Source organism: Schistosoma mansoni, chromosome W (assembly GCF_000237925.1).
Source record: "Schistosoma mansoni strain Puerto Rico chromosome W, complete genome".
Taxonomy (NCBI): Eukaryota; Metazoa; Platyhelminthes; class Trematoda; order Strigeidida; family Schistosomatidae; genus Schistosoma; species Schistosoma mansoni.
This window is the reverse complement of record NC_031502.1, coordinates 29,562,190-29,623,137: the sequence shown is the minus strand read 5'-3', so window position 1 is coordinate 29,623,137 and position 60,948 is coordinate 29,562,190. Positions and strand designations below refer to the sequence as shown.

Here is a 60,948-nt window from a genome sequence, read left to right as displayed (position 1 = left end):
ATCGATTCTGAGGACATACAGAACTGTTTACTGCTACATGTTTATCTTTCTGGGCTATCAGCCACCAACATATAAATGCATAAGACGATTGACTATGAATACATTATTTGAGAGCCGTCGGAATATTCCAGGAGTGTATTTTAGTTCAAGTCGAATGCTTGGAAATGCGATTAGGTTATAAATTCTTTACTATCTCTGGTTCTTGTTACTACTCTGTTTAAATTTGAAAGACTTATAAATAAACAATACATTTGTAATATCCCAATGAGTAGAAAAATTAGATTTTCTGAAGAAGTGGTTTACAACGAGTCGCGGAACGTCAGAAAATTTAATTTTTTCATTCACCGGGATATTATAAATATATTATCTATTTATAGCAATCTACCCAATGCTCACATTATTCGAAATTACTGAAAGGCTATTGTTGTTACCATTTTCTAAAATACCTCAATGAACTCCAAGTCTCCGTCCTCATGAATTCTAGGAGAAGTACTTCTATTGCGTTGTCATGAGAAGACGCAATCTATGTACAGTAGTTCGATTCGTGTATGTTCTTTTTATCTCTTGAGTTATGGTGTGATAATCCTCCTCAGTTGTTGTAAATACCTTTAATAGAACCTGAAAAACTCATACTCCATTTGTTTGTGATCTTGTCATCTTCCATTGTCAGCTACATACTGATGGATTTATTAGAAATACCTCTAGTCTTTTGTCGTCGAACATCTAATCTGACTCCTAAAGATTTCAGACTACAAACGATACTTTTCAAAATAACATATCCTGAATGATTTCGACACTGACACTGTGTCCTACCACTTCGAAGAACTTTGATTCATACGTATTCTTGAAAGCGTTCGTATTACGCCTATCATTTCTGATATTCCTGCTTTATTGAACTATTGATCGTAATATGTATCTCTTGAGTTTCTGTGATTATGAACATAAGTAATACCAATAGCAATCATTTTTATAAATAATTATATAGTCAACACTACAAAGGGTATATTTTCAATGACTACCGAAGCACATGGTAATGGTGAGCACACAGGTTCATTTTAACTACACCGTGGTACATTCGACTGGAAGTGATTCGGTGTGTTGTTACGTTACTTCGTTAAGTTGGATGCTTGGAAATGGGGGATTTTCAGAGTTTTAAGGTCAGGAACTGGTTTGTATTGGTTTTAGGCCTATGATCATTTCATATCCTCACTATTCTCATTAATAATTTATTCTGCTCGTGTTAACCTGAGAGTTCACCTCAACGTCTAGCTTTGTTATGTCTATCTTCATTTACATATACGATTTAAATATGCCTTTTTGACAACATTCTTGTTTTTAGTTCGAGAATTCTATACCGGATTTATGTCCTGAAACACAGCTGAACTTTAGAAAGTTTCTTCAAGCTGCTGGGATTGAAAACATGTTAATTAAAGATGGCCGGAGAATATCAGATACCGAGGTACTAAATGAAATCAGGAAAGAGGTTGCTGTGTTGTCTATGAATGACGATGATGGGTAAATTAACATTTTCCAGGGTATATTTGTCAGGCGGACCTCGTCGCTGATTCTTGCGTGTATCAACGGTGACGATGAAGCTGTTAAACTGCTCATTCTTTCGGGTGAGTGCGATGTAAATGAAGTTGCACCAGATGGAGAAACTGCACTGACGTGTGCCATATCCTCGAATGCTGTGCGGATTGTGGAGATGTTGTTAAAACATGGGGTACATTCACATATTTGGTATTTTAACGCTCAATTTGTAGTCTGATCCAAACTTTCGTGGTAAGAAAGTTGAGTGCACCCCATTGATGGAAGCTGCCAGTGTTGGCTATACTGATATTGTGAAGTTGCTGTTGGAGCATGGAGCATGTGTTGCCCAAAAATCAAACACAGGAAATACTGCACTACATTATGCTGCTACTTCCGGTCACTTGGAGTGTGTTTGTCTTTTGCTACAGTACAATAGCCCAATGGAAGTTCAAAATGATACGGGTCATACACCTTTAATGGAAGCTACAAGTAACGGGCACGTAGACGTCGCTCGTTGCCTTATAAAACATGGATGCGATATTAACACACATTCAGCGGAGTTCAAGGAATCCGCACTAACTCTGGCCAGCTACAAAGTATGTGTACGATATTCCTATTGAAATCTATCAGCAAAAATTCTCGCGTAATTCGATTCTTTGGACACTGGCTTTTAGTTGCATTATTGAACATGTTTATCAGGTGTTAGGAAGTTAAAATCTAAAACAACTGTTAGGGTTTAGATTTTGTCTTACGCTGCATGTAACGGATTGCGAACATAATGTTGTACAGTTATCTTAATTTGTATAAAGGACTGTCTGGTTTCAAGTACCATTCTTTATCTGTGGTCTTATTCCTTTTGTATCAAATAACACTGAGAATCATAACACATCTAATTTATAGACTTGTTTCATGAGTTGAGACAGTTATATTTCGTTCCAAATTTGGATAGGGGTTGCACTTGAAAAGCTGCTGTCTGAGTGTTCCTCTCAAAACAGTCGTTTTCTTATAAATGAAATATTTGTATTTGCGTCCCTGGCCATCGATTTTTCTTGATATTACCGTTGACTTATATCAGGGAATTGTGATCTGGTAAAATTAGCTCTCCATCACGTTCCTTGACCAATTCCATTAAGTATAGGTGACGTGTGTTTTACGACCCCTACCTAAATGTAGAGTCGTAACTCGTGGATGCTCTAGCAAGACTGCTACGTCAAATTTTTCCTATTTAAACGATGTGAGCACCATATTTAAGCTGGTTGGTGTGCTGTTTTAGGCGTAGTAACCCCATCTGTTTCCCGTTTTCTTGTCTGGTACATCCTCTGCATAGAGGTTCGGCCCATACTTTTAAACACCTGTCTTAGCCAGTTAGTCATGCACCCAAATTTAACTTCATCTACTTGAGTTTTTGGGCGAAAAAAACAGTACAATCGACCTTTATGACGTAGAGCTCACAGATTATCACATGGATCTACGTTGCATCCACTTGCAGTTCGCACAGGTGTTTTAATGGATATCGTTAAGGTGTATGTAAAGTACAAGATCTATTAGAAAGATGTCGCGTTACAAGTTATGCTACTAATACTGTTCACATCAAACACTCAAAAACAAAATAAGTAGATGTTTTCTTATTCTGGTAGTGCTTTTTTTCAAAGGGTCATGCGGAAATGGTCCGTTTCCTGTTGACTGCAGGAGCCGATCACGAACATCGTACTGATGAAATGCACACTGCTCTGATGGAAGCTGCAATGGAAGGTCATGTCGAAGTTGCTCGATTACTCCTTGCTCATGGCGCGAATGTGAACATACCACAAGATAGTTTTGAGTCCCCTCTAACCTTGGCTGCTTGTGGAGGTCATACTGAGCTTGCACATTTGTTAATTGGATATGGAGCAGATATTGAAGAAGTGAATGATGAGGGCTATACACCTTTAATGGAAGCTGCAAGAGAAGGTCATGAAGAAACTGTCGCTTTATTGCTTGCAGTAGGTGAGTTGATGAGTATTTCTTCAAAATTTATTCTGTAAAGAGTTTTAGTAGAAAGAAATCTTTGAGAAATAACTAATGTTCAGTACAGACTACATAAATGTGCCTTGTTTTGAATATTTACGTCATTATGGCTAATGGTGCTACATATATGTCAATACTTTTCTTAAGTGACCGACCTGCTGTTAGCATGTGTCGTGTGTTACGTTCTTGTCAAGTTTTCACATCTAACTATATGAAATAATCAAACAGCGAATCCAAGAAAATTTTCTGTTTTTTTATTAGGTTAGTTTGTATTAAATAGGGTTGTGTTATTTGTTCTTCCCTCTGATTTCCTTATTCTATACTTGTTCCTCAAATTCATATCTTTTTCCGTAGAACCTTATTCTTCATGTTTAGCCCTCTTCATTCCCCTATCAGCCTGAGTTTCATAATAGTTCCCCATATCGTATTTGAAGTTTTAAAGAAAAATCACTAATATTTTCAATCTTATGATACGACGATATCAAATTTAGAGTTTAAGATGCATATTATGCACATTTGGAATGTTATTTGGTTCAACAAGCGACTATATTAAAGTGCTAATTAGGACTCAAGTTATATTGTTTCTGGTTGCTTTGCCTTCATATAAATATCTTGCGATCTGTTTAGGTGCTGAGGTTAACGCAAGAACGGAGGAAACCCAAGAAACTGCTCTCACGCTTGCGGCATGTGGTGGTTTTATAGAAGTTTGTGAAATGCTTTTAAATGCTGGTGCTGATATTGAAGTTGGTGGAGTCGGTTGTTCTACTCCTTTAATGGAAGCTGCTCAAGAGGGACATCTAGAACTTGTCCGGCGTTTGTTGGAGCGTGGAGCATTAGTGAATGCAGTGACCGCCACTGGAGACACGGCGCTTCATTATGCAGCTGAAAATGGGCATGTCAAAGTTTGCGAAAAGTTGCTCGACTGGGGAGCCGTTTTTGGAGCCATGACAGAAGGAGGACGAACTCCATTGATGAAGGCTGCAAGAACAGGGCATTTGGAAGTTGTCCAGTTATTTTTGGAGCGTGGAGTAGCGATTGACCAGCCTACTTCACAGAATGATGCCAATGCCTTGTCATTAGCTTGTAGTGGCGGGCATGCAAAGGTAAGTTATCTCTAGAGTAGTGTTCAGTACATTTGCTAAAATAAACATTTCATTGGTTTTCTGAGTATGACAATCACCTTCATACATTAATCAGGCAATGTGGTTTGTAGGGAATTTAACCACTATCTTATCGTAAGAACGTCTTATGTATTCAGGAAATCTAATATTCTTTAACTCGCTTAACTTGTTATTTACTGACATTTCCTCCCATAGATGGTAGAGTTCCTTCTTCAACATGGTGCTGATCCTCAATATCAGTTAAGAGACGGTTCTACAATGTTAATCGAAGCTGCTCGTTCTGGAAATCCAGCAGTTCTGAGACTCATTTTAGATTATCCTAAATGTCTCAGTCAGCCATCGTCCATGCTTCCAAATGCTTCTGTTCAGCTTGTTGCAAATACATTGAACCAACATCAAACCCAACACCAATTTTCTCATGACCAGCGTTCTGCTTACCAATCGCTCGTGAGTGGCGTACCTACAATCGGCAATGTTATCATGCCACCACCCCCGCCTCCTTTACCTATTTCTGTTTCCGGAATAGCCAACATGGATATGTGCCTTGACCCATCTCATCCACATTTGCACCCACAAGCTCATTCGCATTCCTGTCATTCACACCAACAACTTTCGTTTCAGGCCCCTTCCAGTCTTTCTACGTCAACTAACTCTGTTCAGCCCACAACTCATATAAATGCGGCACTGGCCAACGCATATGCTGTTGGATGGGCAGCCGGAGCAGCTGCTTTGGTTCACCAACAGCAGCAGCAGCACACAATAAACTCAGCTATTACCAGTTCAGGTATTTATTTTCCATTGTAATGATCAACTAATGATCAATTTTATTTTTATGTACTGGATATTCTTGCTTTTAGATAAACTGTCTTTCTGTAGCATAAAATCTTGGGTATTAAAAATTCCCCTTTGGTGAAATTTTAATTCCAATCCGATAAAAAATATAAACTAATAATACTGCACTCTAATTTGGTTGTTTACTATCTCGTGAAAACATTTTGTGAGCGCTATAAGTACTTAGTGCCTAAATTTTGCAAATCCTATTTGACTACTGATGTTCAATCAGTAGCAATACAAGTATCACTAAATTCCGATCGGGGCTGAGAGACACAAGATTCTGGTTAATTCCGCTGATGGTTAATGCAAAAAGCAATATACATGTTGGTTTTTATAGTCACTTTAAACATCCTTTCGCTCATCAAAATCTGTGTTTTCCTGAAAAGATAACCTCAAAACAAACCTAAAGCAGAAAAAACCCACCCATTCCCCTTTTCTATATTGGTAACTATAGCATGGATGTGTTTGCATTTCATTGTTTCCCCTTGGATTTTTTCGTTAGTGAATACAAGGTGATTTAATAGTTATATCAACTGTATCATCAGTCGATGACCTTGCATTTTATGTTAATATACATTCATAGTAGGGCTTGTTACGTTTCCATATCTCTAGTTACCCTTAGCCTAACTCAGATGTGACTATATCATTAATAATGTGGATAAAATCCTAGTTACTTCTTGTATGTTTTGTTGACTTAACACGTTTAGAACAACGGTATATCCAAAGTCGATATATGAGTGCAGCTGATTTCTGTGTTTCATGAATTAATTTCGGCAACCAGACAGCTAAAGATGCAGTGATTGTATAAACCATTAGAGCTCGACGGCACACCGACTTTGAAAGTAACAAGATGACTCTTTTTTTACAAGTGATCTAAGAAATACAGGAAGTGGATAGATACATGCGTACTGGCATGCAAACATTTGCAAAATATGAACAAGGCTACAAGTAAGTAATCATGAAAGACAAATATGTGGTTGACAATTAATAAATAGGAGTAATACATCTGTCCGAGATTTAGATTAAATCGCGTAGGTGTGTCACAATACTAATTGCTACACACGCACCATGAAGTGACATTCTGACCATGTCTCAAGTGAGTATGCAACGTACTTGTTGAAACTCATTTTCGTGTTAAAAAATGGCCTACAAGCTTGTAAACTGTTTACCCGGAATCATAATCCGCTGAAAACAAACTTCTTTTAATTCCATCCATTTGAGTCTTTCTTGATTATGAGTAAGTTATATTGTGGTTTAATACTTTGAGTCACTTTCCGTCATGAATTCAGTCCTATGTTATTACGAATTAGGTTGGAATTTTTGTAGTGTATGTAAATGTTATAAACCCCCAGTGATCTTTACTGTTAATGGTTTTACTAGTAGTTGGCTTTATACTATAGATTGTATATATCTAATTAACTGCACGTAGTAAGTGCTTGCATCCTATTAAAAGCATAACTCTCACAACCAAAAACGCTATCCCTTAAATTTTTCCACATTTAACTAACGAATTCCACAGATAAACAGTTGTGTCTCAACTGAACTATCATCTAATAATCCCCAAGGATTGTTAGTGTTCTAAACGGTTAAGGTTGTATGTCAAACTTAGGGCTTCATCAGTTCAACAATCTACCATTTAGTTACTGGTCGCATAATCATAATCCAGATGAATGTATTTGGCTAACTCACTGACTTTTCGTAAACTCATAAGCTTCTTATAATCACTGCTACTCTCATGTGTTGATTGACTTACAGTGGATGCACCTTTGGTTATGTGTCCTCCAGTCAGCGCTATACTTTCACACACACATACTTCTGGACCATTGCATGATCAGATTTTGTTGACAAACAACAATACATTCGAGCTTCTCCCTGGAACTTCTTTATCGACAAATGGATCATGTACTACTCTACCTACAAACTGTTCGATTATGGCTCACAATGCGCATTTAAATTTTCAAACTGCTTCTGTCACTGCTGCTGTCGATTCAGTTACCGGGATAACTAGTGTTCAAACTGTGTTAACTCAGGCAACACTAGGTGCTAGTGGAACGGGACCATCATCTAGTACAACTAATAGTATTGGTAGCATCAGTGGAGGTAGTTCAACCAGCAGTGGAAGCAGCGCTTCATCTATGGTTGCTGGATCTTCAATTGACCTTACAGATGACTTTAGTGCTGGTCTACTGGTGAGCTTTCCAATTTAATATTCAACATATTTTTCTTATCTGAATTAAAACCACTTTTACTATGGTGACAGATCTGTAGCTAAACTCAGACAGTTATTTTTTAATCTTTATACTAGTTTTGGATAAGTCAAGATTCATTTACTTTCTTTTATTTAAGGCGCTTTTTCAAGAGCTGATGCCTGATTTAAAAGCGGATAAGGATGAATTGATCAAACGATTCGAAGCTGTCATGTGCCCCTTCAGCACACTTCGTGCTGCTCGCACTGCAATTAGTCAACGAAATGGGAGCAATCTAGATTCTCCAACCGCAATCGCTATGAGTACTAATGCTGCCGTTTTGGCTCTTAGCAAGTTAATTGATCAACAATCACAATGCCGTGCTCATTCTTCGTATCCTGGAAATGGTTGTGAAATACTGGAACAACACCTTTCACCTAGATGTATTCATGCGTCTTCAGCTGATGCCGTCTTGTCTAAAACTACTCAATGGACGGGTATGCTTTCGACGTCCTGTGACACACAGTTTCCGGAACCAATTCCTTTTTCCACCGAGTGTAGCCCATCACTTAGCAAAGCACCTGATGATCAACCAGACCACACTGACTCCAACGATCATAACTTTAGTGCCGCTGCAAATGTAACACCAGTTATGTCTTCTTGCCATTCATCATGCTCCGCATTATCAACATCAGAGTGTTCAATGTCTTCTGTCCATGGTGCCCATTTTTTATGCCGTGCCAATAAAACAATTTCAACGTCTGTCGAGTCTATCTTACCTGCACTAAATTCTTACGACTATGGATTGGAAAAAACCTCTGATATATTAGGACCTTGCATTGATTCCTCTTATTTAAGCAATTTAGTGGATTCTGTCGGTCTTCCAACAACTCAAGCTGTCGTTCATGAAGCTGGTTTAAACCATGATATACTTACATGTTATCGTCATTTTCACGTGAGTACGGTTTTTATCCACTATACAGACAGGACAATAGGCAAAGTCTTTAGTATAGTACAGTTAGAATATTAGAGCAGTCATCATATAACTATTTGGCTTTGTTCATTTTTCAGATATTTTGGGTTTTCGGTTCACACCTTAGTGTTCACAGGGTTAATTAATAGTCATATTTACCCTATACTCGGTTTATTTAATGTTTAGAATGTATTCTAAATTCATTCTCTAGACTTAACTTAGTTCTTACTTACTTACTTACGCCTGTTACTCCCAATGGAGCATAGGCCGCCGACCAGCTTTCTCCAACCCACTCTGTCCTGGGCCTTCTTTTCTAGTTCTTTCCAGTTCTTGTTCATTCTTCTCATGTCTGTCTCTATTTCTCGGCGTAATGTGTTCTTTGGTCTTCCTCTTCTCCTTTGACCTTCAGGATTCCATGCGAGGGCTTGTCTTGTGACACAATTGGGTGATTTCCCCAAAGTGTGCCCAATCCACTTCCAGCGCTTCTTCCTGATTTCTTCCTCCGCTGCAATCTGGTTTGTTGTCTCCCACAGTAACTTGTTACTGATAGTGTCTGGCCATCGGATCCGAAGTATCTTGCGTAGACAGCTGTTAATAAACACTTGTATCTTCTGGATAGTGGCTTTCATAGTTCTCCACGTCTCTGCCCCATACAGAAGAACTGTCTTGACATTTGTATTGAAAATTCTAACCTTGGTGTTGGTTGACAATTGTTTTGAGCTCCAGATGTTTTTCAGCTGTAGGTATGCTGCTCTTGCTTTGCCGATCCGCGCCCTCACATCTGCATCTGATCCACCGTGTTCATCAATGATGCTGCCCAGATATGTAAAGATTTCCACATCCTCCAAAGCTTCTCCGTCAAGTGTAATTGGATTGGTGCATATTGTATTGTATCGGAGAGTCTTGCTTTTCCCTTTGTTTATATTGAGACCTACTGCTGCTGAGGCTGCTGCTACACTGGTCGTTTTCTCCTGCATTTGTTGTTGCGTTTGTCATAGAAGAGCCAGATCATCCGCGAAGTCTAAATCGTCAAGCTGCATCCTGCCTGTCCACTGTATCCCGTGCATCCCTCCAGATGTTGACGTCTTCATAATCCAGTCGATCACCAGGAGAAAGAGAAAGGGTGAGAGTAGGCAACCTTGCCTAACACCGGTCTTTACCTCGAACGAGTCGGTGAGTTGTCCTCCGTGGACGATTTGGCAGTTTAGTCCATCATAGGAGTTCCGTATGATGTTGACTATCTTCTCAGGCACGCCGTAGTGTCGAAGAAGCTTCCATAGTGTCGTCCTGTCCACGCTATCAAATGCCTTCTCGTAGTCGATGAAGTTGATGTACAGTGATGAATTCCATTCGATTGATTTTTCCACAATGATACGTAGAGTTGCGATTTGATCTGTGCACGATCTATCCTTACGAAATCCAGCTTGTTGATCTCGAAGTTGAGCGTCCACGGAATCCTTCATCCTGTTTAACAATACTCTGTTGAAGACTTTTCCTGGTATTGAGAGGAGAGTGATGCCCCTGTAGTTGTCGCACTTGCTCAGATCGCCTTTCTTTGGTATCTTGATGAGAAGTCCTTCTTTCCAGTCTGTTGGTACATGTTCTTCGTCCCAAATCTTACTGAAGAGGATGTGGAGTATCTTGGCAGTTGCTGTTACATTTGCTTTCAGTGCCTCTGCCGGGATGTTGTCTGGTCCCGCTGCTTTGCCACTCTTGATTTGTCTAATGGCCATGCTGATCTCTTCAATTGTTGGTGGGCCAATATCGATTGGGAGGTCTGTGGGTGCTGCTTCGATGTTGGGTGGGTTCAGTGGAGCTGGTCGATTCAAGAGTTCCTTGAAGTGTTCTACCCACCTGTTTCGTTGTTCTTCAATATCGTTGATTACTTTGCCTTCCTTGTTTTTCACTGGTCTTTCTGGTTGACGGTAATTTCCAGCAAGTTTCTTTGTTGTATCATACAGTTGTCTCATGTTTCCCTCTCTTGCAGCCTTTTCCGCTGTCATCGCTAAATCTTCCACATATTTACGTTTGTCGGTCCTGATGCTCCTCTTCACTTGCTTGTTTGCCTCTGTGTATTCGGCTTGTGCCTTGGCTTTTTCTGCTCTTGTTCGGCTGATATTGATTGCTACCTTCTTGTTCCTCCTTGCTTCAATTTTATCCAGTGTACCAACAGTGATCCATTCCTTGTGATGGTGCTTCTTTTGGCCCAGAACCTCCTGACATGTTGAGACGATTGCCTCCTTGATACCTTTCCAGCTGCTCTCTATGGTGGTTCCCTCTCCATTGAGTAGGTCATGAAAGGCCTCGAACCTGTTGCTGAGGGCTATGTTAAATTCGTTGAGTTTGTCAGCATCTCGAAGAAAGGCCGTGTTAAACTTTTGTGATGTTGTCCGCGCCATTGTCCAGTGCTTCTTGAGTTTTAGTTTCATCTTGGCGACCAGCAAATGGTGATCGGATGCTATATCAGCTCCTCTTCTGGTTCTCACATCCTCCATCGTCCTCCTGAACTTTTTGTTGATGCAGACATGGTCGATTTGATTTTGTGTAGTGTGATCCAGTGAAATCCAAGTGGCTTTGTGTATGTTTTTGTGTGGGAATATGGTGCCACCTATGACCAGTTTATTGAAGGCACATAGGTTTGCAAATCTCTCACCGTTTTCGTTCCTTCCTCCCAGTCCATGTTGTCCCATGACGTCTTCGTATCCAGTGTTGTCCTTTCCAACCTTGGCATTGAAATCTCCCATTAGAATGGTCAGGTCCTTGGTTGGGCACTTCTCGAAGATTGACTGCAGCCTATCGTAGAATTAGTCTTTAGCGTCTTCATCGTAGTCGTTGGTCGGCGCATAGCATTGGATGATGTTCATTGTAATGCCCTCTCTCTTTGTTTTGAAGGAGGCTTTGATGATCCTCGGTCCATGAGATTCCCATCCTATAAGTGCATTCTGTGCTTTTCTAGACAGCATCAGTGCCACTCCTTGTGTATGCGGGGCATTTTCTTCTTCATGACCGGAGTATAACAGAAGTTCCCCTGAAGACAGTCGTTGTTGTTCAACCTGCGTCCAATGTGTTTCACTGATTCCAAGCACTTCCAGGTTGTATTTCCTCATTTCCGCAGAAATTTGGAAGACTCTTCCGGTCTCCCACATTGTCCGGACATTCCATGTACCTATAGAAATTGTCGCTCTGGTTGTAAGAAGGTGCATCGGCCTCATGACTTCCGAAGGAACTCGGCTTTCATCATGAGACGTCATTTTTCCTTCTACTCCCAGGGCAGAGTTTGAATGGTTTGAATGATTTTTTCTGGTTAGCGTTTTTTTAGCGAGTTGATTTTCTACGGGATGGGGTCGCTAACCCCATGCCCAACCCTCCTCCTTTACCCGGGCTTGGGACCGGCAGTAGCCCCTGGAGGAGCTACAGGCGGAGTTTTAACTTAGTTCTGCCTCACCATTTTTCATAATCTCTTCCAAATTAGTTTCACTCGATTCTTTGTTATAAATAGAATCCTAATTAATAGATGAGCTCAATGACATGGTATTGTCAAGTGGTAAGGGCTTACGAAACTGTATTATTGACTTAAGCTCGGCAGTGATTTATAATCAAAACAAGAACATTAACCAGATGCATAGGTTTTTTTTGCGTAATAAAATAATGTGCTTATGTACAGAATCTGAACATAAAATAGACATAGTAAAATGTCATAGGCGATTGGAGGAAATCAGCTTGTAAGTCACTGATTCTCCAATCAATCAAGGATTAGCCGTTAGGCCTAGTTTTTGGGCATCGTATCAACTCCCCATAAGATGATTTGCGACCCTTCTTTGTAACACTAATAAGACAATAATACCTTTGACTTGTTTAGTGAATTCTTCAGTTTTCACGTGGGAAGGGTTATTTCCACGACTAACCCTTCCCACGTCCTTTTATCACCTCTTCAGTTTTCATGAAAGTCGTATCCTTTTTCTTTCTACGGACTTCAACTGTCTCATTGGCTTTAAGTTTAGAATACTTCTTTTTTTTTCTTCCCTCCCTCTTCAGAATGTACATTTGTCGTACAATTTGGTTCATAACTATAAGGGCACCTGATGTGCTTTTGTGCTATAACTGAAGATCACAATGGGTTTTGTGAGATTGTTTGATACTTCGTTTGTAGGGGTTGGTTTTGCGTATACTTCCTGGACTCAGCTGAATGTCATGTAACCAAAATTTGAGCCTTTGAGCTTTAAGTCGAGGAATTTCCTAAAAATTCTGCTCTAAATGTTATAACTGAGTTCAAATCGACAATGACTTCACGATGCGCTATCGACTTTGTTGTATCATAGTTCTCACCATTGTATTGACGCGTGAACTGAAATTTTCATGTACAATCCATTCTTCTTTTCGAACTGTTTTCCATTTCAGTTAATAATGTGTGAGTTGTGTTCAAATTTTCATTCATTTAGAAGCAATTTAATGAATCCTATCTGCAACTTTATCAACTGAATAAATAATGAGCGACTAATTCATAACCACAGTACGTTATACAGTTCAAAATGTATCCCAACTCAACTCCCGACTACTTCCTAGTTTCCAGTGTATACACCACTACAATTAGCGTAAACATTCTTTCGTAGTGTGTGATTTATCACTGAATTTATTGTCGTATATTTGGAATATTGACCGTTCTATTTTTATTTTCAGCATCCTGGATCGCATTTCGCCTGTGCGTTTGATGCTACAGCCACCACAGCTTCAGTAGCAAATTTGAGTCATATGGGTGTTCATAACAATGTGCATCATCACCATCACCATCATCATCATTCTCTGAATGTATCAACTTGCGGAGATAATCTAATCGGTTCTAACAATTTACTTCATGTCCCACAACAATCGTCCGCTATTTCCATCGATAGTTTAATGGTAAATCAAGCGGGAACGATCGCTTACAATCCCTCAGCAGTGGCAGGATACCAACATGTCACACACCCAACATTGTTACCAGTAAGTGGAAGTAGAGTTCTGCCGGTAGGACCCCAGCCTATCCTATCATCTGGAGGTGCTTCTATACCGAATCATGGTTTGTCACCCAATGACATGGCCGCAGTTGCCTCTAACAACTTGTCTATGATGGGAGATACAATATCTCCCTTAAATGTGCCATCACTAATTGATGTCAATGCTTGTATTGAATCCAGCATGGAGACGGCTCTAACTTTGGCGTGTAGTGGGGGGTTTGTTGATCTTGTTCGTCTTTTGTTGGAACGTGGTGCTGATAAAGAACATCGTGACAAAAAATCACATACACCGCTCCATACTGCTGTGTGTGCCAATCAGCGCTCCGTCGTCTCATTGCTGCTTGATTATGGTGCAGACATTGAGGCACAAGTGGATCGTACAAAAGATACGGCTCTGTCAATAGCGTGTTCACATGGGAAATTAGAGGTCAGTTTTCGATCATAAACTTATCATCACATTCATTCCTATCTATTAATCTAAACCCCTTTTCGTGAATAATTGCAATAAGAAATTATCTTTGCTGGTAACCATAAATTGGCCACCATAGATTACGAGAATATCCAGTAGTGTTAGGCGTTTTGTTACTCACGTAACACCTTGACAGTCGCTTACACTACCGCTCTTTGCTTGTATAAGGGTTTTCTGTTTAAATCTTTGTGAAACCTTCTGTAAAGCACAGTGTAATAAGTAGTATTTAGATAATGACTAAAAGTAACCAAATACTTACTTTGCGTTATATTTTGATCCCATATTACTTTGTAGATTGTTGAGGAACTACTGAATCGTGGTGCCAACAAAGAACATCGAAATATATCTGATTACACTCCGCTGAGTTTGGCTGCGTCGGGAGGATATGTTGAAGTCATCCAATTGCTCCTACGTCATGGTGCAGAAATAAATTCGAGAACGGGCTCAAAGCTTGGAATCTCTCCCCTTATGTTAGCTTCTATGAATGGACATACTGTGGCTGTTCGTTTGTTACTTGAACATGGCTCGGATATAAATGCACACATTGAAACTAACCGCAACACTGCTTTGACCTTAGCATGCTTTCAAGGTCGTTACGAAGTTGTACAACTTCTGGTCGAACGCAAGGCCAATATTGAACACCGTGCGAAAACTGGTCTTACTCCTCTGATGGAAGCAGCCTCTGGTGATTATGTAGAAGTTGGGAGGATCCTGTTAGATTATGGGGCTGATGTCAATGCGTCACCTGTACCAAGTTCCAGAGATACAGCTCTGACCATTGCAGCCGATAAAGGCAATGCGAAATTCGTCAACTTGCTTTTGGAAAAGTGGGTTTAACTCGTTTTTCTTAGTTAATTCCTTACTTAAAAACTATGTAGCTTAGTGCTATATTACCACCACCCTCAAAAAATTATCAAAATAGCTACTTGTTAAGGAAGCTAGTTGACTAGACATTTCAACTCGATTCTATCAAGTAAACATGTATTTTTAGATAAATTGATTACGTTAATATAGTTCAGAAATGTTGTGAACCGTTATAAATTTTCCTATTACCACCAACCAACTACTAACAAATTCAAGTAGTATATTTTTCTCTTGATTTGCAGAGGTGGAGTTGTTGAAGCACGAAATAAAAAAGGTGCCACCCCACTATGGCTAGCTTCAAATGGTAAGTTACCCCTATCGTAAATTTATTTTAAAATCTTTATTTAACCACCCGCAGATTTATTTCGTCTGTGCGTTTTTATGTTTATATTAATTTTCCATTTATTGTCGTTATTTGTTTGTTAGGTGGTCACCTTGAGGTCGTTCAAAGTCTTATCCAGTATAATGCAGATGTGAATAGCCAAGACAATAGAAAAGTCAGTTGTTTAATGGCAGCTTTTCGCAAAGGTCACATTAATGTGGTGCGCTTGTTAGTTCAATATGTAACTCAGTTCCCATCTGATAAGGATTGTATTAGACATATTAAAACTGCAGTAACGGACAAGGTGAGTTTTAAAGTTGTATTTTTGAAGTTCATTCACTTCCACATGTAAACTTATTGGGTATATAAATTATTTTATATAAGTTATATTCTGTTACAATTTAACGTTCGTTGATTTGTATTTATGTTTTTTTGTTACAATATGAGTAATTCTTAGGTATATTACGTCGATAGGTTTTTACTACAGTTATTGAGCATCTAACTATTATTTCCTGCGTATACTATGTAGCTGACTACCTCTCATGAAATTAAAAAAAATATCAAACTTATTGTATTGATTTTCTGCAGTTAATAGTCAGACTACTTAACGACTTGTACAGTACAGCTCTAATGCACCGCTTTGCTGAAAATATATCATGGACTCAACAGTTGTGTTAATAGTAAATAGGACCTGTAGTTTTTTTGTCATACCTCACTGATCCTCGCCACCTACATTATTCTATCCAGTATTATCCCATCAAGATTGGTCGACCTTGTGTGTCTATATTTTGATCAGACATGTGATGATGTATTTTTCTCACTCATGTTTATTGACCAAAGTTTTATCCTTGTGAATGCCAATTAAAGACCTAGAGATCTGTCTGTTTTGGTTTCATACATCACGTGCTCTAGCCCCATGTTACTATTGGCATATATATCCGCCAATAACATTCATCTGCTTTCTAAGCGAATCATATTTAAGCCATTGTTTACTCGCGCAACCTGTGCAGATTTGCCTGCCTGAATGCTATTGGATTATGATATATCGTCTTTTAGTGAGGCCTTAGCTCAACTTTTCAAACACTTTCTTAGTCTTTGCAGGTCATTACGTTGGCATGCGTTTAACAACGTCACTGCATTGTTTTCTCATACCCTAGCAGCATGACACATTATCTTTACCTAACCAAGTATAATTCCACCAATGTGATAGCAAGTACGCGTTTCGAAATTGCAGCGCAAAATCCATCATCATATTCACTTAGGCGCTGGCAACCTCATGCGTTAACCAACACTTCCCATCCTCCGCCTAATCATGTTGCTCCTCTGACTTTGTGTGATGAAAATCCTATATCAGCTAGCTTCCAATCCCCTCAAAACTCACCAGACTTGGATTTATTACTTACTAATTTGTCCTGTACATTCTCAAAACAAAACCTGTCCATATCGAATGAGGATTATTGTAGTAGTACACATGATGACGAGAGTTTCGTTTTGGAGGATGATGTCGCATCTGTTCATAGTGCGGATAGGATTTCTTCGTCTAGTGGATGTTCTGTTAGCTTTGATTCATTTTCATCTGGGAACTGTTCATTTTGTAATCCGGTAAGAAATTTCATAATTTTGGCTATCATAATTTTAATTGGGGTTTACGTATAAATACTGCTTGTAGCTGTTTGCATTTAGTATAATCATCACCAAATAAATTTTAAATGCTTTTGTTATTATATTTATATAGATGGCTTTTGAGTAATTGTCCAACTTAAAATTTTCAATGATGGTATAATATCAGCTAGAAAAAATTAAGTAAATATCTCGTCATAGTTAAGGAATTTTCACTACCCTACTATCCTAGGCAGTGTTGAACTGTAAACTTTCGCCTCTCACAACATAGATGGTATCCTACAATCATTAGATATGGGTAACCACAAAATCCATTTTGGAATATTTCGCAGTTGAAAGTACGTGAAATTGTTTTTATTCTCAATACTGCTGATGTAAGTAACATTGTAAATTGTTTCAGTAAAATCATTCAAAAGGCCTGCTTTATAGTTTTTTTATTTATCATATATATGAACATGCGTTATTGTGTATATTGACCAGTTTAGTGGTATTGAACTTTGTTCCTTATTTACATGCACTAATAATGACATGGTAAATAATAATGTTGTTTTCACTACCTTTTAGGTTATTGTGATCTCAAGAGTCTATATTATGCTGTGAAGGAACTAAAGCATCTCTGTTTTTTAGGATCGAGTTTTTTATTCACTACTCATCTTGTATTCTACTTATGCCTGTCGGATTGCCTGTATCAAGATTCCCCATATATTTTAATATGTATATGAGGTGACGATATATCATATTCCCTGTAATGGCTCTCAAATAAGCATATTAACTTCATATTGTATTTCTTCATTATTTTCTAATGATATTTTCTAGTACGTCTTATGTTGAGCAAGTATATTATCCTCCGTTCTGGTGATTAATCTTATCTTTCGATTTTTATAGATGTGTCTTTATACAAGTAAGCAGTATGGCAGTTCATTACTCACTTCCAGATGTTTTCATACCACAAAGTATATCTTGTGTGTTTTATAAATCTTTATTAAAATATCGATTAGCACGATCAATAATCTTGGTTCTCCTTTCTTTCAAAAAACTCAGGAACTGGCTAAACGCTGTCAACAGTGCAGGGAAATTATTATAGCTGCTAAAGAAAAGCAAGAAGGTGAGGCCAAGAAGAATGCTGATTGTCTTTTGGAACAAATTGAACAGGAAGAAGAGGAACGAGCTAATCGAGAAGCTATGCAAGCTCGAAAACGAGAAAGGAAACGCATGAAGCGTAAAGCAAAGCAAGAAAAAGAACGTCAGGTTAAAGGCACAAATCAAACACATACAGATTCCAATGTAGATGCATCATCTCGAAGTAATACAACTGCTGAAACCAATGAAAATAAACGTACTAATCAGGATCTTGATGAACAGTTTAGGTGAGTCTTAGTAAACATCTTTTATGTTCACAGTTTTTGTAAGCACTCATTCTGGGAACATGTATTTACCATCAGTCGCGTTCGTTGTTACGTTTTCTTCTAAACATATACTACATATATAGGGTTTAAACGTTCAAAGTTGCATTACTTCGTTTTTCTCCCGGTTTAGAACCAAAGTTTTTGCAATATTCACCGAAACAGTGATGTAGTTAATTTAAAATTCAACTAGTCAAATTAATTTTGTTCATAGCTTTTCTCTTAGCTGCTGGCAATTTTTCCCTTTGAAAACCTACTTTCTCATTACTGTCTTTTCATTTGGATGTATGCACATTCTCATCTACTTACATTTGCTCTATTGGTCGCTTCTTATGGTATTATTACATCAAACTTAATTTTCATCAATTAGTCGTATGTTTTACTTTGCAGAACCTGCTATGGAGTCATTCCTAGTAACTTTATTATAATAAGTGCTTCATAAAAGGCGTACAGTCTAGTCATTCTCATTCAAGCACCAGTTCTTTTTAAGACTATTACAAACATACAGTTGTAGTGTATAGTAAAATCCGATGATGTTCACTAATAATGTTCCTCAGTGAAATCACATTTGCTGCTGTTCACCCTCTAAATATTCTATGTTCATATCAAGATTAAAACCTTTGTCATCTAATTTTTCTGAAATCTATGTTCTGTATAACACGAACATTCTTTCAACGAGAAAAATTCTTTATTCATCATCAATCTGTACTATCTCAAAAATCAATTATCAATCATCTCATAATTCTTATCGAGTAACCTGAAAAGTGTTTATCAGTAGTAAAAAAGTGATGACCGGAAAAACTATCATTCTAACAAGTTTATTTTATTGTCCGATTTGTGACGAACTGTTTGTGTTAAGCCTTATATATATTGAAGTATGTTGTCAATTAAGGTAGTACCGTTTGATCTATTCGTAAAAGCAGAAAATGTATGTCTAACTTGGCAAGTATGTTTAATCATAACTGATAGGAACAAAAGTTATGAACTATTTTTGACTTAATACATCACTTATTTCAAAATTATTAATGCAAAATCTTAAATTATATAACACTATAGGACAAAAAAAGACCAAATGATCATTCAAATTATTACTAATCTTGTTCTCTTAAGTTGTTTGTCTTTATGGCTAACTTTTCATAACTGTCCCTCGACAGCTTTGTAAAAGTGATGGGACCATCCAGAAACCTGTATACTCATTCACTTTTATGGACTTGAGAAGTCAAAGCAAGATCTATTTAAATGTTTCATTACAAAAACTGCATTTTCAAGTAACAATATTCAAGTTTTCCTTAATTATACATCTTTAAACTACTATGATTGTGCAATACTCAGTCAGTCGTAACGTAAAATCTGGTACGTATGTACGTACACACGTCACTTCAAGTTTCCATAACTCATTAGCACAGATAAATGAAACTGACAGACCAAATCCCAGAATAGTAGGGGTAGTAACAGTATTAGTGGGGATAAAAAAGTTAGCCATCGAATGTACGATGCAAGAGAATATATATCACGGTTAAGTCCAATTGTTAGCGACTTCATGAACTGATTCCATGTTTCGGTTTGGCCGCCCCTAGCTTTCTTCCAGCCTTTCGTACACCAGAAAACATCGCCCGTCGAGGTACGCAGTGGTCGGCATACGTAACATATGTTCCAATCACCTCAGAGTAGCTGAGCAAAGTGGAAGAAAAATGGAATCACCTCAGTTCATGAACAACCACTATCTCTTCATTTGGTTTGCCATTTTTACCCAGTGCCCAATTCCTAACTTCGGTTTGGGCACCCGGGCAGTATCACAGCCCACACACAAATGACATGAAATGACGCACTACACTAACTACACTGCTCTCGTTCCTAATAGAAGAAAGGCAATTTACATTATTATTATTATTACCATTATTATTATTATTATTATTATTATTATTATTATTTACCATATCGCTAATTCACCCCCTTTTATCCCCAATTTGTGTAACCTTACTTTTCAACTTATACAGCAGCTCGCTCTTGGTGGAAAATCTGTCCTATCTAAACGATCTCCAGTCACTGTCTGGTTGGAAGTGAATGCTTCCACCGATTATGAATACTGAAGCAGTCTTTCTGAAACCACGTACGCCGTTCAAGCTGGCTTCCTTCAACGTTCGCACACTAATGCAGATCGGACAACAGATGGGGCTGGCTATGTCTTTAGAAAGTCTTAATGTTGATGTTTGCTGTCTATCCGAGACCCGTATTCAAGACTCTAGTGAAGTACTACAAATTCGCTCTCCATCTGTCGCTTCGAAAAGCTTGTTTCCCGTGCGCTTATCCGGGGATTTTGTGGCATCTTCGTCTGGTCTTGCAGGCGTTGGTGTTGCACTAAGCGCTAGGGCTGTGGCAGCACTAATCGATTGGATCCCCATTAACAGTCGGTTATGTGCTGTTAGATTAGAAAGTTCCATCAAAGTGAGAAGAAACCGGCGTGAGAAACGGTGTCTTTTCGTCATCTCCGCCTATGCCCCGACAGATTGCAGCCCGGATGCAATCAAGGATGAGTTTTACCACAGATTAACAGTTCTTCTCCAGGAAGCGCGTTCGACAGATATTGTAGTACTAGCCGGAGACTTGAATGCACAGGTCGGGCGTCTAGGCACAGAAGAGAGTCGTTTAGGTGGCCGATGGGGACTTGTTGGTCGCAGGACAGATAACGGGGACCGTTTGCTGCAACTGCACAGACCACAACCTGTTTCTGGCTAGCACTGACTTCCAGCACAGTCATCGCCGGTGTGCCACCTGGCGTCCTCTCTCTGCATCTCAAGCCTGGACTCAGATTGATCACATCGCGATCAGCTGCCGCTGGCATGGTTGTGTACAAGACTGCCACTCCTTTTGGAGTACCTATCTGGAGTCTGATCATGCCCTGGTCTGCGTCAATCTCGCCCTACTTTTCAGTGGCCGAAGGATCGACCACCACCAACGGATCGATGTTAGTAAACTGGCTGCAACTTCTGTTGCAAGTAAGTCTCGAGCGGAGCTAGCTTCTAGGCTAGCTACCATCCCACCGAAAAGTATAGATGAGCATTGGTTGCAACTTCATGACGCCATGAAAATGGCGAGTAAAGCCACTTGCGGCTTCGCGAAACGTCCCGCTTACAAGCACTGGGTTTCTTCCGGCTCCTTACAACTGATGGAAGCCCGTCGGTCTACTCCAGGTGACCGTGAGTTTGACCACAAACGAAGGCTGTGATGTAATGAAATCGGGCAAAGCTTGCGTAAGGACCGAGAAGCCTGGTGGTCGGATCGTGCTAATGAGATGGAAGCAGCAGCTGCATCTGGTAACTGTCGGAAGTTCTTCCAACTCATCCGAGCCACTGGCAGCAAGAAGTCTGGTGTGAGTGAAACAGTCTACGAGGATGACGGGATGCCAATCACTAACATCTGTCGACGTCTTGGACGATGGGCAGGATTTTTCGAAGAGCAGTTCAACTGGCCTGCTGCTCCGGCAACATCAACCAGTTTGTCCTGCCCCCCATGGTCGGTGACGACTGATCCACCAAACGAGGCGGAAGTCCGCAAGGAACTCCAACTCTTGAAGCGCTACAAATCACCGGGCCCAGATGACTTACCTCCGGCTCTTTTTAAAGATGGTGATGACTTTCTAGCTAAGGAACTGACGGTGTTGTTTGCAAAGGTTTGGGAGCAAGAAAGTATTCCAACATCATGGAATGAGTCGATAGTCGTCCATATCTTTAAAAAGCGTTCACGTTGTTCCTGTAACAACTATCGGGTGATAAGTCTACTTCCGACTGCGTCCAAACTATTGGCTTCTGTCATTCTTCGTAGGTTGTTTAAAACCCGAGAACGATTGACTCGCGAGGAGCAGGCTGGTTTTCGTTCTGGTCGAGGATGCATTGATCACATCTTCACCCTCCGCCAAATGTTAGAACACCGTCATACTTATCGCAGGCCAACAATCGTAGTGTTTCTTGATATCAGGGCGGCCTTCGATTCGTTGGACAGGACTGTTCTCTGGGATTGTCTATTGAAGAAGGGTGTGCCTGAGAAGTTCATTAACATCTTAAAGGCCCTGTATACAAACACCTCAGGCAGAGTGAGGGCATACAACCACCTTCCTCCCCTGTTCCATTCGAGCAGTGGGGTTATGCAGGGTTGCTCAATCTCACCATTCCTCATCAACTTTGCCATCGACGACATTCTGGAAACAGCTCTGATGGATGTAAGTAATGACGGTGTGGATCTGCTGCCTGGAGAACGACTTCTCGACCATGTGTATGCGGATGATATTGTCTTACTGTGTGATAATGCCCAAGGGATGCAATCCGCACTTAATCAGTTGGCAATCAGTGTCCTCAAGTACGGCATGTGCTTTGCACTCTCCAAGTGCAAAGTACTCCTACAAGACTGGCAGGATTCTCATCCTGTACTCACCCTAGATGGTGAGCAGATTGAAGTAGTTGGGAAGTTCGTGTATCTAGATAGCTACATAAGTGCTGGTGGTGGTGTGAGTGATGATATCAATTAGCCTATAATGAAAGCCAGAGCGGCTTATGCCAATCTGGGCCATCTTTGGCGCCTTCGTGATGTTAGTCTGGCTGTAAAAGGTCGGATTTACGACTCGTCGGTGAGAGCAGTTTTGCTCTATGCTTGTGAAACCTGTCCTCTCCGAGTTGAGGATGTCAGACGACTCTCTGTGTTCGATCATCGTTGTCTCCGAAGGATTGCTGACATTCAGTGGCAACACCATGTCAGTAATGCAGAGGTTCGGCATCGTGTGTTCGGGCGCAGAGACGATAATTCAATTGGTGTCACCATCTTGAAACACCGACTTCGGTGGCTTGGACATGTTTTACGAATGTCGTCCCAGAGAATTCCACGTCGTGCATTATTTGCCGACTCTGGGACTGGTTGGAAAAAGCGGAGAGGAGGTCAGTGTATGACATGGTGTTGTGGCATGAAAGAAAGCTGCAAAGGGCTAGCTTCTGTTAGTCCTTCACGACTCCCTGGCTGGGGTCCGAGAGATGGTGCAACACAGTGGCTAGAGACGTTATCAGATATGGCTCAGAATAGAAGCCAGTGGCGATCCTGCTGCAACCTTCTTTTACTTTCTACATAAAGAGTGGTTCTAACTTTCTTAACTGAAAGAGTCTTCTGGTTGTACATTTCAGTCCGCCTTATCTTTTCATCCCTTCTCTTCCTACTTTCATTATTTTGTGTGGCGCATATGTATCTGGTGCCCTTTTGTACCAATATATATATGTTTAAATGAATAAATAAATAATAATAACTCAGGGATTGCTTACTCAATGGTCCCAGAACACCTGAGCAATACTTCGAAGACCCACATAATCGAATACCACTAGGCTACAAATATCCTGTATTCCTAATGGCTATCTCACACCCATGAATTAGGATGGAACAAACTGCTGCTTAGTAAACTCGTCCCTTGATTAACAGACGGATATCTCGCCTTCGCTACAAGTGACGCAAGTTGGCAAATGCTGAGTCTTCTAAATCCGTGCCGAGATTTCTTCAGACACCAAACTATCAGGACTGATGAGACTCTTAAGATAAGCGAAGCGATCGATGCGTTCAACTACCTCGCTCCCTATAATTAATTCAGAAGACGAAGACGACTCTTCCTCCTCCATGCTGGCATTGCGGTGCATGGCATTATGTACGAAGTTATCCTTATAGACAACATCGTTGAAGGAAGTGTACATCTGTGGGCCACAAAGATGGATTTTGTTTAAAGAGTTTATGATTTAAGAACAAAAGCAGTTGTACTCTGTATCTTTTTGTGTAGAGATTCTGTTTATTTACCAATGTGCACAAATGCATGAGTAACAGTGTGGTTCACTTCTTAGCATATCTAAGCTAGTAGCAATTGAATGTTTATGTCTAAATACGAGTTTTGCGGATTATTGATAAACAACTATTCCCTCATTTTTTGTTATTTTATTAAATGGTTCCAAATAATGTTGGGTTTCTAAGACTAGTGTGAACGAATACGTTATTTAGCACACTAAGATTGTTTAAGTAATTAGCACATCCATTTTCAAATATGTTTAATACTATGTCTAATGGTTCCCTTCAAAATTTTTTGTTCATTTTTATCTTTTTGAGAATATTATGCGCACAATTTTTTCATCGACTTCTAGTGTCCGTTATTCAGTTAATATCATTTCCATGTTTTATCATGTAAAGATATGTATAGCAGCATCTTCGGAGTAGCACCCTTCATCCTAAACAATTATTTTGGCAGGATTTGGTGTTTTACATTTATTTTCCTTCTTCAGGGATTAATAATTATCTGTATTTGGACTACTTTTCTTGTATGGTATCGCCACAGTTAATAGCGTCGTTTCAATTTATTTTCCTCTTCAGTGGCTCTTGATCTAGCAATCCTGTTTAAACTCTATCTATGATCGTTTTTCATTAAAACGTATTTTATTCCCTGTTATCACTAATATCCCACCTTCACCATATATAATGTTGTGGTGGTGATGGTATCATTATTGTTATGTTATCTTTCATAGTCGGTGGGGCTAAAGTAGAGAAACAACATTGAGCAATTCAAAAAAGATCTTAAGTAATATCAACTGCTTATCCAGTCCTAAATGGAGTTAAAAATCAAGGTTAGCAGTTGGGGTTAGGAGTCACGATAAGAAACTAGAGTTATAGTTTTCGTCACGAACTGACATCAGCTATCATGTAAAGATGTTCTGTAGCCTATGGATGGAGAAATTCCACGCAAAAATCCATGAAGTGATACCTTAAGTTTGATTGGTTCTCTGAAATTTCGTTCTTAAAAATTTAAACTCCATCAATAATATTAGAGTACTCTTTGAGCCTTTTTTGAAATTAATGTCCTTTCATGGCACAAACATTCAAGTTTTTATTCAGCGAAATTTGTTTCATTTTCGATCCCAAACAAATGATGAGTTTGAGTATGACATTCCAGAGATTCTTTTTAAGTTTGAACCACCTTCATTATTGAATAGATAGGATGAAGCTTTTGTATGATTCTAAAAATGCATGAACAGTTGATCTTTGTTATTTAAATTGGAATAATATCTTTGTATATATAGTCTTACATCAACAGTTTCATTTAGATAACATGGTTTGTGAATCCGAATGTTGAGCAACTATCCGAAACTATTCGAGGACGTTATGTCATGGTCCTCTAACTTCAGATGGTTAAATACATCGCCATGTTGGCAAATTATTGCTTAACGATGAAACTCGCAAAACCTGGCAACTACAGCTGGTGTATCTAATTGTATGTTTCGGTTTCAACTTGACTGAATTTTAACTTTTGTGTCAGCTTTATTTATAAATTAACATTTTTTCTGCTATAGCATTGCGATGCTAACCACGTATTATTTATTTGTTTTTCAGCGTTGAACATAGTCCAACACTATCACGTGTCCTACAACACGCCCACGAATCTTCGCTATGCAATCAATTATCGGATGCTATAATTTATGATGTAGATGACAAGCAATGTTCTGCTTTTCGCAATCCCTCTGGCTCACCCGTCACTGTTGTACCCATGTCACCAGAGTCTAGTAAACCTAACCAACAGATTGTAAAAGATGTACATCTTAATTCCGATTCGTCCATAACTAATGTTGAAAAACCCAATGTTCAACAGGATTCTGATTCTATCGATAACAGCTTTTGCTCACAAGAAGCTGAGTCGAATGCCGCGGCTGTAACAGAAGCCAAACGTGAAAAACATCGAAACAAGAAACAAAGTCAACGAGCAGCAAAACGTGCAGCTGCCGAGAACAACACTCCTTTCGATTTAGATAAAGTCAGTAAATCACCCAGCCCAGAAATTCAGGATCCTATTAATTCCTCAGTCTCTCCTTGTTACGCTCTTTCTCCAAGTGGAGATAATGAAAACTGGAACTTGCTCATTGAGTCCCAAAGCGCTCATTTTGGTCAGTATTTTAATATAGGCAAAAGTTCGAATGCTGTCAGTGATTCAAGTACATGGACTGTAGTCGTACCATCTAACAGTACACGGTCTCAACGCACTGCAGTTAGTACACACGTTTCCTCGCGTGTAGGTAATGAGATGGCAGATTGGAAGACTACCAACTCTAGCAACAGTTCTTATAAACGTCGACTTTCAATTCCTGTTTCAAGACATGATATTGGGAAAGTCATAGGTCAGGGTGGAGCAGTTGTTAGTGCCCTAAGAAATATGAGTGGGATTCAAATAGATATCGAAAGTGCGCGAAGTGATGAAGTAACAGAGCGTATGGTATATTTGAAAGGTCCCAGCGAAGCTGTCCAGCGAACTTATGAAACTATTCAGGGACTTCTCGACGGTTCAATTGCTGGCAATGATGTCCTACTGATGTATCACGCTTTGAAAAAGTCTTCTACTCTACCATCTAGCATGCCACTTTCTAGTACTGCTTTAGGCTCTCTTTCGTCCAGGTTGAATGGTACAACTAGTGTGACAGTCCAGAATACAATTAAAAGCGGTTTGTCTAGTGTTAAGGTTATCAACCCAAGTAACAGAACTCCTCGTAGAACTGGCAAATCTGTGACTAGTCCCCTAGCTGCAAATACCACTAGATCTACCTCAACTCAACCAACTCCGCTGCCCGTAGTCTCAAAACCCACAAAAACACCCACAATATCCATTGTTAATAACAGTAGCAATATCACTTTTTCAAGCACGACACCCACTCTGATTCCTTTGATATCTTCCGGTCTGAAAACATCAACTTCTGGATCAGCGAGTTGGAGTTCTAAAGTCTCAAATACCAGCTCTTCAAAGGGCAACTTCGCTTCGGTTGCTGCAGCAGGAATAAGTACTCATTCATCGCGCCTCGTTAAGCCAGTAGACAACCAAATAGTAAAAAGTGTTCGCAGTCAGTCAAAAACTACCGTCCAAAATTTAATGACCGCACCGGCTTCAGCTTTATCATTATCAACAACAACTCCTGTTTCGTTACTATCTCTCAATTTATCTCCGTTTTCATCGAGTAGCCATATGTTTCCAGATTTTATCCCATCACTTTCTAATGTCGGGGATTTCTGTACTGATTCTTTAGATGAAGTTAGCTTTCCACCATTGAATCCTTCTAAATGCACCAAAATTACTCAATCGAGAACAACTACGACAACAGTAATACCAGCAGTAACTGTGTCAAATATGAGGAATCCGTCATATTTATCTAACACACACGTTTCCTCTTCGTCTGTAAATTGCCCAGTCGAAAGTGTTTCATTTGAAATGGATAAACTCAAGATAAATACCTCATCTGGTGACTTAACATATATGCTTTCCATTAGTGTATTTGACAGTCCCGTTTCTACCGTTCATACAGCATCTGTCTCAAATTCATTCCCCCTAACAACGCTTTCTACCACATCATCATCTAATTATGGACCTTTGACAGTTTCCCCTACCTGTGGAGTTGTGCAGACTTCTCAGTCGAATACTCCAATGGGTTCCGGTAGTACACACACTCCAGCTTATGTTTCTACACCTCCTACAACTACAACTCAAACGAAGTCATTTGCCAGAGCTCCGGGTTCTGAACGCAGCGCACATCAACGAAATGCAAATGTAACAGCTACTTCCGTCTCTCTTGGTCTAAATGATTCCTTTCCACCATCGCTTTTATCCTTGGATGTTAACGGTAACTCAAATGTTTCCGTCAACGGCGGTGCTAATGACACTACACTTTTCACACCAACCAAGCGGGCTATCGCTTCGGACATTCACAATCCTGATTTTCGTCATGATTCAATCTCAAATCATTTTCGAACTGATAGGTCATGTGAATGGCAAACTTCTGACTCATCTGCAGCTCCCGCACAATCATCTGCATTTGTGAAGAACACTACCTTCTCAGTAGCCTCCAATACACTAACAATTACGTCCACTAGTGTCGGTAGTTCGGTCATCGACAGTCACTCAGCTATGGACTCTGTCCCAGTTGTTACAAACGTATCACAAACGCGCGATCCTATCGGTTCTCTCCACTCTATGCCAATATTATGGTCTGCTTCGAGACCCGATTTGAATCCCAACTCAATAAGTTTCCAGCCATCGTTCCAGACACTTAATCAAGTAGTACCAAACTTGAAGGCCAGTGCCGAGTCAGCTGACTCATTAATTCAGGCTTCCTTACTTCGAAATGATTTCTCCAATCACTCTGTATCTGATCAATTTCAAGATCAATACTCTACCCAAGGAGCTCAATCTGGCGTCTTGCGTCAAATGGTCACACAAGCATCTCTCCAGAAATCAAATCCTGTTGGATTATCATATTTGCAGTCTGCTCATCAACAAACTCAGAATAGTAATTGCTCTTCAGGTTTAAACATTTCAAGCACGCCTAGTTTGTTGCCAACATCCTCAGCAAATACTCCCCTAAATGCGTCTTTCCGGTTCAAGCCTCCAATGTCTGGTACCTCTGCATATTTAGAATCACGACCTACAGCATTGAATGGTTTTCCAAGTGGTTTTTGTTCTCCATCGACATCTTCAATGTCTTTGAATAATCAATTTTCTTCCATATTCCCTATAACTCAGCAGCAGTCATTCCCATTACAACAGCAACTTTCTTTAGGCCCAGGTACTATTTCAGCCTTAAATCAACATACCACTAGTGGATTGTCAACTCGTTTGGGTAACTCATCACATCCTATGATTAATCAAACACAATTGTCTATGTGTTCATCTGGTCCAGGTGGATCTTACACTCCTCCTCCTTTTATGACCGGTTATGTTCAACCTAGCATCCAACCTGTGTGTAGTTCTACGTCAGTCATCCATCCAAATACAAACTATACATCTCATTTGATTAACGGTAAAGACTTTGTTAATTAATATAGTTTAAGCCTTTTGCGAAATTAACACTTAATTGAAAGTTTTTGTAAAAGTGTGTTTACATCAAAACTTTTATGTAACGTTTGTTGAACAACGCCTCTGGTGTATGTTCTAATTTTAACATTACATAGAACAGTACATTACAATTGTTTGTTCAGTAGGCTTCAAAATCTACCTTGAAAGTTATAAGTGGTTGTATGTGAACCTTTTTTCGATGAAAACAACATTGTTACTCACCCATACAGACAATTAACTAGTGCGTATCAGATTTGACTTGCTTCTCCAAGTTTCTTTGCAGTTGGTTCGTACTGTTAAACAGCCCGGCAGCGTATCACATGTGCTTACTTACTGAATTACACTTCATTGGTTTGTCCCGTGATGAAAATCAACATGTCTAACTTTCTTTATACATCTCCACTTGATTTAAACTTATTTGTGTTCTATTGTTTGGGCATGAATTTATCTAGTAAGGTAATGTTTTCAGTGATATCTAGTTTTAGCAGTTCTGAGCACAATCTACTCTTCTGGTGGTTTTGTACCACATTATTGTAGTTGTAATAAGATTTGTTACTGTTGTGTTAAGATTGTAGCTAATAAATAACATTACTTTGACGCATGTCTGCATTTAAAGAATATATGTTGTGTAGCTTTTCAGTTCTTGTGTTATTCTATACAAAGCTGAACTAAAAAATATTCAATTTCTTGAGTAATTTGTCATATCGAACATATTAAAATGAATCGTTCGATAGCTATTCATATGAATTCTAGATATCGCTTAATACCAGTGTTATTAGCCGTTGTATCATAAATTTCTTGGCCTGTTTTCCCAATTTTGTTCACCAACCATATCTTTTTCTGGAAAATTCAGCTATGCTTTAATCCTACACTTGTGTTATGTAGTTGGTCAGTTGAGATAAGGACTAGTTTTACATATCATTGTTGATTGGATCTCTTCAGCACTATACTAGATTTATGGGATATTACTTTCTATCAACATCTTGTTAAGGAAATGTATTTTCGTTAAAATAAACGGTTTTTCTTTTCTTTTCTTGCCCTACTTTCATTTTAGGTTTCAGTTCTTCATCCCATATTGGAACAGTTTGTACTCCGACAGTAGGTGCTGGAGTTCCGTTAGGTATTCCATCAAATACGGCACAAGGTCCTGTTCAAAACCAACCCGTTCCTATACAACCAATCGGCGCTGAACGTCGCCGACAAGCCAACACTCTCACGTCTGTCACTTCTTCGAGTATAGTTTATCCCAATATGTCGAGCAATAATAATCTAGCTGGGCCTGTCAACTCAGCAGCGCCAGTTGTAGCCAATCCCTTAGCGACGATGCATCCACAAGCTCCTTCTCCTCAACAGTGTTCCGTTAATTCCAATGCTAATAATTTGTTAATGGCGTTTACGATGAATTGGATGCAGCAACAGCATCAACAACAACAACACTCAAACTTAGTTAGTGGTGTTTCTGGGACAGTTAATTCACCGGCTAACTGGCCTCCTCCCATGTGGCCTTCTAACAACCTAAATAATAACTATCCTGTCACCTGTCCACCCATGAAAGTTCCTCCTTGTAATCCGAATGATATGAACATCTATAATAATTCAGCTATTCTTCCAAACACCTTACCTGCTGTTAATGGAGTGGCAGGACACCAGCATCAACAATCAATAATGGCCGCAGCTATGGCGGCGATGGCAAATATATATCCTTGGAATAGTGGTAGTGGTAATGGTAGCGGAAATTCCGGTATCTTGAGTGGGATCCCTGGTATATCAACAGCTGGGTCAAATCGTTGGGTATGTCCTCAAGTTAGCACTGCGTTCCCTGGTGTCAATCCATCGACTCCGCAACCGTACTACCAAGAACAATATCCTACAGTAAAGCCTAGTGGTGGTAATTAGTTATTGATTCTGTTGTCAGCAGGGGTTTTCACACCACACACTTAACATGAAGAGGTAATTTAAAACGTAAACTGCTCTTGACTTTTGGATTGATAACTCCTTACTATCTGTTCGTTTACTCTTTCGACTGAATAAAATGTGCTTCTATTCTTGTTTATTCATTTCTGCGAAATGTAGTTAATAAATTTAGCGAATTGCAAGGTCGTTCATAATATTATGACTAAAATGATCAGGATTATTTGTAGTTATGTTTGTTATCAGTATCGATTTTCTACTTGTTCTCTCTTTGCGTTCTGTGTATTTATCGTGTTTAGATTTCAGGGTTGTCTCCCGGTTGCAAAGTAGTCGTTTACATTGTTAGCATGTTATATATATATATATATATATATATATATATATATATATATTCAAGCTTAAAAACAGCTTTTTGTTTGAAATTGATCCGATACATTTATACCTGATCTCTCGTTGCACATGATTCTTCTAATAATCCTAAAGTAATCTTGGATGTAGTTGATTTGTCAATCTAATTCCTGATAAAATTTCTATCATTTGTTCCATCTATTCATAATGTTGTTAATTTTAGTGAGTTGTTTAATTTTCCGCAAGTCAACTTTTTGATGCTACCATTCTATATAAATAATTTTTCGATTACAATTTCCTTGTGTTGAACTAGTTTCAGTTGGAGGCTATTACATTCAAAAATAAACCTCACTTTTGTACTGCCTCTCTATTAAATGCTTGTCTTTCGTACTCACCTGATTCTGCTGTGGTTTGCGTATTATTATTATTATTATTATTATTATTATTATTATAACTTGAACAAACTATCATACATGAATAGCATACCTCTATCTTAGCCGCCCTCAAATTGAAGTGAAGTTTTTTTTATCCAGACTGTTACTAATTAACATTCATATAACTGTAATCAAATCATATCCGTATTACATTTCTGATCGTTTCCCTTTATAGCAAAACCTTCGAATTCTCTTTTTGTTATAATCTGTAATTTTGATTACTATGACATCTATGTTCTCTCATACTACCAGTGGATAGATTATATATATCGTTTTTGAGGGCAAAGTTAACAATCTTTACAGGCTGTTGCATTTTTAGCAATTGCCAAAATTTTCTTAGTGAACTTTAGCTTCCTCGTTTGTTTTTCTGTCCTACTACACGGTCAGTTGGTTGACGTATCCGCGTCAGTGTAATGTACTGTATCATAGATCCAGCATCCTACTATTATTTGTCCAATGTTCTCATTATTAGTCGAAAATATATGGGTTCGTCAAAGTGATTTCCTTTGGAAAGTTTATGTACCGACACTTCCACTTTTCTTTGTCGCTGTGGTCAGCTATATGAGTAAATCTCAACACTTTCGTAAGTGTTGATAAGTTTGTTTTGGAATTTTACAGAATTCATTGTGCTCTCGTCGCATTCCATGCAGTGGATGAAATTGTTCACATTGTAGAAAGAGCATGTATTCTAATTCCTACCAATTCACGTTAAGTTGTTTAGATTTCCTTTGATCGGTTCTAAAACAATTTCTTTTCAGATTACCAACTACTTTGGTTTGATACCAATTGTGTAGGAGCTTATAACAATAATACACCACGTTTTCATCCAATAAGGTACAGTTGACTGCATTTTTGCGGCCACTTGCGAGTCTCAATCGTGACTTCAAGGTTTTTAGATTTTAATGTGAGAGAAGATTCTCTCTCTAGCAGTAGGTGTATTAAAGTGTGTAAATTTTGACAGCTTTATTGTTTAGCCCGGGTAAAGGAGGAGGCTTGGGCATGGGGTTAGCGACTTCATCCCGTAGGAAACCAACTCGCTTAAAAAACGCTAACCAGAAAAAGTAATTCAAACCATTTGATCAGAACTGAAGAGATACAAATTGGCAGTACTCGGAATCAGCGAAACTCATGGGACCCAAGCTGGAATGCAAAGGCTTGATACGGGAGAGGTGCTGCTGTACTCTGGCCAGGAAGAAGAAAATGCACCACAAACTCGGGGAGTTGCTCTAATGCTGTCCAGAGAAGCACGAAACGCACTTTCAGGATGGGAATCTCATGGATCCAGAATTATCAAAGCATCATTCAAACAAAGAAGGGGATCACAAATGAATGTTATCCAATGTTATGCACTCTCCAATGATAGCAACGACGACGGTAATGATCAGTTCTACTCGAGGCTGCGATCAATCATAGCTAAATGCTCAAGAAAGGACCTCACCATCTTGATGGGAGATCTAAAACGCTAAAGTCGGAGTGGACAAAATAAGATATAAAGATTTAATGAGGCGGCATGGACTAGGAGAGAGAAACAAAAATGGGGAGAGGTTTGCAAATGTATGTGCATTCAATAATTTGATTATAGGCGGCACAATATTTCCACACAAACGCGTACACGAAGCTACATGGGTCTCGCCGAGCCACACTACAGAGAACCAGATAGGTCGTATTTGTATCAACAGAAAATTCCGAAGGACAGTGGAACATGTGGGAACTAGTAGAGGAGTTAACATAGCATCAGATCACTATGGGGTTCCTGAGAAGGTTGTCAACATTATCCGGAACTCATACGACGGACTACACTGCATAGTCGTGCTTGGAGGACAGCTGACAGGTGCGTTTCCAGTAAGGACCGGAGTCAGACAAAGCTGTCTACTCTCCCCCTTCCTCTTCTGGTGATTGACTGGATTATGAAGCACGGAATACAATGGACATCTCAGAACCAATTAGACGATTTGGACTTCGCAGATGACCTAGCCCTCCTCTCTCATACACACGAACAAATGTAGATGAAGACAACCGGTGTAGCAGTAGCCTCTATCAGTAGGCCTCAACATACACAAAGGAAAAAGCAAGATTCTCAAATACAACATGGAGAACACCAACCCGGTCACACTTGATGGCGAAACTGTGGAAGAGGTGGAAACATTCACGCACCCGTGAAGCATCATTGATGAACAAGGAGGACCTGATGCAGATGTAAATGCGAGGATTGGCAAAGCAAGGAACACATTTCTACAATTGAAGAACTCGAAACAATTCTCAACTATTTTCAAAGTGAGAATCTTCAATGAGAACGTCAAGACAGTTCTACTGTACGGAGATGAAACGTGAAGAACCACTGCATACATTGTCAAGAAGGTACAAGTATTTATAAACAGTTGTTTACGCAAAATACTCAACATTCACTGGCCTGATGCTATCAGCAACAGCGTTTTATGGGAGAGGACAAACCAGCTTCCAACTGAAGAAGAAATTAGGAAAGGACGTTGGAAGTGGTTAGGACATACATTAGGGAAATCACTAAACTGCATCACGAGGCAATCCCTAACTTGGAATCCGGAAGGGAAAGCGGAAAGAGGATGGCCAAATAACACATTATGCCCGAGATAAAGAAGCAGATATGAAAAGGATTGTGCAGGACAAAGCTGTATGGAGAATACTGGTGTGCGGCCTATTCTCCTCCACGAGGAGTAACAGGCGTAAATAAGTTGATGTATAGCTACCTAAGTCCAAAGAAATCAGCTAAATACATATATCAAGTTACATATATATCGTTATGAAACCAAGCTAACAAACATTGATTTTAGAAGCCGAGTAAGAGGCAATAATTGTTAACTGCTTGGAGACGTTGCAAACAGAATTTTTGTACAAAACAAGCAGTTTTTAAAATTGATAAGAGAAAATACCAATTTCACTAATTTGCTTTGAGCTAATTACATGATTTCACCATAACTGTAAAAACAGGACGTCTAGCCAGTAGTTCTTGCAACTTCCCTCTATGGATGACTTGGGATTCAGACAATCGCATGACTTCCGTATGATGATGACGATTATCCCAGGTACTTGATGACCAGAATACAACAGCATTTCTCCCGAAGCTAGTCTTTTTGTTCAGCTTATGTTCAATGCATTTCGATACGAAGTGGCGACGTGTTGTATCTTCTTATATCTGAGAATATTTGAATGGTCCTCCTTGTATCCCACACTGTTAGGACATTCCATTCCCCTATGTGCATTGTCGTATTACTTAATCGAATTACTTAGAAATATACTAATCATATTTTATAGCAGCTCAGCTTATCGTCCTTACACCAAAGTATTAATTTATCTTCAAAACATCAGTACTGAAATCGGTATGAGAACAATACATCAAGCCACTACGTGACAGATCGAAACTAGTATCGTTTAGTTGGATAAATTATGAATGCTGTTCCACTATAAAAAATTTTTAGCATCACCTATTACCAGTTTGAATTACCAGTGTTTGAATTGCTTCAGCTATTGCGTGTCAATGTATCTTGAAAATTTAACAATCTACACAAGCCCTGACACTGATGATATTCATCTGCTCACTAGTGGGTGATTTTTAGGAGTTTTGTAAGATTTAAGCAGTTTCCGGTTGTTATAATTGTATTTTTGCTATATAAACGACCCAGCTATTCCTATTGCTTGGTATTCTTATACGATGACACTCGACAAGACCCCAAAATCAGAACACTTTGAACAGGAATGAAATTGTATTCAAAATAATAATGATCAGTGAACAGCAATCAATAGTTTAAATAATGTTCATATAGTTATAATATATACATAAGAAGCTTATAGATTTTTCTGCAATAATATGCCCGGGCTGATCGGTTTAAAATTAACCAATCAGCGCGCAGCAACACCATTATGCATAAAACCGGTAAACTAACTTCAACGGTAGTGTTCCGTCATAGCGGGAAGCACGTTGAATAGCGATTTGTAATTGATTACTGCATATGTATTATTCAGTAATCTGAAGGAGTATCAGCCTGCTAGCTATTCTACTACGTATTTTGTAAAGATTGATAGTCATTCTTTTGTTTTCATAATCAGCTAATAAAAGTTAATAAGCTCGATTTATTCGGAGGTTTTATATTCAAAACCATTTATTCAAATTAAGTACATTTTTATTTACTTTCTTCGTAAGTGCCCAAACATTCACTAACTGCAGTTCAGCTCATCATCTACAATTTTAAGTCACGTAAATGGTGTTGTGTTTGTCAGTTTCGCGGACAATTTAAAATGAACAATCTACTCAAAATTATACGCAAAAATCTTCATAAAACTACTGGTCATATTATCATTTTTATTATCGTGAATAACTTTAAAATAATGATATAGAAGTCTCATTCGTAAGCCAGAATCTGTGTAGTGAAAAAAGTTAAGAACGAAGTACTAGCTCATTTATGAACCTGGTTGTAAATTTAGCTTTATGGAAAGTGAATCGACCCCAAAAATCTACGCTTTTGAGTTTTTTAATCAACAGTCACCGAACCTGGAGGTTACGGGCTTGAACTTTAAATGAATTCTATGATGCCGTACTAGAAAGTTCAAAGTAGGGCAAACACCTATTTAGGATTTAAATTATATTACTTGAGGTAAGTCAGAGTGATGTGCTATTACCTGAAACCATATGAATGTTATTTAATAATAAAGGTGATTGTAATTGATTACTAAAACTTCTGATTGTAGAAATAAATTTTTTAATGAGACGTTGGTATTGAGAAACTGATACATTCATGCAATACATTTTTAATGATTTTATCAGAAATCTAGTTCTTAAAGTTATCTATAAAAGAAATAGTATTGATCGAGTAGAACAAGGCTTGCTCATAATCAGAAATGCAATCAAAAGATTTCTCCTGTCACTTCTCTTTCTGTTATACTTGATTATCAAGAGTCATGACTTTAAGAAATCCGTAATTCTGAGATTGAGATTTATAATGCGTTTGGAGCCAGTTAAGAAAGAAGATAAAGATGTTTAGTACTAATTACTTTCAACAGGTCAATAAATGGCAAAAAATAAGAAGTAAGGAAAACTAAATGAATACTGAGTTATTAAATATTGATCAGCACGTAAAAATGAAATGGTCTCCCTAATAGACATTTATTTTCTTAGATATTTAAAAACTTTACTTTAGAGAATTGTCAACAGAAACTTTTCGTTTACTTGTAAGTAAAGTGGTTTAATGTGATATAGAGTATGCATAGATGAGTTTCAATGATTTATTGATCAGGTTTCATTGAATAGAAGATAGACATATAATGCTCTTTAAATTACTAAAAGCATGATATTCAGCGAAGGGATCTCTTTTCAACGAATTTATTATTAGGCTATACAATCGCATATACGTACATGAAATTTTTAGAGTAATAATTATGTGAGGACAAATGGACAATGAATAAACGTGATGATGTATATAAAGGCTATAATACTAGATTATGTAATGTAAATAATAACAACAAAAGATTGTATATTTGCAAACAAAAAGCTTTATAAAATTAATAAGTTATCAAAGGATTTGAATGCGAATAGAGTAAGATTATTAAAATGTTTCTCCATAATACTTAAGGTTAACAGAAAGGTTGAATAAAATGGTGTCAGAAATCATTATGAATAAAATCATGCGGATGTGAGGAATAATTAAAGAGACAGGAGGATAATTTCAAATACTAAATAAAATAATAATAGTTTAAGTTCATGGTAAAGATAGGGACAAGACCAACTTCTATTGTACTCACAGTTCTGGTTTCATCTCATAGATACCAACAAAATCTGTTGTTTTAAGGAGTTGGATACGAAGAAATCTAGGTAAGCCAACCTGTGGATCAGTTAAGTGATTGTAATCGATTAAACGTTCAAGAATGGAACTTATAACTATCATGGTAAGCAAAGATGGATAGTGGCTAGCAGTGGAATCCAGGACGCGCGTCTCGTCCTATTTGGGACTCGTCAGCTGGATGTACCTACATCTCAGAGTTGGTGTTCACTCTGGGACTTGAACTCAGTACCTTTCGCTTCAAACGCCATCGCGTTATCCATTCGGCCACTGAGTCCTGATAGCCACTGGCTTGTAGAATGGGGTGAAGTTTAAATTCAATTAGTATTGTTTGTTTGAATCTCCCCATTGATGTTTTAGGACTGCAACTGGTCCGTCTCTAATTGGCATATGTGCATACTGTGCGTATTGCCTGAATTCACAAGCATGGTAAACAAGGATGGATAGTATGCCAATCAGAGACTGACCAGTTGAAGTCCTAAGACATCAATGGGAAGATTCAAACAAACAATACTAAGGGAACTTCTAACTGTTTTCCTCTCATCCTTGTAGGACCATTCTGGAATGTGTTCTCGTATCCGAGTTGAAAACAAGCGCTAGCTACGGCCTATGTACCTTGCTCCACAAGAGCAGGTGCCTATAAATGCGACCAGACGAGGGAGCTTATTCTTTACGGATACATAAAACAAGTTTCTGCTAAAGAACATTAGTCACAGCTTCACATCATAGAACATCCTTCATATCACTGCCACTAGCCGATTTTTAAATACTTCAAACGTTTGGTCACCTTTAGATTCCAGATTCGTGTAAAGATATTTTTTGAAACTTCTTCTCTATGAAGCGGATTTGATAACCGTTTTCAGCCTAAGTTTTTCTGAGGAATGGAAGTTCTTTGTCAATACATTCAGCACTACATATCTGATGTATTCGGTAACACAATGAGTAAATAAGATTTCTCTTTCTGTTTGGTGGAACCTAGCTAAAATAGTTGGTCAGATGGCCGTTCCTTTTTTTATCTGTGAGTGAACCTTTTTAAAGACCAGTCACTCATCCTTGTCAGACGTACATCGAGAAAAGGGATAAAATGAACTACTTTATTTTCTAACGTGGAATCTATGGAATAATGGCATGTATTGAAAAAATGCCAAGTGTCAACTAACACAACAGTTTCGTCGCAGATGACAAACTTTTCGTCCATGTATCTTTTGTACAGATTAAACCGATTGATAATCAAACTAAGTTGGTTGTTTTTCAGCTTAGACATTAAAAATTGTTTTCAGATTGGACCCAATGGAGACCCCATTGAGATCCCGTCACTTTGTCTATATATTTCATTGTTGAAACTGAAGTAAACAACCGCGGTACAATGTAACATTTCTTTCAAGTGATCAGTCTGCAATTCTATATCTATGCTGTTAGAGTCAATGTCATCACATGTGTAGGAAATAGTTTCAGTTCATGATACACTGGTGTACAGAGAACTAAAGTCAAGTGAGAACATGAGTTTTCTGGAAATATTAACATTCTCAATACCATCAGTAATTTGAAAAGTATCATGAGCGATATATTTAAATATTTGTCTTCCAAATGGTCCAAATTTTTCGGCCAGTCATTGGACCATTTGGTGTCAGGGCAAATTAGACATATTCAAAATAAAAGAATGGAAGATAGTATTAATAAATTTTCGGCGTGAAAATCGTCAGACTGATATTTTTTAGAATGTTGGGCAAATAATATATAGCTAAGATGAATAATATGAATGAATTATATAACCGAATTTAAAAAAACTATAATGAAGTTACGATTGGGGTTTCGTCCACTTTGAGACTCGTCAGTTGGATGTTCCAGAATCCTAGTAGATGTTTATATTTCCAACTCTATTCAAAGGTGAATACTATCTTTGATTTAAATATTGTTAAATAATGAATAAGTTTCGATTGCTTTTAGAGGTGGAGATTTGTAAGGTCAATGTGATAAGTCTTTTCTGTTACACGATAATAGCGAGGACCCCTACCAAGTAATTTGTATTTGTCAACATGGCCCAGATAAACACTCAGCAATCTCATTGACTGGCACCATGTTTTGGTCTGACTTCTGAAATTAAGACAATTGTAATTTTCCTTTACCTCTAACGATAAATTTTGAAGGCAAGATTGGGAATATAAAAATAGTGGATGATTTCAGTGTTATCCATTTAAGTGCTCAATATGTGGAGGTGCACACATTTTTCTCCTATACGCTTAAAGACATAGCATTCTGAGAAACAAATTATCTCTGCCTGTCACACTTGAGTCTAAACCAGTGATAGAGTGACCAACTGAGCTCATTGTTGTTAAAAAAGGTGATCACTGCACAAATGGTTGGTTTTTGTATCCAACTTAGAACGCTAATAACCGATTTCATTACATCTAAAATTACTAGTATCATTGGGCGTTATGCTTGAAAAGTATAAAGGGGTAATATGTGAAATATTGCTAATTAATGAGAAGGTGGGCATGAATAATTATTTAAACCACAGTTGTTTTAACGTTATTGTGGTTTGGCCCCCCTTAGCCTTCTTCAAGTTTACTATTACTTCAGCAAAAATTGCATATCAAGGTATTTGGTTGTTAAGCATATGATGAAGATTAAAAATCTAACCAACTAAATTGTCATCTTCGCCTTGTACCATGGATTTAACTTCAGTATTATCCACAAGCTGGTCTCAATATACACGAGCTCAAAATAGAGACTATCTAACCTGTTCCATCATTAAGGAACCATTGTTTAAAATTAATGAGCATTCTTCAAGTTCCATCATTGAATATACGCAAAATATTATAGATTATATCTCGGTATTTTTAAGAATAGTCTTACACTAATCGATTGATTTCGTTGTAAGTGAAACTGAATACATACTACCTGGTTTATTGACTCAATATCCAATTGGTGAAAAGTTTAAACCTAATCCTCTTGAGGTGACAAAATATCAATTACTAGAACGTTATAAAAAATAACAAAATGATCATGGTAGCACTGCTTTTTAAAATTATTTTTACTCTTTCATTATTACCATTTCGTGATGATAAAATAACACTAATTAATTAATTCAAATCTTTTCTGAGAACCGAACACTTGAACCATACAAGTGGATTTGTGATAGAGAATAATTACAATAAGTGTATGTTTGTGGCAGGTGAACTAAAGGGGTTGAACTTGAGAACTCTCATTTATAACTGGCTCATTGAGTTATTAATCAAATAAATATTGAATTACTAGAATTTTTCGAAGTAACTTGTGATTTTCACATGGTGTTTTTATAACTGTTCTCATCAAGTAACATTCGCATAAATTCAGTGAGTAATAATTTAATCATTTTTTGTAAAACATGAAAATATAGTATATCTTCATAAATATCAACAATGTATACATAGATTAGATCTCATGAGTATTACACTATTCGGCTGTGTATTGAGTCATGATTTCAGGTAGGTCTTGCAGGGATTAATTCTTTGGTGATATTTCACTGTGTAAGGATATTCTTAGGATGATCAATGGATTTTTTATTAACCAGCAATAGATCAGTATTTATCATACAATTCATAATAAATTCAACGATTCAGTCACGTTTGGTCGGCCTTGAAATTACTTTTTAACAAAAGAATAATGAAATTCAAAAAAGAGGTTGATTTACACACAAAACTTAATTTTAATGGCACACGCTAAGATTTATTTTTCGATTAGGCATTTATTGAAAATAAGATTAGGGTATTCACTGTCATCGTGTTATTTTAAATATTCTCACATTAAGGTTATAAATGAGGACGTTATTTTAATAGAATAAGTACTCAAATATTCGAAACTGACTAACCATATTTTATGTAGACCATCAGTTCATGTCCCTAAAAATCATATGATCTGTTCAATTTAAACCTTGAAACTAATCCTATTGGCTTCAGCACACGTACTTCAGTAATGGTGAATTATTAGTTCAAATCGTATTATTAGGATCGACTGGTAGTGTGTACTATTAGTCTTTTTTACAATTGGTGAAACTTACAGGCTAGTGTATTTTTAATTTTATTAGACTACATTGTCACATTCCACATTTAGTCTAGATGATTAATCAGTTGTTTCTCGTAGATTTTATAAGTAATTTTCAGCACTACTTAAGACTAAAACAAATATTGGCTGATGAATCGGTCTTTTAACTGTGTAAATATCAACTTGATTTATATTTGAATTAGAATACCTGCCTATTAGGCTAGTCTGACAGTTAATTATCGCTTATTCAAAAGGTAGACAGGTGTAAAACACGGTAATTGATGTGATATCAAATTAACGACTGGTCCACATAGTACACCACTATCGTAATTATCTGGAGAATACAAGTTAAAATCATATAATGATTTCATTTTTTTCTTAGATTGAATCGTTACATAGAATTTTAATTTATTGGAATGATGGGTATGAGTGAGCACGTTCTAAAGACTTTGAGACTGAGAGGCACAACAGCTCTAAATGTTTCAGTAGCTCGGGATCTAATTGGTACCGGGAATATAATTGATGCTCCCCAATCCTTCAAAATTATCAGGTAGCAAAATAACGCAGTCTCATAAATTTGCCGAAGCAGTAGCAATTAAAAACTCATACCTGCATTTTGCCTCCAGAAAGAGATAGTAATAAACTTATCATTATATTGGTAAACTCCCAGCTTTGATTAATATCACCTAAAATTATTGCTTTATAAGAGTTTATGATGTTAGGTAAGCCTCTCCAAACTTGTTCTTATTATATGTACGTCGAGAACATCATTTCATTTATCGTCTTTTTTACTCAATCAATTCTTTAAACTTATGTAAACTCTTCAAATCTCGTATGATTATTATATCACCCTTAAATTTCTAAACGAATACAGCCTCATTTTTCTAAATCTTTTTTAACCCTTTTCAAGTGATCTGTAAACTCTTCACAACCTCTATGATTATTAAACGGAATATACCCTCTGATAAATAAAATAAAGAAGAATGGTTCAGCGAAGAGTTCTATCTTCGGCGAATTAATTTTCAAAACTGGACGATCACAAATGCATAGTTATTTTTCAAAATGATTAGCATACATTTGAGATTGAAAATGAATTCGCCGAATATATATATATATATATATATATATATATTCCATCCATCACCAGTATCTATTACTTCACATTATATTACACCTCGATGTTGCATTTTAACGCATATAAGATTGTAAGCATCTGATGAGAGAAAGAAATATACAGTGGATTCATATTATTCTGCCTCAGTTGTTGTTTTGGCTTTATTTAAATTCGTAAAGGGAACCAATTACATGAAATAGGTTTCATTCATTGTATGATTTTCAGTTACATCCTTGACTAGTGAATATTTCATCTGTAAAATTCAGTTTTAATATTTTAATAACTCATGTAATCTGTTGGTCAGTAATCTTTACTTTTTTTAAAACTACTGGATAAGGATTTATAAGTTGTTTCGTCAGCGAATCATAAGTATATACTGAGACCAATTTCAGAATACCTACCAACTTACAGACATGACCAGGTTGATATGAGAGAACAACAATATTTTCTGTGACAATGGGAGATTTATCTTAAAAGATATGATCATAAATTATATCAAATAAACATTTGTCACAGAGATATTATTACTGGGAAACGTAAGATGAAAACAAATTCACGCTCAGTGAGAATATTACGCTTTTATTGGACAGTGAGAAACCTATTTTTTATCTCACATTTACTTGTCATATGTAATTATAAACCTAAATAAATCGAATTTACGTATCTCGTACATCTTTTGGAGACAATTTTAGATGATTAGCTATAGCTAATCAGTAACATTTATCTACAGTCTTTGATAAAATAATCTTTACCCATCGAACTCATATTCATACATCTCAGTGTCACAGCCAAAAATGTCACAACGGAAATATTGACACAAGCTAACTGCTTAGATAGTAACCACTATCATGTTATTTATTTATTAGTGTTTATAAAGTTCCTTTAATATTGCTTTTAAACGACTCTTCGTATTTTTATCGATATTTCAGATGATAGCACCAATACTTGTAGTTGTTGTAGGGTAATTCTTTTCGTTGTATGTTTGAGATTCCAATCCACTCAGTTTTCCTAAAACTTAATCTGGTTTTTTATTCATATTTGTAAAGCAGATAAATGTTATAGATAAATATGCTATGCTGAGAATTTTCAATTATATTTCATTGCTTATAGTTGTATAGAGCGTGTGTTTACATGTGAGATGACTGACTTTATCGCAATGCAAATTACTTACCATAAATCCCAGGCACATAGTTGATTTTAGAAAATTAAAATGGTAGTTAATCATTAATCTAGATTTTTGTCTTACAGGTATTTGTTTAAAAAGTACAGTAAATCACCAAATATTTATTCACATGACTAATTGTCTGTCCATCAATCAATTTGTTCAGCAACTTACTCTATATCTGTCTATCTTTTAACACCACGGCACATAGATCAATTAGTGTTAGAAAGTCGTAATACAGGATTGTTAAAAAATAGCTGTGCTTATTTAAGTTGACTCATACTAATAACGATCTAAAATCAATATCTAATGAATAATATTGATTACATTATATTAGAAGCATATTAAACAATAATTTTACGAATGTGTGTATTCGTATATACATATATATTTCGCAAACATGTTGCATATAAAAAAACATGGTTTAATTAATCAATAACAGGAATATTGATTATTTTCATATGATTAGAATTTGTATATTTACTCAAACACACAGTAAATTTAAACAACAAAAACTATTAATACAAAACATTTTTCTTGTGTCCAAAAGTGAAGTTACAACAAATGAAAAAATGGTGCAGATAATTAAACAGTGGTATAATTTATTTATAAGAATGTTAAACGACTAATTTAGGATTATTTAACTATTTTACTGGTTTATTTGTTTGCTGAAAACCTTTATTAGCTTAAGTGAAAAAAGGTGGTTTCGAAATTATTATCTCAACTTAGCTTAAGTTTGAAAAGGAATCTTGGAAGAAATACGACAGTTCTAAGGTATAGATTTCCGTTTACAATGAAATCTTGAGATCGTGGATTTGATCTTATGTGACGTCACAACTGTATACCTTTAAAGAAGATTTCGAAACTATGATGAAACAGCTATTTTTCAATGATTCTCCAACCAAGTTATGATCGATGAAATTATCGAATGATAACAATAGATAACCCACCAAATATTAGTTGATTGAAGTTAAAGATAATCACTAGTGAATTTCAATTCAGTGGTTAAAAGGCAGTGCTCTAACCGTAATACACTTATATGGGTGTGAACTGTTGACGAGTAACAAATAGGGATGCGACAACTATCCAATGTTCTCATACTGGTAATAGGTGATGCTAAAAATTTTTTATAGTGGAACAGCATTCATAATTTATCCAACTAAACGATACTAGTTTCGATCTGTCACGTAGTGGCTTGATGTATTGTTCTCATACCGATTTCAGTACTGATGTTTTGAAGATAAATTAATACTTTGGTGTAAGGACGATAAGCTGAGCTGCTATAAAATATGATTAGTATATTTCTAAGTAATTCGATTAAGTAATACGACAATGCACATAGGGGAATGGAATGTCCTAACAGTGTGGGATACAAGGAGGACCATTCAAATATTCTCAGATATAAGAAGATACAACACGTCGCCACTTCGTATCGAAATGCATTGAACATAAGCTGAACAAAAAGACTAGCTTCGGGAGAAATGCTGTTGTATTCTGGTCATCAAGTACCTGGGATAATCGTCATCATCATACGGAAGTCATGCGATTGTCTGAATCTCAAGTCATCCATAGAGGGAAGTTCACAGGTGCATTCCAAGTGGAGACTGGAATCAGACAAGGTTGACTACTCTCATCTTCTGGTTGTCAGGTGAATTATGAAGACCTCCACTTCTCAGGGCAAGTACGGAACAAAGTAGACACTTTAAACACAACTTGATTGTTTGGTCTTCACAGATAACTTTACACTTCTGTCTCATAAGCAACAGAAAGTGCACATAAAGACAGTCAGTGTAGCAGCAGCAACAGCAACCTCTACAACAGTGGGTCCAGTCATTCACAATGGGGAAAAGCGATATCCTGAAATACAGCGATTATCAACAAAATTACACTTGACGGCTAGGCTTCTTCACGTATCTGGACAATGTAATTGATAAACAAAGGTGATCTGATGCGGATGTGACAGTACGGATTGGCAAAGCAATAGTAGCATTCCTATAGTTGGGGAATATTTGGAACTCTAATGAACAGTCAGCCAACACCGAATTCTGAATATTCAACACAAACCTCGAGACAGTTCTATTGTACGGAGTCAAAACTTCGAGACTACTACAACCGTCATCGCAAATGTACAGGTGTTTGCAATTAGCTGTCCATTCAAGGTACTCCAGACCGATTGATCAGAGACCATCAGAAATAACCTACTGTGACAAAGAACAGACCAGCTTCCTGATGACGAGAATATTGGGAAAAGACGCTGAAGTTGGATAGGACACACTTTACTTGAGTCATCAAACAGCATCACAACACAGAACCCAACTTGGAATGCTCAGAGCGAAATGAACAAGCATACAAAGGAACAGATGGCGCTGTGAATCGTAAGCAGGCATTGAGAGTATGAATAGCACAAGGGAACAACTGGAAAACAACTCAGGATTGATTAACAGGAAAGGACATCCCAGGGTAGAGTTCCTTTGTTGTTGCTGATGGGCGGCTTAATCTACCCAAAGTCACAGGGGTAAGGAAGACGTTTACTTTAGTATCAACCATACTATTTTGATTGAACACTCCCTATGTAAATGAATGATTGAGTGATTAAGGATAGAGTTCACTTTAATCTCTGCAGCCCTTCATGGATAAACGTCTAGTAGGATAACGTCGAAAACGTAACACCTTGTCTAGCGCTTCTTATTGAATGATTACTTAAGTTCACTAACGTTATAGAACCTTGCAGTAATCCTGTTTCTCTTATTAACTCTTGAGATAAGGATTGTTGCAATCAGTCAAATACTATGTAGTTCCACTCGGTCGTCCTACTGATTATATAAATCATAATTTTAAGTTTGAGACATCTATTTTTGAATTTTGCAGAAATCATTTTCAACTAGTATATTTTTAATGATCAGATTTGTTGTTTGTCAACATTTACGAACATTATTTTTTATAACCTTATTTTTTGAAGCGCCAGCATCATTGATGAGCACGGTGGATCTGATGCAGATGTGAAAGTGAGGATCGTCAAAGCAAGAGCAGCATATCTACAATTGGAGAACGTCTGGAACTCAAAACAACTGTCCGTCAACCAACTTCAAGATCAGAATTTTCAATACAAATGTCAAGACAGTTCTACTGTATGGGGCGGAAACTTGGAGAACTACGAAAGCCATCATCCAGAAGATACAGGTGTTTATAAACTGTTCTACGCAACATACTTCTGATCCGTTGGCCAGACACTATCAGCAATAACCTACTGTGAGAGAGAACAAACCAGATTTCAGTGGAGGAAGAAATCAGGAAGAAGCGCTAGAAGTGGATAGGACACACATTGGGGAAATAAGCCAACTACGTCACAAAGCAAGCCCTCATATGGAGTCCTCAACGCCAGCTGAGAAGAGGAAGACCAAAGAACACATTACGCCGAGAGATGGAGATAGACATGAGAAGAATGAACAACAGTTGGATAGGACTAGAAAGGAAGGCCCAGGATAGAGTGGAGTGGGTTGTAGTATGCTGGTCAGTGGCTTATGATCCATTCGGCGTAACAGGCTTAAGTGTTTTTTTTTAAGCAACGCCTTCCCACTTTTCTGCAGACTACTGTGCGCAAATCTAACTACAAATACGATTGCATACGTTAATGCTAATTATGTCGTTGTGAAGATTTTTTCTCTGAATAGAATTTTATTAGGAGAGTCAAACCAAATGGGACTGATAACCAACGACGTCCACCTTTGCCGACTATAGAATATCCACTTTGCTCAATCTATTTCTTGTTGCGTTTTGTGTATATTGCTTTCAGGGAAGGTAGGAGGTAAGTTAGTTTCCAATTTGATTTTCATTTCAAACATTAAAATTTTACAGGTTATTCAATAATCTCTCATAAGTTTTACACAATTGGTATATTACTGAATTTAACATCAGTGCGATTTCGAATGTTTCATTTATCGAAATATGACTGATCTCATCTGGAGATCTTTTGAAAACCAGTAAGCAGTAAACATTTTACACCTCTTAGTTTGAAAATTCTTAACCAAATTTATCAACTACCTTCAGATATATCATTGAACATGCTGCCATTCAGAAACTGAATTAGAATTTGATGGTTCAAGTCTTTAATTCCATTCCCCTTGTAGTTTTTCATTGTCATCATCATGTTATCTATTTTAGATCCAACATACTTCAGTCCAAATATCAACCCACCCATACCCTTCAGCAAAACTTGACCAAATCCGAATCTCGATATTAATCACTACTAGGCACACGACTGTTACTACGGTTTGTTTTATACTGATTTTCTGTACAATTTGAAGGGAGATATGGAAAAGACATCTTAACGAAACGATTTCACTTTAACGTTAATTAGAACATTCATAAAAAGATGGTACTATTTTCAATATTTGATTTTGAACTGGAATGATAGCGATAACATTTACAAGCAAGGTCAGACTTATGATTAATAAACTGAACTGTAATTATCACAAAAAAATTCGATAATTTATCAGTAGATGCATAACCCGTATGTTAAAAAAGAGGACAGTTTGGAAAAAATTGAATGAAAATTTGAGTTTAAATTTAGCTAGGATAATACAAAAATAATCGATACACTAATTGGTAAACCATCCTTTTTGTGTGCTATTTCGAGTCGCTACAAATATTTTCAATATTATTTATAATGTGATGAAATAAAATATTGAATTTTCGGAATTTAAATATGAAGCAATCCAGATTTATTAACATTAAAGCTGAGCAAATTGATGTTTGATGATCCAAGTGTGCTTTTTTGAGTTTATCTATGCACCTACATTTATGTCAAGTTGGTTTACATATACATAACTGTTTAGTCTTACAAACATATTTATGCAGTTTTAAACAATACAGAATGTTTCTTCTGATATTAATAATAGAATCACATTAATCAATGTATGTTTTTTAGGGATGAGATTAGGCGTATGATTCAGAAAGCCACCTATATCTTTCAGTGAGAGACATAGTTATTCTTATACCATTAGTAGATCAGTCTTTAGTGTTTAATAAATCTCCCTTTTGTCTTTTTTCTCCCTCACTTACTTTGAGTCACTTCATTTGTGAACGTCAGCTAATTTAACGTTAGTTTTATCCAACCGACCGTTACATCTTCCGTATGTATTCTTTTACGAATGAGTGTATTTTGGATTTTTAAAAATTAAATTATATAACAAAGGTCACAGGTATTTGGTAGTTTAACACGTTTGTTTTATTCGGGCCATATTGAATTTTTTTTCTCAATCCGCTCGAAATCTGACTTTGTATTCTAGAAATTTTTCAATAGAAAGCGACACAATTAAAAATTATCATTTTATTATTCATACTTGATTTTTGTTCATTGGTACTGTATTGATGCATTACTAAAATAAACTGTAACTTAATTCGTTTTTGTATTGGTTGCTTGAATCTTCCCATTGATGCTTAGGACTGCAATTGATCAGCCTCTTATCGGTATATGTGCATCCTGTGGGGATTGCCTTGATATTACCCCGAGTCACAACTAATATAAAAATGAATTCGATTCTCACCCCATTGCACAAGATAGTGGCCTTCTGGACTCAGTAGCTAAACGGATAACGCAATGGAGTTTGAAGCGAGCGGTAATGGGCTCGAGTCCCGCGTACGGAACCGTGGATGTCACTACTGAGGACTCCCATACTAGGATGAAACGGTCGTCCATTGCTTTCAGGTTTTCAATGGTAGTCTAACATTGATCAGCTAATGATCTCAATTGAAAAATAAAGATTTTTTTATATCCGTAGAAAATGATATTTATGTACCCTACTACCTAATTTTTCTGAAGATTTATAAATTTACCTGACAGTTTACTATATTTGTATATATTTCATCATTTGTTTAGAGGATGACAATATCATTAACACATATCTTTACTTCGTTGATGAATTATTTATGCTCTATGTATATCGTTCCATCTAGTCCCCTATTCACACATTACCTATCAACATTCGACCCGGATAATGAAAGTTGCCAGGTTTTCAGTTAATGGAATTCCGGAGTGGAATGATGGATAGTTGAATTATACTACTATCCATTGGTCACTGACAACTCTTTGGATAGACCTACAGATGCTGTGCAATATATCAGCCTGAGACCGTGTCAGATATAGCTCTGGAAGGAAATTACTGAATGTGCTGCTGTAGTTTTCTATCAATTTTTTTCAATAGTAAGAATGATCAAAATTCAGCAAAAAGTACCAGGAACGGGAATATTCAAGCCCTTTCTTATAGTGATATATAATCATAACTGTTGGGCAAGTTAGTGAATACCTGGACTCAGAAGCCCAGTTGGTGACGCATTGAACATTTGATATAAAAGATACAGAGTTCAAGTCCAGGTGTGGATATCAACACTAGTATACAGGTACACCTATCTGACGAGTCAAAAATAAAACGAAATGTCCGTCCTACATTCCAGTGCTAAGTACAATCTATCTGTTTATCAGTATGATACCTTTAATAACTGAATAATATTTCTACCTTATACGGTCGTCGGGATTCGTCACTGATAAATCTGTTCCCTGTGCACGAGCCTATCTTACTACTTGGACGGAAAAAGAAAGAGTAAATAGGACATGTCTATTGACTAAACGAATAAAAAATATACGCCTAGCTCATTCACAAGTATATTAACTGATTTCACCAGAAAATTAAGCCAAACTTTCCATTTACAGTGTTTATATGCTTCTTCAGAAAGTTATTCCAAATCTTTATCAGCAGCATAAGGTCATCAGCTTCTCTCAATTATCATTTGACTTACTTATTACTTACCTAGAGCGTTGAGGATCTATCTTGTTTTTGTTCTTATTTAAAGTTTATCATCTAATGCTACATGTTCTTTTTTTGTGTCATATGGCTAGTTTTATTGTTTAGCCATTCATAACATTCCCATTATGTCTTATGAAGATATCTTGATCTTAAAAGGATGAAATTTCGTCTTACGGATTTCACCACTAATCATAATACCGAAATATACCAAAAACTTTTTATCTTGATGATAGCCACGAGTCCTCTCACAATGCTTTTGTGAGTCGTAATTGTGTTCAGTACTGCTGAGTTACTAACATTTCTTTTGTTATGGCTCGTAAGTTGAACGCTTTATTCGGATCCTAGCTATTCGGATAACCCCAGGCTAGCACTACTCAGCGACTTGGAAGACCAGAGAGAAGACACGAGTATCAGAGAAGCACTTTACTACAAGGTTCAATTATGTACAGAAAAACAGGGGTTTTATAGTAATTAAAAGACCTTGAGATCCCATAGTAACAGTATGTTAACAGCCAATCAGGACCTTGTTATTTTAGTAGCATTTTAGTAGCATAGCTTCTAACTAATCGCTGATTGGTTGGTCTCTTTATGAGCCTCTCTAGAGTTTATTGTAAGCCGACCTAACATCTTTTAAATACGGAACGGCATCTTTGCTAACGGAATGGATCAGATAACTAACACACATTGCTCAATTGAAAGAGAGTACAGGGGATTTTTGTAAGGGAGATCGCTTTCAAAAGACCCCAGAAGAATTAAATTACATTCAGATCAATTAAAATATGTATCTATTAATTTTAATGATTATCAACTAAGCAGTCATCACTTCGATGAGAAAGAACATTGAGTTTATTAATCTAATGAAAAGGTCTTAAATTCATACTTCATACCGAATTAATCGACGAAAGTTAAAACACATTGAAAGTCAATAAACGGTGTTCATTTTCGTCTACATGTTAATTTTAAAATCGATTTCTTGCTAAACGTAGAATTTGGTGATTAAGCATCCCCAACAAATATCCATATGCCAATAGAGAATAATCAGACGTAGTCCAGAATATCTCCAACTCGATAATCCAAACACTTACAAATAATAAAGATCTTACTAATTGATCAACTTTATGATGAAAGTTATTATCAAGTTGTTCTAAAAGCATCAATAAATACTTTTCAATAGCACCACTTTAAAAATAATTTTTCTGAGGAACAAACATACTAACAGACAGGCAAAAATATCAGACTAAATAACTGAGTTTCATTTCGTTTTAATCAATCGAACCAGACTGACATTTATGTAGGATGAAAGATATGACAATGAGTGACATATGAGACGACCATTTATTACTCAATGACAAAAACTAGAAGTCATCAAACAACAAATAAAGTTGAATTCCTGATTGTCATTCAACAAACACGTAGCTTTCATTTGAATAAGATGTAGGTAATAAAACTCAGAACTTTGAAATTAATCGTTTCTAAATAGTATGCTTACTGTCTATCTTTAAAACTAAAAATTAATTCATAACGTATTAAACAGGAAAATCAACTGAATGCTTCACTGTATTGACGTTAATAATTTCTTCGTCTTCTGTACTCTTACTTATTCCAGAATAAAATTTGGTAATGCTGACCCATGCAGGAAAAGGTATATAAATATTTGAACTATCTCTCTCACTTAATGTTTACTCCTTTCCTTCTTCAACTACTTATTAGCTGATGGTAAACAGACATTTCAAGACGAATAAGCATTAGACTAATAGAAAAATGAATTCAGTGATACAGATTTTCTTTCCATAAATTAAATATCGATATCATCTTTCTTGTTGAAATCCTTATGATCAGTTGCAAACCAGTGTAACTACCAATAATGATAACCAAGAAAACAGTTTATTTGTATAATTTGCATGAAAAGACAAAGAAATCTAACCATTGTACATATATGTCCTTGTATGGACTCATGTATATATTGATGCACTTGATAAAACAATACACTCGTGTCCATGCATTAACATAAACACACACTACAAGTTCTAATGTACATAGAACACACACTGTAAACAAAGTAGACTTCAGTATTAGCAGAGAATAAACAGATGTTTATTCTTGTTTATGTATTTACACCTATAGACAAACCGTGAAATCTTTCAGGTAGTTTGCGGACAATAAAATATATTGATTTTAATTGATGCAATGAAAATGTTAAATTAGGACAATTTTTGTAGGAAATTTATTTAAAGTTACTTTTCTGTTACTTAACGATATTAGTTAGAGAATGGTTAAAAGCCAAGAAACACTACTATACAACCGGTTTGTCTTAGTTTAGGACTCCCACGATGGTGTTGACACGTTCGGAGTAATCTGTAGGGAAGCTTTATTAACCAATATGTCCATTGCCATTGATCACGAACGCATGTACTTCAGTCGCTTACGTACTAATGTAGTGTTGTATATTAGAAAACCTTTCCCATTCCTTATTGTAGATAAAGACGTGACTGTTGAGCTGATCAGAATATTCCTCATACAAATACGACGATACTCTTATCTGATCTCATCCCAGACATTGAGAACGATGAGCGGAACACTTTAGGAGCAGTTCAGTTGCCTTTCAGCTACTCTATAACTATCCACCATTCCCAAACTGCCTGAATGGAACATTGACGTTCAAAAAGCTATAGCTAATCTGAAACGAGGAAGATCAGCTGGTCCAGATGGATTGGATCCAGAGGATTTTAAGGATGATGGTCTAGTCTTGACGATCAGCTTGAATAATATTTTAGCTAAAATCTGGGAACTGGACGTAATTCCATCTGATTGGTCCCAATCACTGATCGTCCCAATATATAAGAAAGAATCAAAATCATGCTGTGATAACCATAGAGGGATTAGTTTGACTAATGTAGCATCTGAAATACTAGCCTCAATACTTATCAGACGCCTAACTAACACTCGTGAACTGAAAACATGAGAAAATCAGGCTGGATTCAGACCTGGTTGTAGCTGCATCGACCACATATTCACTATTCGTCAGATTTCAGAACACAGGCATGTTTATCGGAGTCCGACAATGATGGTTGTTCTTGACTTAAAAGCATCATTTGACTCTGTAGACTGAGAGGTTCTGTGGCAGTATCTGTTATTGAAAGGTGTACCGCAGAAGTACATAACCCTTGTGAAGGCTCTCTAATCCAAAACCACCAGTCGAGTGAGAGCTTACGGAGAACTGTCATCTGATTTTACAACCTCAAGTAGTGTCCGACAAGACTGTCCACTACCTTCATTTTCGTTCAATTTCATCGTAGACGTACTGATGGAAATAACTTTCTTGTCATCTGAGTCTTCAAGGATTAATCTCTTACTATGTGGCCCACTTATCGACTTAGAATAGTCAAATGATATAGTCCTGTTTGGTGAAGACGCTGACAAAATGCGGAGTCTTTTGGTAGCACTGAGCAACAATGCCACGATGTTTGGGATGCGTTTCTCCCCCTCTAAATGCAAATTGTTGCCCTAGGACTAAGGATAAGGAGCGAAGTAGTCGAAAGCGTCGACAACCTCACTTACCTTGGAAGTCTCATCAGCCCTAATGGGTTGATGTCTGACGAAATCTCTGCACGGATTTCGAGAGCTCATCTGGCTTTTGAAAACTTATGTCACCTATGGCGAAGACAAGATATCCGTCTACCAATTAAAGAACCAGTGTACTGCGCAGCAGTTCGCTCTGTTCTACTTTACGGCTAGGAAACTTGGCCATTAACAGTAGGAGATACTCGTAAGTTCCTAGTATTTGATCACAGATGTCTTAAAAATATTTCTCACATCTGCTGGGATCAACGGGTAAGTAATAGTGAGGTTAGACGCACGATATTGGGGAATGATGGTAAATCAGTTGATGAGGTTGTAAATCTTCATCGATTGAGATGATTGGGCCATGTGTTACGCATGCCTGAACACCGATTACCACGACGCGCAATGTTAACTAGCGTTGGGGATGGTTGGAAGAATGTTAGGGCGACCAAACCAAAACGTGGCATCAGTGCTTGAAGTCACTAACTTCTGGTCTTAGCAATGTTGGTAGGTGCAGACTACTTGGTTGGGGTCCGTGTGACTATCGTAACCAATGGTTGGAGACTCTGAGTGACATGTCTCAGAATCGATCACAATGACGTAGGTGTATACACTCTCTGTCTTCCCTTAAACTGTGAGATTGAAATTGCTTTATAGCTTTCTTTCTTCGAACTAATTCTTTCTTCCTGTATTATATCGTTATACACAATCTTTCTTTTGTATATTACTACCATTGAAGTAACTACTTCTATGAATTTGGTGTTTATCTTGTTGTGCTAATGAGGTGTGGCTACTTGGACCGATGTATATATGTTCCTGGTCTTACGCTGAATAACTGAAAAAAAATGTACTAGTTCAATACTCACTAATATCACTTTGAAGATTTCCATTGTGTAAATAAAAAAAAATCATGAAGACAAACAATAATATTTACAAGTTTGTCCACAGACTTTGCTCATATAAATTTACACTTACGTACATTTGAAAAAGCATCTAACCAGTCAAAGCTGTTTATGAAAACTACGGTGTAGATTATACAACTAATCCCAAGAACTAAGCAATAAAATATGATGACACAGGTAGAATTGATGAAAACAATTACAAACAGTCAATATCTCAACATTCAAATTTGATCAAAGCTTGAGAAAACAGATTTAGTCATCACTAAATATTACTAAAAGACAAATCGTGAAAACAAGTGAATTGTAAATGCATATATATCAAAGAGGAGATAGTAAATGGATAAAGAAAAGTCAAAAGGGTCAAAATGAATACAATCTTTTACTATTATTTCCCTACCCATAGAATTGAAAAATGTGGCAATAAATATTTTTTCTGGTACAACCCTGAGTTGTTATTTTCGAATCCCTGTTGCTTCCACGATATATAAGCGATATGTATGAACCTCATTTGGAATGAAGTAACTGGCTTAAATTCTGTCACCGTACGGTGGTGTCGTTTAACCTTCAGTAATAAGGAAATCTAGCCCACCAAATTTTGAAATGTGGTCGATTAACATAGCGACTTTCTGTTACAGTATACAGTGATTTATATTTCATAGTTGCAAGTAATCCGATTAGTTAGTTACTTATGAAACAATGAGATAAAATTTGGAGAAATAAACTAAGGGACAAATAGTGACAAAAATCACTTTATTTTACTAGTAACTGATTAATAAATTCCAAGCTAACATGGAACAGCTATTCAGTATCCCTATATTTCAACAATTCTTCATTTAACATCACATTAAAGAGACCTCTACAACCACACTGATCATGCTTCTCATGAAGACAAATCAGTTACAGAAGTATACATAGTGATTGGAAATAATTTCCAATTTAACAATATCACAGTCTCTAATGTCTGCAAATTAAGAAACCCATAAGACTGGATAAACACGAAACATAATGAAGATTTCAAAAACTTTAACACGTGACCAGTTTTGTTCGATAAGGATCTAACAGTATTTTTTTAGGGACGTCCTTCCGTGTTATCCTGTGACTACATGATTTCAAGAAATATTTAATTACCATTCGTATCCTGTCAAATAATTCGTAGTTGCACAAAGCAAATGGTACAAAAACAATGCAGGTGGGAACAACCAAATGCACTCCAATACAACAAACCCTCCCCAACATCTCAATATCTTGGTAAAATCTGAGAACCATACAGTGAATACTTCATTTTCAAAATGGCAATCAATTGTCTCAGAATTGATTGTTCCTTCGTTTCCACACTAATCACTCTTTGTTCTTGTACTTTTCTCTTTTTTATTCATAACTTTCTGCCACCATGCACTTCACTTCTGATTAGTCCTACATACTACTTATATCTGTCGACGTCATTAGCACACACCATAATATAACTCAGCAAAGTAGTAACTTATGTTGGTTATAACAGTTTAATTTTATGATATTGTAAATTGAATTTATACATTAATTTATTGATTATCAATTGGTACTCAATTCAGCTACTTCAAATCTGACTATTAATTAGTGTAAATAAAGCATAAAATCAGCACATTCAGATATAGTTTTAGATCTACTTTTGCTGTATATTGAATCCTCACTTATCGTTTTTGCCGTCTTCCTTGTGTGGAGTCATATAGATTTTCTATCAATTATAACAATCTTAAAGGGGTATTATATGGCAGAATATCATTGGGTTTATGAACCAATTCACCACCATAGGTAATCAAATTGAATACTGAGATCCATTTTAAATCCTCATACTTTCGTTTTTCAAATACGTGAATTATGTACATTTATACAAAATACCAAACTTAGTTGAACCAAAAGAAAGACAGATACACAAACGCAGATCGTCGTCAATACTTCATAAAGTTCCATTTATACTCTTTACAAGAGATAATACAAATTCGGATTAAATATATTCAAAAAAACAAATGTATTCATTGAAAATAGTCAGAATTAAAACACTGTATACACAAATTAAAAATCATAAAAATGCATGCTGATACAATTGTTTATAAATACTAAACAGTTTATTTACATAACTACCGAAAAGTCTGTACGTGTGCGGATCTGTGGTAAATTAAGCGAAATCAAATTATTTAGTGGTAATTATGAATACATCAAAGTGGTGATTAATAGGCTGATTCTTGTATGCAAGAACTAATGAATAAAACAAACTAACTCGGTTTAAAAAGCGGCTTCTAAGTACCCAGTTCGATAGTTAGATTGGGTATTCAATGTTTAAATTTACATAAACGTTTATCCTTATTGACATTTATAAACAAAGCATACTATTTAAGTAGATAAACAATCTAAAGAAGTAGATCTGTATAAAGTCTCGAAGTAACATTACTGAACCATTTTCCTCATATTCTTGTTCTTCTTCAGTTATCACATGATGTTTTTGAAAATTTCAAGTTTATAAGTTAACGCTTATTCTCAGTTGATGTTAAGACAATAAGGATAATTTAAAAAAAGAGTATCTTCTTAATATTCAGTGATTTTGAACGACTCGTTAAGAGAGCTTCAGAAGAGACATGATTAAAAGTTAGAAGACATATTATAGGACTCCTTACCAACGCCCACACCTCAACTTCTTGGGAATGGGACCCAGAACATTCAGTACTTAGGGGTATCTCTTAAACACTAAATCACCAGATTAACATTTAGAGATACATTTTTCCGATTTTATTTAATTCGCGACAGCCTGATAATCATCCGGTCTCACTAATGACAACAGTTTGACATCTCAATACATTGTTACTTCAATTTCTAACAGACACTATATTTGAACTACATAAATTAGTTATACGTATTACAATACTTAAAATCCAGGAAACAAAGACTAGTTTAAACATATTCCATTCAGCAAAATTTCGTATTTTTGCAGTCTCAGTTTTGGCTGAGAATAGATCAGTGTTATTATCTTGAAACCTCTGGCCAACTTCATGTGCCAAGTCACCAATCGGAATCCTAATTCTGATTTGGTCTATTTAGCGTCTATTATTCACTTGACACAATAGTATCGACAAACTGACTGATTACCCGCCCGACCACTACTACTGGCAATAGTCAACAATCAGTATTGGAGGATTGAAGGTGTAGAGTTCTCTAAGCTGGGTGGTTTAGTTGTAAAGCTTTCATTGTCTTGCTGAACAAATTCGCCAACACGTACTTCAAAAAAGAGACTTCTCTTTGAAGTATATGTTGATAATGTTGTTCAGAAGGACAGAGAAAGGTTTACAACCGAGTCAACCAACTCAGAATCAATCGGTAGATATAATTCGATTGTTCAATCGATGAGCAGAAAAAATAAAAATGTGAACAAGTATTTGCATCCCAAGTAACTGTGATATATTTTGCCACTTCTTTCTTAAATATGTTTTCTTTTCAATTTTTGGCCTGTATCCCCAACTTCACTCTTCTTGAAATCGATGCTACTCTGAAGCAATAACAGTCAAAAAATATGAATGTCAATTGTGAATTTCAATAAAGATTTGTAAATTAAATACATAAATTATTTGATGACTTCGATGGATGGATGTATATGTGTTTTCTCAAATGAACGATTTTATTTTCTCTGATTCTATTTGTCGTCTTAGTATATATAATTTTTGTTCACTGAGAGTCGAAAAAATAAGACTACAAAAAGTTTGATGGACTGTGAAAGTGAACGATGACAGTGATGATTGCTTGGACGAAGAAAACAAAGGCATGGTTGAATACTAACTACCCGTTTTTTTCAGTTTTCTGCAATAGCAAACAATAATTTCTCTCGATTCTTACAATCAATTTAATGAATCGTGTTTTAAATCCAATGGCCCTAAAAACACATAGTTGATCAAGTAGCATTTATTAGAATTATTGCCGAGAGTTTAGTTTACACTTCAAGAAAAAAACACCAGTTGAATAATGATTGAAAACTTGGATGTACTGAGCTATGCTTTTCAGCTTAGGGTTGCTTAGAATTAAACAAATTTCATCTGTCATGAAATTGAATCCTTAAATAATTGAATCACATAATGATATCCAGATTGTTAATTTGAGACTGAAATGACCACATTTTACGACAATGGTTAATTCTCAATAATACTGAAATAAATAACTAGCAAAATAGGAGAAAGTGGAACATATGGGATAAATCTGATGCAAATTATGAAATTTCACCTAGACTGTAAAATCTATTTTGTTTTTTCTCTCATTATTGTCCATTTCACAAGGATCACTGATGCGAAGATCCAGAAAACCCCTCGAAAACACTGAGAAACATCTTATCCAATCAGCATTCAATAGAAGTTTTGCCAGAAACATCTAGAAAGGAAGAAGTCACATGTCATATTTCTGATTGGATGATTACCTATACTGCTACTATGTTTAGTAGCGTTCCAGAAATTTCCGGAAGCCCAAAGCTATCTAAAATACTACAAATGCCCTAGATTTTCTGTACGTGAACGAACCTTTGCAGTAAAGCGTTTTTTCCATATTTCACGCCTTTTCTCTCGTGTTCAAGTTGCTGTGTAGATTTAGCCTAGGGGTTAGTAAAAGAGCTTAGAAACCGAATTCGGCGTTCAATTAGAAGACATATCAATTAAAAATCATTTTGTACTGTTTTCATTTTTATGCTTGAAATTATGAAGCTAAGCAAAAGATGTATCAGATCTTATTGAGGTTATAATGACATCTAAAAAGCAAATGAATATATAATGGAAAATTAATTATGTATTTAGGTTTCCTTTCGTCTCAAAATGATATAAAGTAAATTTATTGCTTACTGGGTGGTTGCTTACATCTGGGAATGATGTTTTCGTCAACTTACAGGAGATATATGATTGTATTTTAAGTGATGTTTGAAAAGGATATGGTGACTAGTACGAGACAGAAACAATAACAATTACGTACAAAATACTAATCACGATGAATGATAAGTGAACAAAACGATTTAGTAATTACATGTATATACTAATGTTTACATGACTATAAGTTACAGCTATTGTGAGATGTTTGATGTTTGCAACTTTTTGAGTAGAATAAGATTTTAATGTATTCGCGAAACGGTTGGTGATGAGTACTTCAGTCCTCAGGTAACTATATATATATATATATATATATATATATATATATCGGTGTTTCAGTGTCATCATTGAAATTATGGCTTTTGGAGCTTCAAATGAAGTAAGCTGACTAATTACTAGAATTTAATTTTCCACTGTTACTTTGCTAAATGTTATCAATAAAACGATGTTATAAATTAGATTCATTCTATAAATGGAAAAATTTTGGATTATACGTCGAATATATTTCTACTAGTGAATAGAAATGAAACCAGACTGTATATTTTGCTTTATCGATAACTGGCTAACTGTACCCAATTCAACTCAATTTTTTTGTATGCTTTTTGGACTTAGACTCGAATCCCAGTAAATACAGCCTCAAATGATATATTAGATGACACTGTACATCATCACTATATATCAATAATTCCGCTCACAGTATCTCTTACATAGAAATTTTCTCGTGATAAATACTTATAACTAAAAAGTTTAATTATTGAGCTGTGTAGAAGTATCACAAAGGATATTTATCATCACCTGAATTATTCTTCATTATCCTAATAC

At 36.8% G+C, this 60,948-nt stretch overlaps 1 protein-coding gene across 1 annotated transcript; it reads left to right on the top strand.

The window, feature by feature from the left end:
* Nucleotides 1–525: 525 nt before the first annotated feature.
* Smp_158310 (putative multiple ankyrin repeats single kh domain protein) lies at nt 526–31,092 on the top strand (the record flags this gene model as incomplete). The annotated part of the gene is made up of 15 exons (XM_018789288.1): nt 526–546; nt 1,340–1,515; nt 1,549–1,723; nt 1,764–2,126; nt 3,183–3,516; nt 4,165–4,640; nt 4,854–5,197; nt 7,775–8,397; nt 13,594–14,069; nt 14,406–14,938; nt 15,218–15,279; nt 15,402–15,601; nt 17,959–18,284; nt 25,719–29,161; nt 30,251–31,092. 15 exons carry the CDS (start codon nt 526–528, stop codon nt 31,090–31,092), a joined length of 8,394 nt encoding a protein of 2,797 aa, XP_018654746.1.
* Between the last annotated feature and the right edge of the window lie 29,856 nt (nt 31,093–60,948).